General features: G+C 37.3%; 3 protein-coding genes, 3 long non-coding RNA genes, 1 other non-coding gene and 1 pseudogene across 21 annotated transcripts; 6 read left to right on the forward strand and 2 right to left on the reverse strand.

Moving 5' to 3' along the window:
• Nucleotides 1-4,484: 4,484 nt before the first annotated feature.
• Nucleotides 4,485-11,497, reverse strand: LOC131330284 (uncharacterized). Of its 6 annotated transcripts, none has more exons than XR_009201038.1 (5): nucleotides 11,340-11,497; nucleotides 10,696-10,821; nucleotides 8,093-8,275; nucleotides 7,671-7,716; nucleotides 4,485-4,507 (listed from the first exon to the last, which is right to left on the reverse strand). It is a non-coding gene; the product is annotated as an uncharacterized LOC131330284 (long non-coding RNA). The 6 variants fall into 6 exon arrangements; XR_009201036.1 differs by lacking the exon at nucleotides 4,485-4,507 and adding an exon at nucleotides 4,594-4,611; XR_009201039.1 differs by lacking the exon at nucleotides 4,485-4,507 and adding an exon at nucleotides 8,382-8,490 and having other exon boundaries at nucleotides 5,633-7,716.
• An 8,236-nt stretch (nucleotides 11,498-19,733) lies between these two features.
• On the forward strand, nucleotides 19,734-32,432 carry LOC131329325 (probable magnesium transporter NIPA6). The gene is made up of 9 exons (XM_058362412.1): nucleotides 19,734-20,226; nucleotides 21,389-21,445; nucleotides 21,548-21,638; nucleotides 21,734-21,894; nucleotides 21,980-22,107; nucleotides 25,071-25,208; nucleotides 28,665-28,757; nucleotides 28,846-28,963; nucleotides 31,897-32,432. Exons 1-9 carry the CDS (start codon nucleotides 20,106-20,108, stop codon nucleotides 32,022-32,024), a joined length of 1,035 nt encoding a protein of 344 aa, XP_058218395.1. The 5' UTR covers nucleotides 19,734-20,105; the 3' UTR covers nucleotides 32,025-32,432.
• Nucleotides 28,240-28,347, forward strand: LOC131331601 (small nucleolar RNA snoR100). The gene has a single exon (XR_009201415.1). It is a non-coding gene; the product is annotated as a small nucleolar RNA snoR100 (small nucleolar RNA).
• A 3,991-nt stretch (nucleotides 32,433-36,423) lies between the features above and the next one.
• On the forward strand, nucleotides 36,424-38,193 carry LOC131328493 (uncharacterized). Its single transcript, XM_058361434.1, has one exon. The coding sequence runs from the start codon at nucleotides 36,424-36,426 to the stop codon at nucleotides 38,191-38,193; it is 1,770 nt and encodes a 589-aa protein (XP_058217417.1).
• A 2,980-nt stretch (nucleotides 38,194-41,173) lies between these two features.
• Nucleotides 41,174-43,162, forward strand: LOC131330207 (uncharacterized). 4 transcript variants are annotated; one of them, XR_009201022.1, is made up of 4 exons: nucleotides 41,174-41,671; nucleotides 42,642-42,728; nucleotides 42,832-42,918; nucleotides 43,029-43,162. It is a non-coding gene; the product is annotated as an uncharacterized LOC131330207 (long non-coding RNA). The 4 variants fall into 4 exon arrangements; XR_009201023.1 differs by having other exon boundaries at nucleotides 41,174-41,637; XR_009201020.1 differs by having other exon boundaries at nucleotides 42,642-42,918.
• A 169-nt stretch (nucleotides 43,163-43,331) lies between these two features.
• Nucleotides 43,332-51,528, forward strand: LOC131330205 (general transcription and DNA repair factor IIH subunit TFB1-1-like). 7 transcript variants are annotated; one of them, XR_009201017.1, is made up of 13 exons: nucleotides 45,859-45,972; nucleotides 46,065-46,145; nucleotides 46,301-46,476; nucleotides 46,625-46,711; nucleotides 46,890-46,955; nucleotides 47,285-47,408; nucleotides 48,763-48,842; nucleotides 48,945-49,031; nucleotides 49,110-49,305; nucleotides 49,420-49,533; nucleotides 49,950-49,997; nucleotides 50,239-50,292; nucleotides 51,351-51,528. XR_009201017.1 is itself a non-coding variant. In XM_058363700.1 (6 exons), exons 1-5 carry the CDS (start codon nucleotides 43,386-43,388, stop codon nucleotides 48,816-48,818), a joined length of 393 nt encoding a protein of 130 aa, XP_058219683.1. In that variant the 5' UTR covers nucleotides 43,332-43,385; the 3' UTR covers nucleotides 48,819-48,842; nucleotides 48,945-49,100. The 7 variants fall into 7 exon arrangements, 1 of the variants encoding a protein (XP_058219683.1); XR_009201015.1 differs by lacking the exon at nucleotides 49,950-49,997; XR_009201014.1 differs by lacking the exons at nucleotides 49,950-49,997; nucleotides 50,239-50,292.
• Nucleotides 45,783-46,705, reverse strand: LOC131330208 (uncharacterized). Its single transcript, XR_009201024.1, has 4 exons — nucleotides 46,548-46,705; nucleotides 46,231-46,515; nucleotides 45,979-46,185; nucleotides 45,783-45,908 (listed from the first exon to the last, which is right to left on the reverse strand). It is a non-coding gene; the product is annotated as an uncharacterized LOC131330208 (long non-coding RNA).
• Nucleotides 51,529-57,023: 5,495 nt separating the features above from the next.
• LOC131330209 (calmodulin-binding transcription activator 3-like) lies at nucleotides 57,024-59,850 on the forward strand (annotated as a pseudogene).
• The last annotated feature ends 1,098 nt before the right edge of the window (nucleotides 59,851-60,948 follow it).

Genomic DNA, 60,948 nt, shown 5'->3' on the forward strand with positions numbered 1-60,948 from the left:
TTGTTAACATACACTCTCTATACTTTATTGTTGAGTACGTTCATACTCTAAATTAAGTATGTGATTGAAAATAAGAATAAAACGTGCTTTTAAATGGCTAAATAATTGCTACAGTCCATAATTAGATACTATTTATTAGAACGGTAAGTGAAGCGGGCAGTCCTTTGGAGGAGGAATTTTTATTTATTTATTTTTTAAATCTCAAGTGGAGCTAGATCTATGAGAATTGTTCGGCAGGGCTCATTGGTTCGCATGCAGTTAGATGTCTTGGGGCTTCGAATGGAATTTGTGATTTGCATGTCTATTGCGCATGTTAATTAAATGGAAATTGAGTCACAATATTCAAGGTAGACAGACATTCTACACAATAATATTACTGTAATTAATTCTAGTACGTACTCTCTGGCAATCGATTTGTGGACATCTAATCACACAGCTCGAGTTGCATGTTGATCCGTGTTTGAAGTAGCCGGCTGGTTGATCAGTGTTTGAAGTAGCCGGCCGGCCAATGCAAGAAACTAGACTCCAATTCTTCATCACAAATTAATTATAAGATTAATCTAAGATGCTAATAAAAATTTACGTACATGTTAAAGCCCTGTTATATATATATATATATATATATATATATATATATATATATATATATATATATATATATATATATATATATATATAGAATATATAAAAGTAGACCCCAACCCAACTCATCGAACTGAATGTAAGGAAGGATAGGTACTGACGAACATTTAGTAAATTTTACTATTTATTATTGGGCTTGCTAACGTACATGCATGTTATCCAAAAATAACTACCTACCTCTATCAATTTAAAGATTTTTTACAAGTTCAGATTAGGTACTGCATTTTCTTGACGGGAGGATTAATTCTATATATCTTTGGATAGTTACAAGGTTGGTCAAAAATCAGTCAAAATACTTTATTAGTACTAGTATTTGCTAGACTTAATTAATTTGCAAATTAACCTAGCTATCCGAATGCAACAAGATATAAAATGTACTACATGTCTTAGTACTACTATCTAAATATTTAGCATGCATGTTATGCCAACATAGGCCTTTAATGGATCCATTGTGACCAGTGGCGGACCGAGTGAGGGGCACGTGCCCTCACTCATTTTTACCAACTTTGTACATATAAATATTTTGGATTCACCTTAGGTTCTATGTAAATAATCGCAATTGTTCATTTTTTTAGAGAATAATATTTAAGCCTTATCTAAATCAGCTCAATTCGATATCACCAAGTGCTTGATCCATTCTTTCTTTCAATTCAGAATTTAGGATTGCGAATTCTGAATCAAAACATGAATGAATAACCAAACACTTAATTAGATGGATTTGATAGAAGAGCTAGTTTTTTTACAACGAAAGCTACGAATTTATTCTTTACAAAATTAACGTGTCCGATCATTTGTGCGAGACTCAACATGAACCCGCATATTGCATTTGTAGAGTTTTGGTTCCCAAAATTTGTACTCTTAGAGTTAGTAATAGAAAAATAATAGATGATGAACACACGATAATTTTTTTAAAACGCAAACAGTCGAGGTGCACAAGTTTGTTATTTTATCATGAGTGCAAAGATTATTTTAGCGTGATTATGCTTAATTGCAACTTGTATTATACCGTTATAAAAAAATGGATACCCCAACTATATCAAATTCCTAGATCCGCCACTGATTGTGACTGACTGATCTTGTAATGTTCAAGATGCACTTCAAATCTAACACATTTTGTCGTCCCCTACAAAGAGTGTGAAAGGAGCGTCTTTCGAAAAATAATGCAATTTTTATTTTCATTTGGTATATCTAAACAAATGTTCCAAGAAATAGTACAATGTATGTAGCTTCTGTAGCTATCCGTCCTAAACAAAATACAGGAAAAACCAAATCCGTCCTGTTTTTTAGCAATTGTTTTCAAACTAAATCACATACAAACAGAGACGAAACCAGAATTTTAACATAGTGGTTGACAAATATGTAGAGGGAAGAAAAATAAAATGATCGATGAACTATAATATGAACATTAGTGACTTAAAATTGGAATAAAATTTATCTAATAATGTTTCTAATACAATTATGCACGTAAAGTACTAACAAAAATTCATTTTCCATCCTATTCCGCTATTAAAATGATAAATTGTCTCCTTTTTTCTTACTTTGTTCAACTTTGAAATGACAGTTAGATTTTCAAACTCGGAATACTCCTACTTAGAAACAACAAACTTATGCCAGGACTGGAAAGCTATTTCTGATTTGAAAAATAAAAAAAAAAAATTTAGTGATGGCAGGATTACAGAGTTTAGTAGGAAAACTAAATTTACCTACTATATTACTAATATTATTTTAGATTGTTATAGTGGCGGCCGCCACCACTAGCCACGCCCCGCTCCATCCTTGCATGCAAAAAGAAGAAGAAGAATGCAACTGTTAATGCAAGGGAGTGTAAGCTACTGTAACCTTCAATATAAAACAGGCCCAGTTCTAGTTCTGGACCCAGAAGATCAACTTTACTTTAGCCGATGAGGCCCATACGATTGGCTTAGGCGTGTATGCCCAGTTGGATAAGTAGCCACTTTTTATACCTTATTATTATATTATAGTTCAACAAAAAGAAGTTTTATTTTTAATTTTTGTTTTAAGTTTTCAAAAAGTCAGGATTGGTTCTGATAGGCTCTTAAATCAATTTGCATCGTTTTGAAGAATCCCTATTTTTTTTTTTTTTTTGGGGGGGGGGGGTAAATTATTATAGTAGTATGATATTTTAACACCGATGCGAGTAAAAAAATAAATGACTTTAAAAAGTTAGATGTGCTTTTATTACGATGTGGGAAAAGGATATTGTGTCTTTGAAAATTTAGATGTGCTTTTATTACAATATATGGGCTATTTGAGTAACTGATAAAAATTGGATGGTAATCTTTTTAAGCATGCATAAAAATTACATTTTAAACACATTCCCATAATTCCATCCGTACCAATTTCATATGGGACTAATAATAACAAAATTGCATCACAATCGGTACGCCATTGAACGGTTATGTTTCCATCCTTTTTGCTTGTGAAAATATTTGGGTAAAAGTTATAATTTTTAATTTTTTTGATTTCTCTCGTCGAGATGAACTAATAATTCACAAAATCTTTACGCAAAACTAACAAATGCAAAAAATTTGAATAAGGAAAAAACAAAAATCCAAGTTGTCTTTTTTTTTTTTTTATCAGTAACAAAAACTAGGCCTGAATTCTATGTTTTTAGTGGAACTCCAGATTTATAGACAACAAGGGATTTCAAAATTGGTATCCATATCCGCTGTTTTAGTCCCAAACTTCTTTGATATATATAGTGGTTGCATTAGCATAACTAGTAGTAAAATTGGTTTATTTAAAATTTGAGATGAAAAAATAACTGTCCTATTTAAAATTTGACACTACAAGAAAAATTGCATTGGATGACGAATGAAAATTGTCACAAATTACATGTTTTTCGTCACAAATAGTATGCGTGACGAAAAGAAATTTGTTGACTAAAGATTGTCAAGGATTCCTACCTCGTGACAAAATTTGATTTTCGTCACCTATGGTGTCTTTTGACGACGAAAAATTTCGTCACGAAAAAATCACTTGGTGACGAATTTTTTTTGTCACCTATTATTCTTTTTTATGACGAAATATTTCGTCAACATTCTAATAATTATTTGTCACCCATTTTCAATTTCGTCACTAATTGTGGCAGGTGAGTGAACAATGTAAGTACATAGGTGACAAAAAAAGTTTCGTCACCGAAGAAATTAATTAAAAATAATAATTGTGACAAAATATTTTATCACCTAAAATTTTCAATTAAAGCCAATTAGTAACGAAAGATATAGTCATTGAAAAAAGTTGATCAGAGAAACATCTTTGGTGATAAAAAAAAAAAGTCACCTTAAATATGTGTATAGGAAGTAAAAGTGACAATAAATTGTCACCAACACCCTTCTTACAAGACAATATTATCCTATTCATTTTGGAATTCAATACTCAGCCAAACAAATAAATTACAAGTTACACCGTAATAGCCAACACATCTTCATAAACCAATATAATCATGTGTCAAACTAGACATCCATTAACCACAAGAACTATGTATTCTACACCAAATGTCCATTTAACCATAGGATCTAAAGCATCAATGTTCCCATGACAAAAACATGAAAGGTAGACCATACCATATATGTTCATCATAGTTTGGTAGCATCATTAAAATGAAAAAAGAAGACTCAGAACTTCAACCAAAAAAGGAGTCTTCATAAAAGCATGTATTCAGATAAGAAGACTCGGAACTTCATCCAAAAATAGAGTCTTCATAGAAGCGTATATCCAAAAAAAAAGACTCGAACCTTCATCCAAAAAAGGAATCTTCATAGAAACATATATCCAAACAAAGTCTTCATAGAAGAGCGTATATATACCATCTTTCCAGTTACCAACCTTATGCATATTCAATCTGCACACATAAAAAGAAGGATAAAGTATTGTGGTTATGATGTTGATAGAACACAAAACATTATGGAAACTTAACAATCTGCACACACCTTATGCGTATTCAATCTGCACACACAAAGTATTTTGGTTGTGTGTTGGGTGCGTTGTGTCCACTAAAGGTGTGTGTTGGTGTGAGTTGTGTGTGTTATGTCCACTAAAGGTGTGGTGTGTGTGTTGCTGTGCGTGTGTGGATTTCATTACTGGTGTGTGTTGTGTGGGTGCCAAGTTAGTTGGAATGCAAAAAAAAAATGCCAAAAACCATAAGCAAAGATCAGCCAAGCAATCCAAAAAATTAAGAGCAGCAACAACAAACATGAGCAGCCAAAAACCACAATCACACCACTAGATGCAACAGCCGAAAGACAACAAACAGAGCAACAGCCCCCCAACAACATAAAACCAGCAATAGAAATAAAGAAACGCAGACCAAACATCACACAAAGCAACCACAAGACCCATACCAGAAAAGCCGACAAACACACTCCTCTCACCCCGTCACATAAGTCTATCCAGCCAAAATAAAAAACCTCAAGCTAACTCATCCACAACCAACTCCACACCCCACATCCCTCTGAAAGCACCCATAACACAATGAATGAAAACGAAAAAATTCACCGCATGGGATGATTAATGCACAGTTCCAAATTTTTAAAGAGATACTAAAAAACCTCATACTCTTGTATAACATGGTCATCTATTTATTTGTGAAGTGTATGTCTAATAGCCATGTTTGATTGATCCAATGGAATAGTCAGATTCTAAGCATAGTTGTGCTATTATTGGCAATATTTGTGGGAGCCTTACCCATGCCCCGTTTGGAAAATTAAGGCCCATATTTATAGTCCTTCTGTACGTAACTGCAGAATGTACAATAATAAAAGGGTTGTTATAAGCTACAAGGTTTTATACACCTAAGGAGCTGTGTCCCCATATATGTCATGTCCCCCATGTGTTCATGTTGTGTCCCCACCGTAAAGAGGTGGAAACCTCTCTATTTCAGGACACAAAAGCCATTTGGGTACCCTTATACAGAGAAAACAAATCAAAAGCAATTGGAGAGAGAGAGAGAGAGAGAGAGAGAGAGAGAGAGAGAGAGAGAGAGAGAGAGAGAGAGAGATGGCGTGGAAGTTGAACCCGCAACCTAGAAGTGCAGCCGTCAAACCTCTATTTAGGTGTCCATTAATATTACTCAAGACGGTGTTGTGTAACTAGACTATTTTATTGTAACCATTGGTTAGTGCCATTGGTAGACCATTATATGCAGATCATTTCATAGAGTCATGCAAACAGATTAGTTATGCTAAAATTTGTGTGAAAATAGACACATCTTCTGCTCTGCCTGACAGTTTTGACTTGACATTACCTTCTGGGGTTATTTTTAATATCAGAGTGTGGTATCCTTGGAGACCGTTACGATGCGAGTCCTATAAGGTGTTTGGGCATAAGACTTGCTAGTCTAAGGCTATTCCTATGAACTATAAACCATAGGTGTGGGTTGTAAAACCAACTCATGTTGCTCCTATTGTTGCTGAAGTTCTGTCACCTATAGTGAATGATGTGTTTGGTGTTTGCTGCGTCGACCTCTCCTGTTTTTGTTTTCGTAGTGCTGACGGGGCGGTTGAGAGGCTTCCTACAGTTGTGGACATCAAGAAGAAGGCTGGGATTGATGGGGCCGCTTCTCTTAAGGTGCTGGATTCTTTGGTGTCTTCTTTTGGTACCAAAGTTGTGAATAGTTTCTCTATTTTGCAGAATTTAGATAGTGGTGAGGATAAGCCAGACTCAGGGGCGAAGCCAATCACTTTGCCTACTAATGAGGAGTTTGCTGATGGGTTGAATCAGGAGCTGATCCTTCAGGTTTCTCCCCCTAAAAAGAAGGGAAGGGGTCGCAGTAAGGGTGTTCAGAAACCTGTGCAAACAGTGGTTAAAGGTTCTGTTGGTCCTCCTGGTAAGGGGAGGGGTGATAAAGCGTCTTCCTCTTAAATTTTCAAAGTCGGAGCTTGGAATATAAGGGGGCTCAATAATCCCCTTAAACAGCAAGAGGTTAAATCCCTTATCTTGTCTCATAAGTTGTCTATAATGGGAGTGGTAGAAACTAAAATTAAATTAAGTAACATCTATTCTACCAAGTTTATCTTTTAACTAGCTCCCAAGACAATTCAAGTAAAAAAGTTAGATAAACACAACTAAGTTAACATAAAGAAAGTCTTGTGCCTGGTCAACAAAAATTTAGAGTTCATATCTAAGGAAACTAAGTTGTGTCCCAAAGCCTATCAAATACTATTTTGGTAATGAAAAATCTTTAAGGGTCAATTCAAGTTCCTTATCATAATTCTTTCAAAATACAATCTGTTCTATGTCTAGAAATACAGCTTACAAGCTACAACAGTTCTAAGTCTTATCAATATGTTCCAACAGACAACAACTTCAATAGAGAGCAAAAACTAGCAATATAGTTGCAACATCAATACTCAAACTCAACATATAACATCATATGGATAGCAGAACCAGCAAATGAAAGCACCAACAGATCTCAAGAGTAGCAACAACAGCTGTACACTTAATGAAACATGTAGCATTCAATTTCAGCCAATTCCAATCTAGCAACTGATTTTCAGTTTCCAACAATTTGACAGCACAAAATCTACCAAAATTTGGCTGACAAGCTCTCAACATTACAGTGACAACACAAATTCAAGCAGCTTGCTACCTATCTGTTCATATATACACTCCAAGCTTTTGTGGAACCAGCACAAAAGTTTGAGCAATACATCATCCAATAGCCACTAATGCACAAGGTTTTGAGCTCAATGGACTCCATTCAATGATCTCAAAAGAAAGAAAATCAGCTAACTCAATGTACTTGACTGATTTTCCTGTACAAAGAGTCTATTTGGATACATGTAGATTCCAAACAAAGGGATTTGACATTATTATTTAATTTATTTATTCACCAAGAATAACCCAAGTTTAGACTTTGATCAAATACGTAGGGATTTCGAGATTTGGTCGGGGAGCTTCCTGGCCAACTTTCACATCAATGTGACAAGTAAAATGTCATGTATAAGAGTTTTGCTGCTTACCATGTGCTCATGGACTTAAGGAAAAGAAAAGGAGAATAAGCTGACCTGCTTGTTTGCAAATACGAACAACTGCACCTTTCAACTCTTCTTCCTGACCAAAAACAAAATAATGCAAATTTGTGTTAACTAAAGACGACTAGTGTCACAACATGGAAAAGAGGAGCACTGGAAATGCCAACACTAAAGGCCAACCGGTGGCAAAAAAAAGGGGCTAGTATTTCTAGCTTGGCCAAAAAAGGGGCTAGTATTTACAACTCATAAAATGAACTAAAGAAAAAAATTAGCACTGCCTCTTTATTTCATACTAGTGAGAAGATTGCGCGCGAGGCGTGCAATTGAGGCCCAACAGAAAGGAATTGAAGGCACAAAATGAACCATTAGGTAACAAAATGAAGGCACAATGCCTTGAGCCTGCTATTACAAATTAAGTATTATTATTGTTATTAGATATATACAACATTTGTTACCAAAATGAAGGCACAATGCCTGTTTGCAAATTCGGCTAGGACTTGGGTCTCTTTCTTGGGCAGGACATAAGGATGAATCGCTCCCGAAAATGAATCTATTGATTCTCTGCCAATTGGTTGGACCGTAGGTGCGATGATTTACTTCACGGGCAAGGTCTCTGGTTCAAGTCCAGGATGGACTAGCTGTGCCAAGAAAAAGAATAGAAGAAGCATCGTGATTTATCGACTATCCGAATCAATAAACATGAACGATTCGGGTAGTGTCAATATAGGTGAATCTAGTACATACCGACCACAAACAACTTCATAGGGCCAAACGATGATGCTTGAAATTAAGCTTGATGTTGGTCACATCCCATTTCAGCAACTGGAAGTGGATTAAAAGGCGGAAAAAATACCTACCTAATGGAAAATTAACTTGGTGGGTTCTCTTTTGTTGTCAAGCAAAACAACATAATATTATTGCTCCCAAATCAATCTGCTAAACTCTAACAAATGAAAAACTTTAACAACATCCAATCCTCACAGAGCATATACTACTAAACTCTAAGCATTTTAAGAATAATAGAGCATCAATCTTTTGGTTGAGCTCATATACTTAAAATCATGTATGAGCCTTCAAAAAGACTTCCATTCGATTACAACCGCAAGGAGTTAAAATAATAGCATTGATACAGTTCTAAAAATACCACTAATCCCTATGTGCTTCATTGAAGATACGAAAATGAATACAAAGCATACAAAACAGTTAAAAGAAAGCCTACACACACAATCCCTATATGCAAGTTTTTTTCCTCCTTAAGTTGGCAACGTTAGAGACATAAAAGTCAAGTGATAGAAAGAGGGAAAAGGAAACCAAATTAAGTTCCACAATCATGATTGGTGCATAAAACTTTCAATCACCAAGGAAAGGCTTACTAAACAAATTAGAGCTATAAGTATCCCCTGCAACTCGATGCACCACATTTTGCTAATGAGCTAACATGTTTTTTTCCCCCAACCCATGCAATATCTGATTCTTAAACAAACAAATTCCAACCCAACAAATGAGCAATGGCAGGTCATATTGCTCAAAAGGAAATGACATTAAATTAAAGAAAGCTAATGGCAATAAAATGAGTAGCTTTACGAAGAATGCTTTGCTGCGCCACACGGCACTCGTCCTTCCCTGAAATGGAACTTTCATGCTAGTTCTTACTTCAGCATGAAAGTCGATCTAGTACAACCAACATGGTTGTTCTTATGTCATTTTCTTCTTCCAAGCCATTCTTAGAAAGCACTCACTGAGTTACTTTTTATAGTTTATTTTCATGTTTACCATTTATCGTCTACACTAGTTATGTATAATGCAATAAAGGACGAAGTTAGTGGACAAAGAGTTGGTGCCCGTGAGTCCAGTGGCAGAACAAGGATTTTAATTTGGGGGTGGCGCTGCTTTAATGGAAGTCCACTTGTATTGTCATATTTTATTAAAAACAAGCAAAGGTTTGAGTCAACCCTCCCATGGTCCTAAATTTGAAAGCCATTTACATATTTTTTTATGATTCGAACACTCTACATTTAAATCTCTGTTTTTTCATCAGTTGAGCGAAAAATCTAGTTCTTTAAGTACAAATAAGTGCCTAATCTATAAGTATAAATTAACACTATTCAAAATCGGGGGGTGGCCTGTGCCAAGACTAACCTTTCGTTTCATATTATGCAATGAGCTACTTTTGTGAGTTCCCTGGGGAAAAAAAGTTGAACTTAGAAATGGATCATGGCACCCGTAAAAATAACCCTATATTTTCATGAATATACTTCGGCAGGCAACATTGGGCCTCTTCAAACCGATCCATTGAAGGACCTTTTCAAAAATATGGCCATGACAATAAGAATACTGAACATGTCTAACAATCCAATGAAGCCTTCAATGACAACTCATATTTTGCCAAAAAAACAAAGACCACTAAAAATCCCCACTTTATGTTGCACTTTCGATTTTTGACTGTCCCTTTTTTTTGTGGTAAATTATGACAGTATCTTACGGTGGTTGAGATGTAGCTGATCATGCTGTTCACGTTATCACCTAAATCGTTGTCACCAAGACAATTCAAAGTTTTCTTGAATGTCTTTTTTCTGTCCTTTTTTAAAAAAAATTACTTGAAGTCCTCTCTTGGAAAAGGGGCTGGTTCTTTGTAAGTTTGTTAGAGAGAAACTTCCAATGGTGTTCCTCTTACATCTCTAGAGTTTGAACTACCTGGGCTTTAATTTTGTCCCGAGTTTTGGATGATTTTGGAAAGTAATACTCATTGAGGCAATCAAACAAACAGCGTGTGCCCATCGTTTCTTTATACACATGAGATTGAAGTCTTCAACATGAATTGAACAAGCCAATTGAAGCCAAGTGTAAGAAACAAAGCAGCCTTCATTGATATTGATCACTCTTACTAGAGGATAAGAATATTCGTAACTAAGAGACTGGAATTCAAAAAGACCTGCATGAATTTTTTCTTTTAACAATATAAATGGTACGTGCAAGCAAATAAAAGCCCAAAAAGAGAGAAGGAAATTGCAGTTTTCAATATGGAATTTGAATTCCAGAGTGCAGCAAGTGAACTGACCTGCGAGCCTTGCCAGCAAAATCAAGCAGCGTAGAAGAAATGAGTAGAAAAGAACATTAAACAGCCTTCAAGAACATCACTCGGGCGAGGGCACAACCATGGCATCTCTGCCTAGTATGCGTGGTTCTGCATTTTGTAAAGAGGGAACTGGAAATTCGTGAAAGAGCGAACTGGAGGGATATTGCTTTTACCTTTAAGTGCATGACTACATTTCATACTCTAATGCCCAGATCAAGAAATTGTGATATAAAAATGGATTCTTTTAATTCAAAAAAAAGAATGACAACTCTAAACATGATTCAGACACTGGACAAGCATCTAAATTGTTATGGGCATAGCTTACTTCCAACAATTTCAGAAAATAGAAACTGGTGAACTCATAAGTATTGGAAAATGGCATTTGAATCAAACAACCATGCACCAATAAGATTCTTAGGATTGCACCACTTTATCATGCACACCTTTGAACGTTTTAGAAATTATGAAAGAATTAGTAAACCATCAGAAGAGGAAATAGGGCCTACATCATTGCTCTTTTACACAATGTATCAAACACTTGGTAGGCATCAGAAATAAAGGATAGAAGCATAATTGCTCTTCTACACAATTTATCAAACATTTAGTAGGACACAGAATTCACTTACCAGCATAAAAACGCGTATACACCACCATCTATACGAAATTTTCGAAAGCATTTGAATCAAAAATAAGAAACCCCTTCATATAACAGAGTATGAATGCATAACCCCTTTCCGCCATGAACATGCCTCAGATGAGTGGAGATCCGATTCCAAAGAAGATTGCAAATTGTTTTATCCAAAAATGTAAAAATTAGACTAGGAACAGCGAGTAGTGCAGTTCTAGGCCTGATGCGGGCATGCCAGGGCAGATTGCTGCCCAAATTTGTATCAAGGCCTGGAAGCCTCTATCTGACTTCTAATAGAACGATTGCGTACGACCTAAGGGGTGAGGCCGTATGTGGTTCGTGGTTTGTCTTGTCGGGATAAGGACTTAAAATTTCCTAACCGTTGTTAGAAAATGGAAAGAAAAAAGCAGGACTGAGCGATAAAAGTAAACGAACTTCATTAACAGTTTACCAAAGCTTGGGTACAAGAAAACGAAGGGAAATAAAATCTAGGCTGGGCTAGATTGGACTAAAAGATAAAAAAACTTTGCTGGAAAGTAAAGATAATTGAAAGATAATTTGAGTAAGCCTTGGGCTTGATTGATCGTGGACCCTAAGATAGAAGGTAATTGAAAAATAAATTTGCATAAGCCGTGGGTTTGATGGTCGGGGATCTAAAGATAAAAATAGTTGAAAGATAATTGAAATGTAATTTAGATAAGCCGTGGGCTTGATGGTCGGGGACCTAAAGATAAAAATAGTGGAAAGATAATTGAAATGTAATTTAGATAAGCCGTGGGCTTGATGGTCGGGGACCTAAAGATAAAAATAGTTGAAAGATAATTGAAATGTAATTTAGATAAGCCGTGGGCTTGATGGTTGGGGACCTTTGCTAAGGCCTTTATATCTGGTATTTATAGGCAGATGTTCCAGGCCTTGAGTTGCTTAAGCTGCTTCAAAATGCAATAATGGGAGGTTGCCACCTGTCCAAGCCTTGCTTTCCACTCTAAGAAAACAACTGCTGGTCTGAAAAGCTTTCTTTTTGCCTAAAAACAAGTTAAAGCAAAAGGAATTTGCAGCAACACAGCATCCCTAGGCCCTTTGAGCTGCTTGTGAGCAGCTTGCGTGCATGGATGCCTATAAAAAAGGGATATTTGGGCCCACCAAGGCCAAACGCGGGCCTTGTTGAGCTGCTTGTGAGCAGCTTGTGTGATGTTAGAAAGAATCTTCTAGGCCTTTGAGCTGCTTGCAGCTGCTTGTGCAGGCCTAAGCTGCTTGTGAGCTGCGTGGGATGTCTCCATGCATGGCTGCCATGTGTTCTTTGCTTCATGCTGAAGGAAAATGGCTGCAGGCCTTGAGCTGTTTGTAACCATGACTAAGCAACTTATACAAACCTGATTGAGTTGCTTGGGCCACATGGGTTGCATGAATGCCATGTGGCCTTGCTTCATGCTGAAGTAAAATGGCTACAGGCCTTGAGCCGCTTGTGAGCTGCTTGTTAGGGAGAAGCTTCTAGGCCCTTGAGCTGCTTGAGCAGTTTACTAGGGAGAAGTTTCTAGGCCTTTGAGCTGCTTGTGAGCAGCTTGCTTCTCAAGCATGACTAAGTAGTTTATGGCCTTTTTGACTTCTCTATTTTCAAGCCTGAATAAATCCAAAAAACTGGGCCAAGGCCTGAAAAACAAATCTTGGCCTAATTGGGCTAAATAGGCCTGAAAAATTAGTCCGAGTTTTGATTAGTTGGGCCAAGGCCTGAACCTAATCTGGGCTTTAACTCAATTGGGCCGAACAAACCTAAGAATAGGCCTATTATATATTTGACCAAAGGCCTAAATCAATCGAGGCCTAATTCAACCAAGGCCCAAAATGTTAAGGCCCAAAATGTTATTTTGGGCCACTAATCCATTAAGAAATTCCTTTTTAGAATTTGGCCAAAAATGGGTGTAAACACAAATGTAGCATAAGGGATGAAAAAAATAGAGTTTAAAACTTTGAATTTAGGAATAACAGATATACAGAGTTACGTACATATGTACATGGATACATATACGCAAAGAGAGAGAAGGGAGTATGGAAGACGAAACATATATACCCGATGGCTCAGAACCACTTCTAAACCCTCCCCCAATTCTCGAAACCCTAATTTCTAAACAACCAAACAAAATCCCAAACCCTCGAACTGAGAATCTCAGTCCACCTATACATACGCGATGTTCCGAGAGAGAGAGAGAGAGAGAGAGAGAGAGAGAGAGAGAGAGAGAGTGTGTGTGTGTGTGTGTGTGTGTGTGTACCTCAGCTATGGTGTATCACCGGAGACGATAAATGTGGAAGAAATTGAGTATGGGTGTGAGGGCATACGCAGGAAGGAGAGAGAGACGACGAATTTGGGGATTTCTCTTCATTTGGGGGAATTTATTTTCAGCGCGCCATTTGGGGGAAAAAGATAAGTTTTCGGGGGAAATGAACAAATTTTGGGGTTTCAATTATTTTGGAGAATTAGCGCCAAAATATTAAGTGCCCTCGTATCACCTAGTACGAACAAATTTTATATTTAATCAGTCAATTATATTTTAACAATAGTCGATCTGAATTATCAGGATTTTACCGTCACACTGATTCCATCATTATCACCAAAATCAAAAATCATTGGATATCGGCGACTATCTGATCGGACAACATTTGATACATCTCAAGGCATTAAAGTATTAGATTGCAGTACTCGACCCTGTTTGAGTTTTTTCTTTTCGATCGGAACCGTCCATCTTTTACATATTATGGAGTACATCATTCGTACCAAAAACAAAGTCAATCAAGTATCGCAACACACTCGATCAGACAATTGTTAGTGAAATGGTGTCTCGTTAAAGAAGCTTTCAAAACCCGATCGAAACAATTTTTTACGAGAATGATATAATCAACAAGGAAATCAAAATCAATTGTCTGGATCGTCGTAATTTTATCCCGATCGAATGGCTACCGTACGTTTAAGTACAACACAAGACTTAGTTTGTTAACAGTTGCATTGAACGTATAGAATTTAAAGGTAGTTACCAACTCATGTTTTATAGTGGTCGATTTGAACCGTGAAGATTTCACGTCTCACTTATTCTGCTGTTGTCACCAAAATCGGAGATCATCGGATGTCGGCGACCACCTGATCGGTCAACATTTGATGCATCTCGAGTCATTAAAGTATTAGATTGCAGGACCCGACCCCACTGGAGTCTTCATTTTTCAATCCGAATTGTTTATCTTTTACATATCACGCAATTCATCAATCGTACCAAGACTGAAGTAGATCGGGTATTGTTACACATTTGATCGAACGATAATTATAATCCAAAAAACTAATTGCGTCCCAATCATGGAGCTTTCTAAATCCGTTCGAGTAAAATTTTCTACGATAATAATCAATAAGCACAACGATATCAACTGTTAAAATTGTTTTATTTTATTGAGATCCGCTAAATAATCATAGGGAAGAGTATTAAAAATGTATAACATATAGTAATATATTATTAGATTTTGGTAGATCAATTTTTTTTTCATATGGTCTATTCCAGCACTCTTTCTAAGCGTTGGTAAATTTGGGGTCTATTCCAACGCTTTTGCTTGGGCTCTGGGAAATGGTCAGCCTATGCCAGCGCTTTTGCTTTGGGCGCTTGGAAAGCCTCATTCTAGCAACGCTTAGAAAAAGCGTTGGTGTATACCTCCTATCGTAACGTTTTTTGCAAGCATTGGTAGAAAAAGCGCTAGTATTGTTTCCATTTTCTTGTAGTGGATGGCTGTGTGAGAGAGAAAATAAATCCTCTATTGATGGAGGGGGAGCTTTGGGATAAACGTCCAAATTTTTCCCCACCCCTAAAACCCGCCAGAAAAAATCCCCTTTTTATTTTTTTTAAATGACTAAATCTCCTCTTTAAAATGAAAGACAAAAAAGAATTCGTCACCCAAAGTATTTCCTTTTGTGAGGAATTATTTCGTCACGAAATGGTTGCAAGTATATGTGGAGGAAACGGATTAGTGACGAAATTTATTTTTTCATCACCTTATATTTTTTTGTCCACTCTTTTGCTGACGAGGTTTATTTTTTCGTCACCTTATATTTTTTTGTCCACTCTTTTGCTGACAAAATTTATTTTTTCGTCACTGATTAACTGCTTTTGGCGACAAAATAAAATTTCCTCACCTTAAATTTTTCTGCCCTCTTAATTGGTGACGAAAAAATATTTTCCTCACAAAATAGGTATATTTGGAGACAAAAACTACTTTCCTCACCACCATTTCGTCGCATATTCTCATTTTTTTGTAGTGTGAGACGAAAAAATAATTGTCCAAATTGACCAGGATGAAAACATACTCCAGTATATTGGGGATAGGGAGGACCAATATTTAAGTACCCTTAAAAAATGAAATTTTCAATGGCAAATGACAAGGATTTTTTTACAAAAAAATGTAAAAGAAAAAAAGGGGAGTACATTACCTTGTTTGATTCACGAATTAAGTACCTGTGATAGGACCAATTATGCCTAATCCTACGTTAACTCATGTTTGGTTTTCCAAGAGGTTTGTCGATTAATAATACTAGGATTAATATTATCTCTGTACGTGGGGTGGGATACTATAATTTTAGGAGAGGTAAGGATTGGGCGGAATTAAGGAGAGCACGCTTTAAAGTCATTTCAATGAGATACAAAAAAATACCCTCAAATGTTAGAGTATCCACAATGGCATAACCAAAAGTGTTAGGTTTTTAAAGTTAATAATGTTGGTGCAAAATATGGCTCACAATGCTATAATCAAACTTAGCAAACTCTTTAGAAATAATCAAATTTTGGACTTTGGATAATCAAAATTAACAATTTTTTGCCAATAACCAAATTTAATGAACCTCAAGTTCTCAATCAAATATACACATCATTACAAAAAAATGTTCTACTATCTCTTCCCTCTCTCTCTCTCTCTCTCTCTCTCTTTTTCAACAATGTTTTCAAAAGAAAATTACTTAAAACTTTTTTTAAAAACTGTTTTCCCCCAAAAAATTGTTTTATAAATGTTTTTAAAAAACATATTTATACAAAAAAAAATTGTTCTTTTTTTGAAAATTTGTTTTGTATAAGAAAATGTTTTTTTTCAAAACCTTTTTTTATATAAAAACTATTTTTTCAAAACCCGAAATTACACAAAAGCTGTTTTTCTTAAAATTGTTTATCTTTTTTTAAAAAATTTTAAAAAATTATTGTCTATTTCTTACAAATAGATTTTATTAGTCTCAAAATTATTTTTAGATAAAACTATTTCTATGTTTACAGTTATTAGTTTTTTGTAATTTAAAAAGGTAATGTGCCAACTTTTGGTTATTCAATTTTGATTATGTTATTGTGGACCTCTACTGCTAATATTAGCAATATCTTAAATGGATAATCAAAAGTTGTCATCCATTTTTTATTATAGCATTGTGGATACCCTTACATAAATCGTTTCTGTCTTGAAAATTTACAAAAATGCCCTCTCTTTTGAAAGTAATCCAGTGTCAGTCAAACATGATATCGAAAAGAATTATAACTGTGAAATAATCCAGAGACTACCAATAAGTGGATTTCAATCCCGTGGATTTATGAAACTACAATGGAGTTAAATTGACAACTTTTAGAAAAAGTTTCAAAATGAAACTTAAACTTTCGACCTAATGTCCCATAAAACATCCAAATTTTATTTTATTTCAATTAAGCACCTATGCTTTACAAAATCCCCTAAATTAGGCACCTGTCGTCATTTTTCATCTGTTGTATGATGGAATGTGCTAATGTGGCACATTCTCCCCGTTAAGTTGCCCATTGGCACATGATATGAACATGACTCAGCAAATGTGTTGCACAAAATCAAAGCCTCGTGTACCAATAGTCCGTACATACATGCAACCTCCCTCATGTGGTCACATCTTCCTTTCCTTCTACTTGCTCCTCAATCTCGTCCAGCGGCAACCACGGGACGGAGCTACGCTGTCGGCTGCCTACGCCTCCCATTGAAACCCCCGCGCTTCCATTTCCCCATTATTTTCTGGCTATTTCTCAACACGCGCCAATAAATTGGGAAAAGAAGCTCTTAATTTTCATGAAATTTTAGGGATTACCGAACATATGGGTTCATATTAAGAGATTTTACCTGCTTTAATTCTCAGTAAGCAACGAGCTGATCCATGAGTTGGGATCTATTTCTCCATGTACAATGTACGTCCAGTGTGTTTGAGATTGCATATACCCTGTTGGGATTTGTCCACATTGATTAAATATCTCCTCCAAAACTAGTATATGAGCTTGGGCAGTCTCTCTACTCTTTGCCAATTGGTTTGGAGTTGGATGCTTTAACATGGTATCAGAGCTAGAGTTTCGGAGGTTTTTCCCCTTTGTTTGTTTGTGCCATAGTTTTACTTTATTTCGTTGTGATTCATGTGTTCCGAATTCTTTGTTGACCTCTCCACGTGCGTTGCACTTTATTTCATTGTGATTCGTGTGTTTCGAATCCTTTGTTGACCTCTCCACGTGCGAGTTAGGGGTCGCACGTGGGAAGGAGTGTTGAAATTTGTCCCACATTGGTTAAATATCTTCTCCAAAACTAGTATATGAGCTTGGTTTGAAGTTGGATGCTTTAACATACCCTGGGCTATCAACAAAATGACCATCGCCACCAACGCTAGCCCATTTGGATCCCAACCCAACTTCTCACCCGGTCACCGCTTCACCAGTTGATCCTGTCCACGCCGGGGCCGCCGCCTTCTGCTTCCCGATCAAGTTCTGCCATTGATTGAGGTCAAAAGTTCAAAAAAATATTTGGAGAAAAGGGGGTAATTTTAAGTTGATTTGTTTATGATTCACGGAGTTTATGCCTAGAGAGAGAAACAGGTTCACAGGGTTTGAGTGGGTTTTGTGGTTAATGGGATTTGGAGAAACAAATTCCTATCTACTAGTTGTACTCTGAATTTTTTTTTCCGAGTGTCTTGTCTGATTTTTTTTCCGAGTTCTAATATGGTGTTTTTGGTGTGAATGTTTTGGCCCACGAGAAGGGTTTTTTTGGGGGGAAGCAGAAAGTAGCGTGGAGTAATTCGCCGGCGGTGTGAGGGATGGTGGCGCCGGGAATGGCGTAGTTCGCCGGTGGCGCAGTGGAGATGAAAGGCAGAGGTGGAATGGTGTAGGGCGAAAAAAGTGGTTAAGGGCTCAGATTTTAATTTGAGAGATGCTACAATCACACCCAATATTACATACCTTCTCAAAAAATATAAGGATCTCACAGACACTGCACACATAGTGTATGTGAAACCTTTGTGTTTTGTGAAAGGGTATGTATTTGGGTGTATAATATTGGGTGTGGTTTTAGAATATTTGTAATTTACGGTCAAATTATGTGGTGAGTCAATAAGTGTTAAACATGTGGTGAGTCATGGTCAAACATGCCATGTCATATCCCATCCAAATGGGCTGAGTCAGGGCCACCATCTGAAAATTAAGCCACCTCTGAAATTTCCGCTAGAATGTGTCGGAAAATGATATCAGGTGCCCAAATTATATTATTTCGGATAAAAATACCGTTAGTTATGAGAATTGAGGCTATGAGAGCTATATTTTCAGAATCAATTCCTGAATCATATTATTATTTCGGATAAAAATACTCTTAGTTATGTGAACTCGCTATGAGAATTGAGAAGTCTCATAGTTAGTTATATGAGAACTGCTTAGCTCTCTATGCTATGTGAACTGAGCTATGAGAACTGATTATGTGAACTGCCAATTTTCATAATCAGTTCTATAAGAAGTGGCTGTTCTCATAGAGAAATAGTCAACTAGCTTTGTGAACTAGTTATGAAAATTGAATTATGTGAACTGGCTATGTGAACTAAAAAATACACAGTTCACATAATCTTATCACACACTAAAATACACAGTTCTCATAAAAAATATATGGTTATCATAGAAAATACATAGCTCTAATAAACAGTTCTCATGGACAATATACAATTCTCATAGAAAAAATAAACAATTCTTATAAATAATACATAGTTTTCATAAAAAAATACACAATTCTAAATCAAATTATTTCTTATGTGAACTATTATTTTTTTACTTTGATTATTTTTTTAAGACATGACAGTGAGAACATTTATAACTATATATTTGATTTTGATAACCTTTTTATTTTTGTTCAATTTTTGTTCGCGTGTATATTTTTTATGAGAATTACATATTTTTTTTTAAAACAAAATAAATTAATAAGAAAACTTTTTATTTATTTACTTATTTATTTTTAAAAAAACATATGAGTTTTGATAAATTTCTTTTACTTTTTTGATTTTCTACGAAAAATCAATAAATAATAAAAGTTTGACAAATAACTAACCAATGCAAATTAGAAAACAAAGAAGAAGTTAGTGTTATACTTTTCAATCCAAATCCCCCCTTCAGTTGCGTAGACTTGAGCTGCGTATGTGTAAATGCTCCTCCCTACCAACGGTGACCGTTCTAGTTTGGACTGGCAGGTGATTGCTGCATTGCGTACCTTCATTTCCTTTCCTCCGCATACATACACCCACATAGACATAGATTCACCCATTATATATGTATAGAGAGTTATATACTACATAGTACATGCATATATACAGGGGCATCGGAATTGAAATCTAGGGTTTCGATTGGTCGATTTGAGTTACACACCGGGATCTGTTTCTGCGCCAGGATCATCGGATTCAGATGAAAAAGCCACTGCTAATTAGAAAGCAAACCCTAGAATTGGTGTCATGTTTACAGATAATTTGATAGGGTTTTCTCTCGCTGTGGCATCCAGTATCTTCATTGGAGCGAGCTTCATTATCAAGAAGAAGGGTCTCCAGCGGGCCGGCGCCTCGGGCCCTCGTGCCAGTAAGTGGACCATTCATTCATCATTTCCCAGCTCATGTTTTGTTAATTGGATGCATACGTTAAGCTTACATCAATTTGGATACAGTAGATTAATTGTGCAAATGCACATTTTCGAAAGAAGAGGTTTTGTTACTTCAGTACAGATTAGCAAACGGGGAATGAAGCCGTTGTAACGTAGGTAATGTTTGGTTTGCTGGAATGATTTTACGGAAGAACGAAATAGTCGTTTCTTGACCTCGTCATGGAATGCCCGTTTGCCTAAAATGGTGAATGATGATTTGTTTTGCCATGTGTGTTGTGAATTGGTTGGGATACCAGAGCGATGAAATGAGCATCGCAAAAGAATGACCATTCCGTGTTAATTTGTTCCTGTGTACCAAACACTGCCTTGTAAGGGATGATTTTTTATCATTAGCCTTCGTTTATGAGGGATTACCGGAGGACCAGAGATTGCATTTTGGAATGGAGAGACAAGTTAGAAGTTGGAAGGAAGTGTCTTTTGTTGTCCTAGAAGGATGGACACTAGCTTTGCAGGAAATTAGGTAAGGAGTCACTTAAGTAGCTGCTAGGAATGGTCTTAGGTGTGGCTGCTGGGGACCATGGTCATGCTCTCAAGCTGGTGCAGAAAAATACTTGTTTTTTGGCAATTTAATAGTAGCATTATTAGTTACTAGAAGGTATCTCTGACCAGTATTCTTTGTACCTGAGCATGTTTGAACTCAGCTGGAAATGTCGAAGGATAGTGGCAACTGCATGACATTGGTTAGGTAAATGATGCTATTGATAGGAGGGATTCTTGACATATTGGTAGTACAGATTGTCTAGAAGAAGTGTATACTCAATTTGAAGAGTTTTAATTTCTGTAAACTTGTTAACGAGATTACGCCAGTCCTATTTTTTCAGCTTATGGTCGTCCGGCAATTTTACATATGTTAGATAATCTTAACTCGTATGTCGTAAGTTGTAAACAATTACATCAAGATTAGGTTAGGTCCTTTTATATAATCTATAGATATTCCTGCAGTGTTCCCAAAATGCTCTTCATGTTGTCACAAGACGTTTCCATACAAAACCAGGTGCTGGATTGTTAAAAGCATGTTGTAGTGTGTTTATTGCTTTGTTTTCTTTTCTTTTTGATGGTGAACTTGTTTCTTAAATGAAGGTTCAGGAGGATACGGTTATCTACTGCAGCCACTTTGGTGGATTGGCATGATCACTAGTAAGTCTTGTAGTTCTAAATGGTTAAAATGCATTTAGCTGTTGGTTCTAGAAAATCGGGATAAATAAGAATTTGGTGTTGTTATTTCTCCAATTTTGGCAGTGATTGTTGGAGAATTAGCCAATTTTATTGCTTACATTTATGCTCCTGCTGTGCTTGTGACACCTCTTGGAGCATTGAGTATAATTGTTAGGTAATTCTTTGTTTTTATTTTTTGTGTTTTTCACTGGCTTACATTTTCAGTCCTAATGAGCGATACAAATTTTGGAATTTTGTTTGTCATTTCAGTGCTGTTCTTGCACACTTTTTATTGAAGGAGAAATTGCGACGTATGGGCATACTGGGGTGTGTTTTGTGCGTAGTGGGGTCCACCGTGATTGTGCTTCATGCACCTAGTGAACACAGTATAAATTCAGTGGAAGAGATCTGGGAATTAGCAATACAACCAGGTAAATTCATTTTCGCAAATTGCTATGCTTGGTTAACATATTTTGTTTATTTCCCTTGATATTTTTTATTTTTTTGTTTGTTCAGCTTTTCTTCTGTACACGGCCTCTGCAGTGGCTGTGGTGTTGGTGCTTGTGTTGTACTGCGAACCGCGCTTTGGACAGACAAACATAATGGTTTATATTGGCATATGCTCAGTGATTGGATCGTTGACGGTATGTAGTATTCTTTACCTTCCCTGTCTCTCTCCTATTTTATAACTATCGAAGTCTTTGTAGATAGTCGCTGTAGTCAAACAGATTGTAGCAAGTGATCATTCCTGAAGATTCCTGTCTCCGTAGATCTTTTTTTGATCTGCTGTATCCATAGTCGTAGATCTTTCATCTATCAGCATTTTGTAAGTGTCACAAAAGATCTATAAAAGTATGAGGATGATGCACCCTCTTTAAGCCAATTAAGCAAGGAAACCATCACCATTCCCTTCAAGGCTATCTTTAAAGAAAACACATGCAGTCAACTACATCAATTCGTTTTCTCCATTGAGCTCTGTCAAGGGCATCATACTACTACCTCTGAAGTCAATTTTGGTCTACCTCACCACTTAATACTACCATCTACTATAACCATATCACTCGTGACAACCGCATCTACTAATCCATGATAGACATGTCCAAACCACCTTAATCTATTCTCTCTCATCTTATCATCTATTGGTGCTACACGAAGGTTTTCTTTTCTAATGCAGGGCGAAACTACTAATCTAAGAACTAATGTGCAACGAAACTACTAATCTAAGAACTAATGTGCAACAAGGACAATCACAAATGGGATAGATGTAGAGAAACTCTGTCTAGACTTTTTCTTATTCAATAATAATCAAAAAACCATTTAGTCCCAAGGCTTACAACTAAATAAAACAAAAAATTACCAATTTCGGAAAATTCCGAAATTATTACAAATTCTGAAAATAGGGGAAAAAATAAGTCTTCTCCAAAAAGAATGGACTGAAACAGAAATTCCTACTAAAAGTTATAAGCAAACGAAATATTTCCTACAACTGCAAAATTGCCCTTTTGGAGCCCTAGACGGCCTCAAACGGCTAAAAAACACACGGCACATTGCCAAAGGCAATGTGTCTTGACCGTTGGGCCGTTTCGGATTGAACCTAGGTAGGCCCGACTCCTAATTCCACCGTCGCATAGCCACGTATTTACGATCATGCCACTCGAGGCTTATAATGCCTAAAGTGGTACTCCTCCTCTATGGCAACTGCATCAGTTTCAGCTACACTCATGTTTTTTACATATTGTTTTGTAATAGCCAAACACTATGTGTCATATACCATGGTTAGTCTTATATCAGAACAGTAGGAAATAATGCTTGTTTCGCGCCTCCCTCTCCCCTTCAAATTTTAATCTTTTGTTGTTATGCCATTACTTTTGTTGGAAGTGTCTATTGCATACTTCTTGTTGGTTATATGTGATACTGTGTTTTAAAAATGTTTTATCGCTATGAAGCACGGGTACTTCTAAAACCCCGTTGTACTCGTGACGTACTGGGTACCGAACTTCTCTTTTTGACTTTTCGTGTACCCAAAGTACAGCAATAAATATCCAGCCGTATGTCCACGGAGAGATGAAGCTAAATTGATAAGACTTCCCCTTTTCTATGCTTAGCAAGTTAGCATATTTTTAGAATAATAATGATTTTGGTCGATAGGATCTTTAGTTTAATGGCATGTCCACAGAGAGATGAAGCTAAATTGATAAGACTTCTCTTTTCTATGCTTAGCATATTGTTAGAATAAAGATTTTGGTCGATAGGATCTTTAGTATAATGGCACTAAACTCTTATTAGTACCTTATGTTACGGGCCATGAAGTACAGGTACTTCTAAGACCCAGTCGTACTCGTACACGTAATGTACTGGGTAGCGGTGTTTGACATGGTACTTCTAAATACGTACTGAGTACACAAAACACATGCCGAGATTTTTCCCTATGATGTTTGTCGTACCCCAAAAGTAACACAATATATATCACGTGGTACCCAATGCAGTGATGAAGCTAAGTTGATGAGACTTCTTGTTTCCATGCTTAGCATGATTCCAGAATAAAAATTTTGGTCCATAGTTTCTCTAGTACAATGGCATTAAAGTTTGAGTTTCACCTTAAGGTTGGCGTTAAACAGTTATTTGATGTTGGATTCTTAATCGCCAAGTCATTTGCTATTTCCTTTATTTGATGCGAAATTATTACGTGTAGTACATTGCTCTATATTTTAAGATACATTTGTTATAGCCGAACCCCAGACATACCTGTACCCTAAATTTTCTAGGTTTCGCCGTACTGCTGTACCCATACCTGTACACGTGCTCCTTAGGTTGCAGGTTAAGCTATTGTGTTGGATTCTTAATTGCTGGTGTCATTTAGCTATTTTCTTTATTTGAAGTATAATTATTACATGTAATAGGTTGCTCTAGCTTGTAAAAATTCATTTGTTATGGTCGTGCCCCAACGGAAACAGCAACATACATATTTTAGGTTTCACCCTGTACTTGTACCCGTATCGTATCGATACTTGAACCCGTATTGTATCGATATCTGTACTTGTACCCGTAGACGTGGTTTGTAGGTTTATGGCGTTTGAGCACCATACTTGAGGATATCAGACACCACACTAATTGATGTTCAAAAAAAGACACCACACTTTGTGTGATATGTGTGTCATGTTGAGAAGTTTCAGAAACTGTTCTCAGTGTGTCCAAAATTGTGGAAGTTAATTTTAAGTGAGGACAAACAAAAGTTGACATAGGTTCTATGAATACCTGAGTATTTTAGTAAATGTAGGGCTCCTTAAAAGTGCATGCTGCTTATTGCATCACCTACTCCCTATTGCATCACCTACTCCCTGAATAATGTCGTGTATTATTGCTACGTGCATATCTGTATGGGTTTAAAAGTCTCTGGGCTCACCTTTTTTCTTTGGTTACTTAAGAAAATATGGACCACTCTTCTTTTCTTTTTCTTTTTCTTTTTTGTGCGCCAATTTTGCCATCTACATCATGTGGTCATTGTACAAGTTTTTCTGGTAGGGACAGTTGCACAGACTCGTTACTAATTTCCGCTTCAGCAACTGTCATAGTAGTGATGCAGAGGTTTCTTGTTGGTGTTTTACAGGTTATGAGTATAAAAGCAATAGGAACTGCTATAAAACTCACATTGGAAGGGTCAAGCCAGGTAGCAAGCTTCCAGACATGGATTTTTGCAATGGTAGCAGTTACTTGTATTATAACTCAGTTGAATTATTTGAATAAGGTCAGTTCACTTTCTTCTTGTTGTTTCCTTGTTTCAATGTTTCTAAATGTGGCACTAAAACGATGCGATATTGTTGTCAAATGCATCCTATAGGACCTTTTTCTATTCAAAGAAAGCATCTTGGTGGATAATGTGGTAATAATGCTCACAAAATTGTCTGAAAATTCTGTATGAAATCCAAGTTTACTCAGAGCTCATTGGGGTCATTATTTTCGTAAGCTTGACCCGGACTTGACTTGTTAAGCTCTATACTACGTAAATAAACCAAGTTTCTGGTGCTTGTTTGAGATTGTCTTGTGTGATAACCAAGCCAAGCTTGAACACATTTTCTTGAGCTTCATAAAGTGTTGAAGCAACTTGAACGACCACTATTTGACTCGTCTAAAGCTCAGCTTGTTTTCAACCCCCGAGGCTAGTGAGTGGATCGATGCAAGTATAAAATTAACAGTTTTGGAGAACTTGGTTGGGCGACATTGTAGTTTTATAGCTTGAATCAAAAGAAGAGTGTGTTTGTCAATTAGTACTAAACTAGGAGACTTATGGCTTTATGGGTGTTATGTTTATGGTATTGTGACTATCTAACTAGATAAGATTAAACTTGTAAGTATTTTCTTATAAATCACTGATTTTCTTGGGTTGGGAGAAATTGTTTGGAGTTGTATGGTATGAGAAGAATGATCTGTTGGCTCCTCTATATCTATTTTGCATATTGAGCGAGCTTGAAGAAGATTATAAGCAGATAGTTTGTATTTCTAGAGCATCAGGTCATTATGTGTTTGCCTAGTTCCATTTATGATCCTTGCGGACTCAATTCTAAATCCATCAAATCACCATATGTGACATGTCTGTATGCTAATGGACATTATGCTTCATTCCCACCAATTATTCCCATTAGTAATCAGAGTGTTTGTTCCTATTGTCTTATAAATCTTGGAGAGCTCTAAGTGAGTCTTTCCTACTGCATTTTGCGCACCAAGCTTCTCCTTTTCCTTTGATAACTTCTTTCCACTCATCGTGTTCTCCTATTATCTTCACGTAGCTTTTGTTTCCAACGTTAGAAGCATGATAAAGGCAAAAGACATGGTTATATATTTATTGATTGCTAATTCACTCTCTATTATGGTAGATTTATTGACAGTCTGTAATGGCAAATTTGAGTCACCAATTGGCTTTTAAGAGAACCGAATCGAATCAACCCTAGTTGTAGAATTTTATGGCTTTTGGAATTGAAAGGGAGTGGAATAACTGAATACACCTCCCTATAATTTCGTATTGCTTAATGTGCATGACAAAACAAGAACAACAGTGATTTTGTTATTGTTGTAGTTAGGTGTAAGTTGCTGCCCACTATGTAATTTTGATTGTTTACAAAATTTGATTGACAGTCTTGCTCTTTGCCTTCTGTTTTTTTCCCCCCATGTGGAAGTGACTTTGGGAGGAAAGTTGAGGTGGCGCAGAGGCAAGGTTGCAATATATTTACCATTCCATGCCATTACCTCCGTGCATTCTAGTTTTCTGAGTACTACTAATTACTTATCGATGGAATTGAACCATCCTCTGTGGTTTGGCCTTGGAGGATTTAGCCATTGGTTTCTTAAAAACAGCTGTTAGCCACTTGCCGTTGCAGGCTAAAGTGCTTAGATGAAAATTCCATCTAAATTCATGGAAAGCAAAGAAACCTAACTTGAGAATTGGTATAAGAAGTTTGTCCAAAGTCGAATCACAAATCTCACTGTAGAAAGACCAATTTACACTTGTCTTGATGTTCCCTTAACCCCTTTCAAAACTTGTCTTCGTGTGCCCTATGGTTTTTGCTCGTAGAAATGCCTGTGTGAATGACGAGGCAATGCTTGCCACTGTAACCCCTGTTACACTATGGGTCAACAGATTGTCGACATGGAAAAGCCCACAAAATATCACAAGTACTTGGAAATGAGTCTCCAAAATTTGGAGTACCTGGGGTATCTATTTCCTACTTCTTCCGACCCTGATCTAAGTTGGAGCCTTTGAGTATGTCCTTTTATCCTGTGTCATTCAAAAAAAAAAAAAAAATTTCACTCTTGGCTTGTGTGGTTTCTAGGAAGGTGCATAATTGGGTCCCAACTGACTACTCGTCATTGGTAGGGCATAATTTTCTGCAATAAGCTTTTCAAACTCCTTATGCTAGTACCTTCCAGTTAGCCGTTAATTTCTTTCGGTTTTAATCGATTTTTTACATAAGTTAGATCTAATGCATCTTGTTTATGCTTGCGCGGTTGCACCTTATGCTATGCACTATGAAGCACGGGTACTTCTAAAACCCCGACGTACTCATACCCTTAACGTAGGGTACCGGTACTTTGCATGGTACTTCTAAATCCGTACCGGGTACATGAAACAAGTACCAAAACTTTTCTCCTCGATTTTTGCCATACCCCAGAAGTACCGAAACATATATCAAACCGAACCCAACACAGAGATGAAACTAAGTTGATAAGACTTTATTTTTCTATGCTTAGCATGATTGTACAATAACGATTTTTTGTCTAAAGGTTCTTTAGTATAGTGGCATTAAACTCTGATTTGTACTTGAAGTTTGGTGTTAAACTACTATCTGATGTTAGATTCCGAATTGCTCAAGTCATTTAGCAATTTCCTTTAGTTGAAGTGTAATTACTACGTGTAGTACATTGCTTTAAGTTATAAATATACATTTGTTATAGACGTACCCCAGTCGTACCTTGCATTTTTTAGGTATTTCCGTATCGACGTACCCGTATCCTACCCGTATCCGCACTCGTACCGGTACGCGTGCTTCTTAGGCTATGCATCAATAATCTTGCCTCTAGAAAAACATAAGGCACAACACTAGATGAAGGGAGATCCCAGATATACTTAGCCTAGCAAGTAGCAATTGATTTCTTTACCAACATTACAATCATTTAGGATCCTGTTTCTGGTATGTGACCACTTAAATGGATGCAGACTCCTCCCACATGACTAGGTCATACAAAACAAACCTAACATTTGTGCTTTCTGAGCTCTGGACTTTGAATGAAGGAAGCATGGTAATGTGCACAGAAATTGATTTGGGTCTCTAGGCCTGCCCTCTCTAATGTCTTTCGGCTTTGATTTGGGGGCATGGTTCTGCAAAAAAACATCTTTTTAGCTCCTCAGTTCTTGGAGGTATAGGGGGGCCACTATTTTAGTGGTATTCTGAGAGCAGCTACTTTGTGCATATATTGCCAAATGTTAAGTCTGTCTCCAATCCTTCCCCGCCCATACCGCTAATGATTGGGGACTAGATGGGTTCTGTTATTATTTTAAAAAAGTATGTGATAGTTGGTATTATACAGTACCTACGAAAGGAACTAAATACCCAACTACTCTAGGCTAAAACCGAGTTTTTACATTTCTCCTTGATTTGTTGCTGGGCTCTGGTATAGAATCGTGTTTGATGGGCACCATTTTTTCTAGGCTTTGGATAATTTCAACACAGCTGTTGTCTCTCCAATCTACTATGCCATGTTTACCTCCCTCACGATTTTGGCCAGTGCAATAATGTTCAAGGTAATTTCAGAAGTGTAGAATCCAAATGCTTTTTTTGGGTCCTCATCTACTTTATGAGATGATGACATAAGACTCCTAATATTTGCAGGATTGGTCCGGTCAGAGTGCCAGTAATATTGTATCAGCGCTTTGTGGATTCATTACTGTGCTTTCAGGTACTATGGTTTTGCATAGTACGAGAGAACCTGATCCACCTCCTGTCACAGGTAAAACATGCTAGCAGAAATATACCAAACATATGAATGCACGGTGGACCGGTGGTTGACTAGAAATTGTAGGGGCTTTGCATGTGTTAGTTTGTCTCTTGTGAGACTCAATTTCTAATGTGTTTGTGAAGTTTAAGTATTTCTCTATGGGATTCATGCCAAAATGAACATAAAGTATGCCGGCTAACTGGGGCTCTTGAACAATATTATTAGGTGGAATTAAATTCCCCAGTGCATGGAGTAAGGTTTTTGCCAAAGCTCACTAGTATGTGCCAAAGCTGTTTTAGTTAGAACAACCATCACTTGGTGTTTACTGTAAAATAAATCCCTTGGCTCATACCACTAGACCTTTATGTTTGCTATAGCGCTGTTGAAAGTTGATGTTTGGCACCCTTTGGCCACATCACACACACCCATCACTATCTAGCATTTGGTTAAGGGTTCTTCTAACCACGAGCGTATGTGCATTAACTAAGGCTCCATTCTTGTAAACTTTTTGTCTAAAACTTTTTTATTGTATTTTTTTTACTTTTTGTCAAAATTGTTGAGATTAATCATTCGTCTTGACGAGAAGAATAAGAAAAATATAAAAATGTGGGCCGATGTTGAAAAAGTTCATATAAGATGACAATTTAGACAAAAAAGACAGTTGTTTGGTATTTTCTTTTTCATCTTTAGTGAATTTTTTTTTTGCGTTTGGTCATAATTTTGTACTTTTTGGACTTCTCTCGTTGAAATGGATAATTAATCCAAAAAAAAAAAAAGTGAACTAAACGAAAACTCAGAAAAGACGAACAAAACACACAAAACGAAATAGACCAAAAAGTTATGGAGAATGGACTCTTTAAAAGAAACATATTTATCTTCCCAATACAGCTTGCACATATTTCGAGACAAATTTACATATATTTTGTACACTATTTGTTATACACACATGGAGGCTAACTACCAACTATTGGGAAGAGGTTAGCATTTGCCTTACACTAACCAAATATTTACAAGGAGTTCACATAAACCTTATCATAACCTATTTTGTCATCCAATGGTTGTTGAAATACTTTTATTTTTTGGGTAAGTAATAAGTTTTTATTGAAAAGGCATAAAGGGATATGTCACCCATGTACAAAAGAGAGCAAGGAATAGAAAAGAAAACTTCAAAATATGTAAGGACCTATACACCCCTCTATATCCCCAAAATATCTAACATGTCAAAAAAATTGACTCAAAGTAGGGTTGCACTCTCTCGACTCCCAACTAAACAAAGCCAAAATCAAAAGGCTTTAAATTTTAAACAAAGGTATCTCATTCCCATCAAAATATCTATGATTCCTTTCTCTCTTAATTGACCACATCAAGCACAATGGGATCATCTGACAACATGCCCCACGAAACAAGAACCACATTTCAAAGCTCCTTAGCCACGGACAATGAATAAACAAATGTGCCACTGACTCCATCTCTCAAGCACATGGAACACCGATTCACCAAAACCATCTGGCACCTTATAAGATTATCGATAGTAAGAATCTTATCCTTAGCCGCACACCAAGCAAAAAAAGAAACTTTAGTTAGCGCTCGAGTACTCCAAATAGCTTTCTAGGGAAAGGAACTATTTGCTTCTCCAGTCAAAACTTGGTAATAACCTGTCCCCTGAAAAGACCCATTCGCTGTCGGGATCCACCTCAAAAAATCCTCCCTCCGCTCTCCCCACGTCCCTCATCGCATATTGTTTGCCATAGAGATCCTACAACTCCCAATCTGTTGAAACACTTATATGTAGCTCATATACACCTTATCATATCCTATTTTATCTCTTAATGTTGCAAAGCCTGCGACGATCGCCTTCCTTTAATTTCGGGCCTTTGCCAAAGATAAATGTCCAAGAATTTTACTGTCTCACAATCTGAAATGTCCTTGCATTATGTAACATCGATTCGTTTGAAATCTTTTGCCCCCAAACAAATTCCTGTCCCATATCATGACACCAAGCTAAGTGTTATACATTGAAACATAGAGAAGCCATGTACGTGGTCTTAATTCTGTGCGTTATGTCCCTGCGCTCGTACTTGTAAATAGCTGTCATTCATGTTCTTTATGTGGAACACTGTTTTGAACTTTATGGTGCATTTGGTTGTGTTGAAAAATTGAAATCGATTGAGGTGTTTGGAATGGCTGTTGCACTTCCATTACCATTCCAAGATGTGCCTGCCATCAATTTCAATATTGAGGACATTCAGGATTCAAGAAAGGACTATTGTTTAAATGTTTTTTGGTGGATATGCTGCTTGCTCCTTTGACCGTATGTAGTCATTTTACTCAGTGTTCTAAAAGTTGAGGCACCAGTCGGGCGGAAGAAGGCGCCTAGAGCCTAGGCCCGACTAGTCGGCGCCTAGGCCGATTTTTATCTAGGCGTTGGACCCCCGCCTAGCACCCAGGCACTAACTAGGCGGCCGCCTAGACCGATTTTTAGAACAAAGATTATTCAAATGCTTTGTAAAGCTGGATGAGCTTTGAATATCTTTGGGTACATAAAGCAGTATGATGGCCAATTGGTGATCTATGAGTCCCTTTTGAGTATCATTCACTTGTGTGTAAGCTTGTCCAACTGACTTTTGTGACCTCATTTAGTTTTTACTTCCAAGTTATCCCTCTCTTTTACCCTATGATTTGTTGAATTCTCCTCCCCCTATTTGTCAACTGGTAAAAAGAACAAAACAAAATCAAACCGGGGCAGTTACCCTGGTTTTATTCTTGTTGTGGAGAGAAGGTATTATCCTCCATTTGATACTTCATGGTAACCAATACATTATTCCATTCCAAAGCTTGTCTTTCGTTGGGTTGTGAATAAAAAACTCTCCTTTTTGTTATTTGCTGCTATGCTGTTACTTCGGATTGGATAGTACTTCCCACTATCGGTATTTTTTAACTTGCAGACTACTCCTCACTTTCTCCTCAAATATCCTGGCTTGTCCATGCCAATGGTGAAATATGGAAGCACAAAGAGGATGACGAGTTGCAACCTGAATTCATTGCAATAATTCAGCAAGATCATTTCAAGTAAAACACGTAGATTTCTGAGATATCAAAGCTCAGTCCCTATGAGAGAGCTGGTGATCTTTGCAATGGTGATTTTGGTTTCAGATCTGCTACAGTCCATGAATTCAACAGGTTGAGGGTTGATGTTTGCTTGTGCATGCCAGAGTTTTTTTTAATTGTAATGGTTTTCTTTATGGGAATTTTAATGTTTTTCTTTTTAGTTTATTTTTTCTTTGTTCTTGGGTTTAATCTAACCAGTAAGTTGTTGAAGTACGTCTAATTTATTCTTTTGTTTGTGCACTCTGTACCATAGAATCATCTGCATTATTTGTACAAATGGCATGGGGTTTGTAAGAACTGCAGACGCTCTGCTTTTCAGTGAATGAGTAATCTGCCATTTTTGCAATACAAAAAATAAATCTCTCTTTTTTCAGCTTGTTTTTCTTCTACTTTTAGTTGAGTTGCTGATGGATGGGCTGGAGATAGTAAACTGGACGAAGCTGAGGTTAATGCAACCAGAGAAATTCCTGCATGCTCTGTAAATGAAGAAAGATTGATGAGGACCGTTTGCAAAAGTGACGCGACATCACTATTAGGGGTGGGAATTTCGCACAACTCTTTAGTAAGACATGAACGCATTCGAAGTTAGAGAGTTTAGGTTGACCATTTTTTACATGAATACGTATATGACCCAACTTGCAAATACAAAAAGTAAACGGGACGAATTTGGGTTGGACTGCATATAATAACCCGATAAGGACACATAACCATTTATTTTTTTAGTCGATCCATTAATTCGAAATGACACGACTTGAACACAAAACAACAAGATGCCAATCCATGCTTGCACTTGCGTTTTCTAACAGATAAGTTTTGATTCTTTCACATTTCCCAATCAGTAGAAGTTTTGATATTTCAATGAGTGTAATTTTGGGTGTGGTATTGGCATTTTGGAGACTTTTAATGGTTCTTGCCCACTTGGTTTGCGGTGGTTTCCGAAGTTTCAGATTTCATAAAAAAAAATTACAGCAAAATGGTAAAGCCAAAGTCTCAGACAACTAGGTAATAATGATTAACAAAAAAAAAGGGCAAGTTACCAAGAATTAATGACCCAACTATTTATGGACCTAGAAGAGAAACCGGGGCACTTGTAAATGACCAAACTTTATTTTTGTTCAGCAATTGTATCTAACTCAAACTTGGTGAATTCTTGATTGGAAGAATTGAATTTGGCAACTCAAACTTGATGAAACAGGTGGAAGAATTTAGTTTGACAAGGGAGTTGGAGGCATCCCAACTAAGAAACTAATACAAATTAACTTGTATCCCACTTTTGGGCTAGCCAAACCAAATTCATCTAAACCAAAAACCAACCAAGTCCAAATGGATTAAGCCCAAATCCAATGACCCAATTCTAGTAGAGGAGAAAATAATTTAGCCCAAAAGCCCAAACCTAATCAAGCTTAGACCAAGACCCAAGGACTATGGCCTTATAGACCCACCTAATTTTCTTTCCTAAAAATGTAGCACTGAAATGGTTTAAGCAAACCACACTTTGAATGTCAATTTCTCATTTCATATTTTAATGGTTTAAGCAGAACCATTTTCAACAGATCACACACAAAAACTATCCTTTGTTGTTCGTTATTAGCTTTGTCATGTGGTGCTCAATTCCTTTGCAATAATAAATTCATGTGATCAAACGCAATTCTACTGAATAACAACTCACATCAAACACAAGGCTTTCACTACATTCTTACAATATTTTAAATTATTTATCACTTTTCTTTATTTGCAAACGCCGAAGAATGCCCCATGTGACAGAAGTTAAGCAACATTAATAACATACTTTTTACTCTCATTACTAAAGTCTCTCAACAATGGCCTTCAGAATATGGAATATCACATCAAAAGTAGTGAATAATATTTTAAATGATAGAAGTGACCAAACTACTTCCCACATTGATCACCCATTTGTAAACAAGAAAAATAAATTAAAAAAATCAATATATATTTTGGCCTCTTCTACATATTTTTCCACAGAGGATCACCGGATTTAAAATATGTCATACTGTGTAAGCGAAGACATGGATATATCTAATTTGGATTTTTATTCCTTTATCACATGGTCATTTGCGATAGTGTGGTTTTCTTTTAAAAATTCAATTGCATAAACATTTTTATATTACCAAAGTTTCCTTTAAGAGAAGATGTCCTAGTATTTCCCTCAAAACACGTGGAAGATGACCTTGATTAATAATTCTTTTCAAACTTAAAAAATTCTTAAGCTGATGTACAATAATTTCTTATAACAACGACGTCGCTTTGCTTGATGTGAGGAAGTGAGAGGGAACAGCCCTTGGGGATGTTTGATGGCCAATAAATGGAGCGGTGTATTGATGACTTTGTGGGATCCATTTTGGATTAAAAAAAATGATGCAAATTGCAAGTTATTCTTATTTTTTTTTATGAGTTTCTAAAAAAAATAGCTCAATTCAATACCCATAATGGGCCCCACAAAAATAAAAAAATATGGTTAAAAAATTAAGTGCTCCAATTTTCAATACATTTGATCAACCGCTGCGAAGATATTATTTTTCTGATAATTTTATCTTAAATGATCACAGTTAATTTTTTGCGTTTAGGGCTCTCATAAGAGAGTTGTATAACTAAATGAAGAATAAGTACTTAAATATGAGAGCTCTATAGCAAAAAATTAATTATGATTTTTAGGATAAAATGATCAAAAAATAAGACCCGTTCAAACAGATTAAAAATTAGAACACTTAATTTTTTAACCATATTTTTTAATATATAAAGAGTAAAAAAATCAAGTGCTCCAATTTTTAATCAGTTTGAAAAGGTGCGAAAATCTTATTTTTATGATCATTTATTCTATAGGGTCATAATTAATTATTTGTCTCTAGGCTCTTATAATTAAATATCTATTCTTCATTTGGTTTTAAGACTCTCTTAGGGTTGTCATATGAGGGCCCTAGAGTCAAAAATTAATTATGATATCTTAGGACAAAATGATCAAAAAAATATATATATGCACTCTGGTTCAAACTGATTGAAAATTGGAGCATTTAATTTTTTAACCATATTTTTTTATTTTTGCGGGGCCATTACAGATATCGGATCAAGCTAATTTTTTTTCTATGAATCCTCAAAAAAATATTTTGAGAATAATTTGCGATTTCCATCATTTTTTGACCCAAAATGAGCCCCACAAAATCATCAATACACCACTCCATTTATTGGCCACCAAACATCCCAAAGGATCGTTCTCTCTTGATCCCTTGTATCAATGGAGTGGTAGTTTTGTGCGGGTATCATTTTTGACAAAAATTTCTCCATATAGAAAGCCCATTCCAATTTCCCTTCTTAAAAATAAGTACTTATTTTTAATTTTTTAAGTTTAAAAATAATGAAATTATCGAAATAAAAAAATATGCAATATGGATCTATAGATCTCGACAAGATCTTTAAAATGATTTGAAAAATTATTTTCGTAAGTACATTACTTTTAAGCTTGAAAATTGAAAATAAGTACTTGTTTTTTATTTTTTAAAGAAAAGAAAGTGGAACGGATCCGGATAACGGCTCTTAGGTTTTAGTCGTTTGATCAATGGATGGTCGAGGAGCTTAAAACTAGAACTATGTGCGGGATGAATGTAGCGTGTCATCCAAGGAAGGGCAAAAGCGCAACCCTCCGCTATCCACGGATTCGGATAGCGGCTCTTCTCTCTCGCTAGTCTCCACGCCTCCACCCTTCATCTTCCCCCCAACCCTCTATGCCCTCGAAGCCGACCACGACGACCATCGCCTCTCCGCCCAAAACCCCACTGACGTCTCCTCCTTCCACCCCTCTCAACTCGAAGACTTCGTCAAAGGTACACTACTACTCTCTCCTCCTCTCCACTCCCCCAATTTCCCCTTAATTCAAAAAAAAAAAAACCCTAATTCCCCCCCCCCCCCCCCCTTTTTTTTTCTTTCTCTTTCACTCAAAAAATACAGGCTTCTCGTTCCACCTTTCGGACAAAGAGCTCTTCTGCATCGAAGAGCAAGACGTGTTCGACTGATAGGAATATAGGGACTCAATTGTACTTTTGTTAGTCAAAGGGGGTGCTTGTGTAATTCTTGTAATCTTGTAACAGATCTGTAACTGAATTGTTACGAGTATTGTTACGAGTGGAGGGGGATCTAAGGTGTAAGGAGGGAGAGAGTTAGGGCGTGGATTCTGTAACTCATTTCTTCTTCTCTCTTTTCTCTCTCTCTGCAATTCTTTTCTCGTCTCATCTGTAATTGACATTTGCTCTTAATAATAAAACCCAAAGCTTAGTTCTTGAATCATTTCTCTGTTCCAAAGCCTATCAGTGGTATCAGAGCCCTCTTTCCTCTGGTTGTGGGCGATTGTAATCATGGCAGACAAGACTCGTTCACAAGAGATCAAACGATTAGAAGAATTATTTCGGGAATTGTCCGACGCAAATGAACTTACCAGCGATTCCATCAAACGATTAACCGACGCTTCCTCCACTCAAGCGGCATCCATGGCTGCTCTCAAAGATACGATGGAAGGAGCCAAGAACCTCGTTTCCACTCTGAATTCGAAGTATGAACAACTTCAAGAAAAGGTTTCTTCCAATTCTTTTCCTGCTTTACTTCCGAACCCTAATGTGAATTTGGGTTTGAATTTGGGGCAAACAAGACTTTTTCAACCAAAATTGGATTTCCCTAAGTTTTTTGGTGATGATCCTGAGGCATGGATTTATAAATGCGAGAAGTATTTTGAGTTGAACGCAATCGATGAAACACAAAAAATCCGCTTAGCTTCTTTGCACATGGAGGATAAAGCCATGCATTGGTATCGATGGTTTGAGAAATCTCATACCCTACGAACTTGGAGAGAATTTTCTAGGGTATTACTTATGAGATTTGGGGAAAATGTTTTCGAAGATGCTATGGGTCAGTTAACCAAATTAAGGCAATGGTCTACCGTTAAGTCTTATCAAGAAAAATTTGAGGAACTCGCAAACAAAACCACAGGGCTTACTGAGGAATTTTTTATCAGCTGTTTTGTGAGTGAGTTGAAGGATGAAATCAAAGGGGGAGTTCAAATGTTTCGGCCAAGCACCATTTCCCAAGCCATGGGTTTGGCTAGGTTACAAGAAGATACGGTGGAGGCTGTGAATAAAAAGAATAGGGGATCAATGAGGCCTGCTACCTCTTTTACTGCGCCACCACCTAAACCCCAAACTCTACTGCCCAAAACCAATGAATCTGGAGGCAATGTTCGACGTCTAACCCCAAAAGATTTTGATGAGAAGAGGGCTAAAGGATTGTGTTTTGGATGTGATGAGAAATATTTTAGGGGACATGTGTGTACCAAGAAACAGTTATATATGATTGAACTTGAGGATGAAGAAGATGAGTTTGTGGAAGCTCAACAGGAGATGTTACCAGATGACACCTCAGAGGAGTTCCACATATCAGTCCATGCACTGTCAGGCATTCAGTCTTACAAGACCATGAGAGTTAAAGGGTTCATCAAGAAAACTGTGGTCCACATCTTGGTGGATTCTGAAAGTACACATAACTTCTTGGATCCCGGAGTGGCTAAAAAGGCTGGGGTTAGAATTCAGAGCATCAACCCTTTAACAGTTGTGGTAGCTGATCGAACTAAAATCAATAGTAAGGCCATGGTGAAAAACCTTCATTGGACTGTACAAGACACTAACTTCATTTCTGATGTGAAACTTTTACCTTTGGGAGGGTGTGACATGGTGTTGGGGGTGCAGTGGTTGTCCACCTTGGGACCAGTTTTGTGGGATTTCCAAAATTTGCAAATGCAGTTCTCTGTCTTAGGGAAACAGTTGGTATTACAAGGGGATACTTCAGCTGATATTCAGGTGGTGGATGCTAAGAGAATGCAACATCTGCTCAACAAGAATTGCCCAGGGGTGCTAGCTCAGTTGTGTAGCATTCAAGTTGACAAACCTGCTGAGGTACATTCTGATTTACTCCACATCTTGCATGATTTCTGTGATGTTTTTGCTGAACCAAAAGGGCTACCCCCAATTAGAGTTCATGATCATCAGATACCCCTTAAAATTGGTACTCAACCTCCCAGCATCAGACCTTACAGATATCCTTACATTCAAAAAAATGAAATTGAAAAGATCGTCTAGGAAATGCTGGCTTTTGGAGTTATACGGCACAGTGTGTCACCTTTCTCTTCACCAGTTTTATTAGTTAAGAAAAAAGATAATTCGTGGAGAATGTGCATTGATTACAGGACACTTAACAAAGACACAATCAAAGATAAGTTCCCCATTCCCATTATTGACGAGTTGCTGGATGAGTTACAGGGAGCAAGATACTTTTCTAAGTTAGATTTAAGGTCTGAATACCATCAGATTAGAATGACCTCAAAGGATGTGGAAAAAACAACCTTTAGAACACATGAGGGTCATTATGAGTTCTTGGTCATGCCATTTGGATTGACTAATGCACCTTCCACCTTTCAAAGCCTCATGAATGATGTGTTTAAGCCATTTTTAAGGAGATTTGTGCTTGTCTTCTTTGATGATATACTGATTTTTAGCAAAACATGGAAAGACCATTTGCATCATGTTACCCTCACTTTGAACAAACTAAGGGAACATCAACTGTATGCAAAGATGTCTAAATGTGCTTTTGGCAAGCCACAAGTGGAATACCTTGGGCATGTGATAAATGACCAAGGAGTATCAGCTGACCCTATTAAACTAGAAAGTATGCTGCATTGGCCTAGACCACAGTCTGTTAAACATCTCAGGGGATTTTTGGGCCTCACTGGCTACTACAGGAGGTTTGTTAGAAATTATGGGAAGATTTGTCAACCTTTGACCCAGTTGCTTAAAAAGGATGCTTTTAGTTGGACAGAAGAAGCTGAAATTGCTTTCAAACAACTCAAAGTTGCCATGACAACAGCTCCAGTTCTGGGTTTACCAAATTACTCTAAGCCTTTCCTATTGGAGTGTGATGCTTCTGGAAAAGGGGTGGGGGCTGTCCTAATGCAGGAGGGGAGACCTATAGCTTATTTTAGCAAGGCTTTATCACCCAAGACTTCGGGCATGTCTACCTATGAAAAGGAACTATTAGCAGTAGTTTTGTCAGTCAACAAATGGAGACATTATTTGTTGGGAAGAAGATTTACTATCAAAACTGATCACCAAAGCCTCAAATTTCTGTTGGAACAACGGATCACTACTTCTATGCAGCAAAAATGGCTGTCCAAGTTGATGGGTTTTGATTATGAGATTGCTTACAAATCTGGCAATACCAACCTAGCAGCAGATGCTCTGTCCAGAATACCAGAAGATCAAGTGCCAACTGGGCAGCAAAGGGGTATAGCAGCCATGACTGTGGTATTGTGTAATTGGGTCAAGGAGTTACAGGCAAGCTGGGTGCAGGATCAAGATTTACAGCAATTGATTGTTGATTTGCAACAAGATCCTGTCAGTCACCCTTCCTTCACTTGGCAACATCAGATGTTATACTATAAGTCTAGGCTGGTGGTGGGTAATGACTCTCAGTTCAGACATAAACTCATCAAGGAACACCATGCTGGTCCTGTTGGTGGTCATTTTGGAGGTGAAAGAACCTATCAAAGGTTAAAGCAAGCATTTTTTTGGAAAGGTATGAAACAGGCTGTTCTGCAGTTTGTGGCAAGGTGTGATGTCTGTCAGAGGCACAAATATGAAACTATAGCCTCTCCAGGTTTGCTCCAACCTTTACCCATTCCTGAGAGACTGTGGAGTGACATTTCTATGGACTTTGTGGAGGAACTGCCCAGTTCTGGTAGTAAATCTGTTATCTTTGTGGTGGTCGATAGATTGAGCAAGTATGCTCATTTCATACCCCTCACTCATCCTTATACTGCTACTACTGTAGCCCAGGCATTCTTGGATAATGTTTTCAAACTTCATGGTATGCCCCATTCTATAGTATCTGACAGAGATACAATATTCACCAGTACCTTCTGGAAGGAATTGTTCAGGTTGCAAGGGACTACATTGTGTATGAGCACTGCTTATCACCCACAGTCTGATGGTCAGACTGAAGTGGTCAATAGGTGTGTGGAAAACTATTTGAGGTGTCTTACCAGTGATAGGCCCACTGCTTGGGTTAAATGGCTTCCTCTTGCAGAATGGTGGTATAACACTACGTTCCATGTGTCTACTGGTGTTACTCCTTATGAGGCTTTGTATGGTCAACCTCTTCCTAATTTGATGTATTATGCTCCTGGTGGCACTGCAGTGGCAGCAACAGAAGTTTTGCTCAAGGATAGAACTACTATTCTAAAATTGTTGAAGGAACATTTGGTTATTGCTCAGCATTGAATGAAGCAACTGGCTGACACTCATAGGACAGGGAGGATTTTTGAGGTGGGAGACTGGATTTATTTGAAGTTGCAACCCTTCAAGCAAGTCACTGTGGCTTTTAGAAGGAATGCTAAGTTGGCACCTAAGTACTTTGGCCCCTACCAAATTGTGCAGAAGCTTGGACCAGTGGCTTACAAGTTGGAGCTCCCTACAAATTCCAAAATACATCCAGTATTCCATGTTTCACTTCTTAAGAAGAAAGTTGGTGATGGTGTAGTGACTCAAACTGAGCTGCCCTTGACAGGGGAGGATGGCCAACTGCAGCTTGAACCACTGGTTGTTCTGGATAAAAAGCTCATTAATCGCAACAACCGACCTCACACACTGGTTTTGGTACACTGGACAAACTCCATTTCGGAAGATGCTACGTGGGAGGACTGGTACACTTTGCAGCAAAGGTTTCCTCATTTCCAACCTTGAGGACAAGGTTGATCTTAAGGAGGGAGTAATGATAGGAATATAAGGACTCAATTGTACTTTTGTTAGTCAAAGGGGGTGCTTGTGTAATTCTTGTAACAGATCTGTAGCTGAATTGTTACGAGTATTGTTACGAGTGGAGGGGGATATAAGGTGTAAGGAGGGAGAGAGTTAGGGCGTGGATTCTGTAACTCATTTCTTCTTCTCTTTTTTCTCTCTCTGCAATTCTTTTCTCGTCTCATCTGTAATTGACATTTGCTCTTAATAATAAAACCCAAAGCTTAGTTCTTGAATCATTTTTCTGTTCCAAAGCCTATCATCGACCGCGCCTACTCGGAGGATGAAATTTGGAATCGCGAGGTTTGGTGGAGTCTTTGTTTGAATCAAACTTTGAGGGTGAAATTAGGGTTTTATGTATTTCGGTTCAGTCGAAGAAATTAGGGTTTTGATGGTTGGTTTTCGTCGGTTGATTGGTTTCTGCCCAATAGTCCCACACTCCCACTTCTCCTCAATTATCAGCATGTATCCCCATCCCCTTTCCCTTCTCTCTCTAACCGTCTGCCATTCATATCCACTTCCTTCCTCCAATCCTTCTTCCACCGCTGCCCATCGTGCACCCTTGCCGATAACCACCAGCGCCACCCTATTTCACCCCTGCAACTCTCCGGCCATCGTCACTTCTATATGTAAGATCTTTGTCTACAACTTCTTCTCCGCCAATGCCTACCACATCCTACCCTCATTCTCGATATTTTCTAATATTTGCTAAGTAGTTTTTTCTCCTTGCAGGTATGATGAACCTATTTCGTAGTAATTCTATAAGGTAATGGACTTACCTTTATTCTTTCTCTTGAAATACAGTAACTTTAGTCAGTTCGGGTAGCTTGGTTGTGGGTGTTTTTTGTGGCCCGATAATAAATTGTACACAAAAAATGTATGTGAGACTTTATTGGTTCCATGACCACCTACCTATTTTACAAAAAACTCCAATTTTTAAGTTCAAGGTTGACTTAAAAAACGTAATGCTTCACTGCCTTCAACCTGTTTGATGGAATGCTTCACTAAAGTAAGATCCATGTATAGTTTAACAGAAGGATTGAGTTTTAACATTACTGGCAGTACCTTTATAAGACTGCAATTATTTGGGATGCCATGGGGAGGGCATGGTTTTTTTTTTTTGTTAGATTTGTTTCCTCCTCTGATTATGGGATCATAAAAAAAAAAAAATGATTGTTCCTTCATTGACTGACAAGGTATTTAAGTTTAAGAAAGATTAGTTGGATTAATATGGTACGAAGTGGGATGTGTTTGCTTGAATTTGGACAAGCTCAAATTAACAAACAATTCTATTTGTAGGAATGTGTCCCACTTGAATTTCCTCCTCTGTGGTTATGCTTGATTGTAATTTCTATGGTGGGTATTATGTTTGTTAATTGGCTATGCTACGGTTTGCACATAAAGTTTCAAATTTCATACGTCCTTATTATTTGATTTGATTTTTATTTTATAGGTTTTTACATTTCGTTTAGATTTGTCACTCGGTCTCCCGACTTGGTCATCCCAATTAGCAATTTATCACAAGCTTTGTTATATTGATTCACTTCATTTGTTTCTTTGTTATTGGATTATGTTTTTCAGATTCCCAATGTTTGTTATTGCATTCTGTTTTTCAGATTCCCAATGTTTGTTATTGCATTCTGTTTTTTAGTTTCCAATGTTTGTTATTGCGTTCTGTTTTTTAGTTTCCAATGTTTGTAACATGAACTATTTGTAACTGGAGCTGTTTGTAACAGGTTATCAAATGTGAAATGTCTATCACATGCTACATGTCCTTTTCATTCGATGCTCTTCTACTTCGAAAGGCAATTTATGTTTATTAGGTTTTATCACTCTGACTATTTGTTTAAGTTTCTATTTTTTCATGCATTGAGTTTTGTTTTGAAGGGTTTATTATTCTCTTATGAGATTTTCGGATTTTCGCAGATTATTTGTTTGATTTTGGAAGAAGAATATTAAGTGGGGCTCCAAATTGGGCCAGCAATCAAACCCAAAGACAATGATCTTCTAATGGTACTGTTTATTTTTTGCCGTCTTTCAGTAAAATTACTTTCTTTGTTATGGTTTTTTTGATGGTGGAAGCATTAGCGCTTAAAACTTCCTCTTTCCTTCAATAATTGTAGGCTTACACTAATCAATTGGAGCAATTCCAGTTGAGGGGAAAAAAGTAGTAGTTGTCTTGGAAAGAAATGTGATTGGGTTAAACACCTAACTTATCTTGCGATTCCTTGAATTGAAATGTGATTCTTTTTACTTCCCATTAGTTTTGTTAATTACAAAGCCACGACTTGGATGTAGTATCCCACTATTTTCTATTGTAGTGTTTATACTCATATGTAACCAATTAACACCGTCTCCCCATCCAAATTGGTCAAATTCCAACCAAACAAACCTCCGACGATGGCCTAACTTGCTGATTTTATTTACACAAGGTCGAAGATTGTCTTCACATTTATTAACCGCATCTCCCCTGATTTGAGATGGAGCCAGCCACCGTCATCGGCGCCACCATCCCCGGCACCCCTCCGGATGGAAGTGAAGTGATTTTGAATGTCAGTAGTTTTGTACTTCTTCCTCTCTAATTCTCACTCGCACACCTCTGACTTCAACATCTCATGAAGCAATTGAAACATAGTCGTACCTTCTAGCTATCACAGCCTTCGTTTCACAAGGCCACATAACCCGGTTGAATGTTTGATTCTGTTAAATTCAGTTAGGATTTTCATCTTTTCATGTTTTCTATTAGATTATATTTTGATGAATTTTCAAAGTTTGCTCCCCATTTCTACTTGCATTCTATGTGTTTCATAAAATGTGAGAGACTCATATGGATAGCCCCATGTTGCCAGATGATTTCACACTCCCTATAGAGCTATGCCATTCCACCATGAAAGTATATGAGGACTTGAAAGACTGGCTGGTTTTATGTCAATTCATTATCTTCTTGTTATTGTGTGTATCTTTGGCTTTGTTGTAGTTATTGTTCATTCTCCTTTACAGAGTTTTGTTCAAGGATGATTCCTGTGATACTCTGAGTATTGAGTTTATTCTGACTATTTCTACTGTAATTTGTCATTTGAAATTAACTCTAGCTGGTGGGATTAAATCATCGAGGATTGGCGGTGGAAGACACATTATTTGATGAGGTATACTTCTTTTCCAAATTCTTGATGTGTTTTGTTTAATCCTTAAAACTTGATCATAGACATTGAATGCCTTTATCTTTTCTTTAATTTCTGTATGCGCTTACATGAACTGGTGTCTTACAGTCTTAGTTCTAATGTGATGAGAATTCTCTATGTGAGTTTGAAAGTACATGATGATCAAAATAGTCAGGATTCTTGGAGTTTTTTTTCCCTATTTTGATTTGACAAGTGTTTCTCTATCTTAGTTTATCTATTTCTAACTTTAAAGTCCAACATAAGTAGCAAGTGTGGCATGCCAAAGGGCTTGACATCTTTCCTTCATTTGTACTAATAGACCAACTCTCAAAATACTATTGTGATTTAATTAGGTCCTTCTGTTTTGGTTTGATTATAAATGAGACTAATCATTCCAATTCAGCCAAGCCTAAGTTACTAAAAAAATGAAAAGACAAAAAAGAAGTTACTCAAAGTCTTAATGTGTTCCATAATATGGTTATCTTTGAACTCTATGATGATGCACTTCAGATAAATTGAATTGTAAAAGGAAAAAAGCCAAATACAAGAATGATTAGTTTTCGGGTACATCCCCTCATAGCCATGCTAAAATACCATTGGAACTTATACTTTGAGTCCAAATTAGGTGATGAATTATGCTTATATTGAGGGTGTTATTCAGGGTGTCATTGGATATAGCCTATTTAGCATAATTGAGCATTGTGAATTGGTAAAAAGTTGTATTTATTGTTTAGCTGGTTTAGTGAGTTGCAAAAGCTTCAAAAAGTATCTTAGCCGTGCTTTGAAATTAAATGCAACTCTGTTGCAATAAGATGCATCTATTTATGGGGTTGCATCTTCTTTCTAATAGAAAGTAAAATAATAATTCGATTCCTTAAGAAAACTAGTATGCTATGCATGTGCTTCTTGGATTGGATCATAGTCCAAGATTTGGTGATGAATATTGCTTCTGGCATGAATTTAAATTCCATTTTCATGTTGGTTGTTCCATGTACACTTCATGGAGGACGGTAAATTTACCCACTCTCCAACTCTAGGTAGGAGGTCAAAGTTTAATTAAGTTAAAAAATCACATCGACAAATGGTTTTTGTGATTTTATGCAACCCAAAAGATTAGGACCATGAATGCACAACTAAAATAAGAGAGGCAAAAACACTTCAGAGCTAGTCAAATAGAAAAAGTAAGAGAGGCATAATTAATGAACGCATATGGGTAACGTACTTCCGAGTAGAAGTGTACACGCATAAATACGTTGACCGGCATATGTTCATTAGTTGTTTTAGAGCCATGAATTTGGATTCATTACACAGCTCAAAGATGTTCAGGTAATAATTTGTTGCGTGTGTCCTTTTCGAGTATTTGGTTTAAGTTTCCTACTTTTTCTATTTGATCAGCACTGAAGTGTTTATGCCTCTCCCATAGTTGTGCATTCATGGCCCCTAATTTTTTGAGTTCCCAGGCATCACTTCTGGAGTGTTCATAAAGCTTTGCATCTTTCATTTAGTTTTCCATAGCTGGTGGAAATCACCAGCTAAAGTGGCCCCAATGCATTTCTTTCATTAGGCTCATTAATGAGTATTCTGAGTGTGAATTCATTATGCAAGTGTTAGCTTCCGACAATTACAAGAAAGTTGGATCTCAAACCTCTATCCCGGCCCCATAACACTATGTGTGTCCAGTATTTATTTGTGTATGTTGATTGTTCGAGCCGTGCCGCGCTAGTTATAACCTATATGTGGCTCTGATATTTGCTCTAGCAAGAATTTTCTTCTCTTTCTTCACCCTCTCTAACAGTTTTTCCCTTTGACAAAATTGGAAGATCAGAACAACATTTGCAGCAACTTTTTGATCGTGCATTGATAGCAATTGAAATCAATGAATGGAGTATTCAACTAAACAAAGAAGGTATACTTCAACTAATGACTTCTCCTTCGTCGTCGCTCTTGGTTTAAACTAGATCACATATGGCTAATTCATTAGGGTAATATTTCCTGTAGTAGAACAAGAAAATTGAGGGAGCGATAGCATAAAAGAATTCGAAGAATACCACCCAAGTATTAGAGGATCCAACGCATGAGGTATTTGCCTATTTTTCGAGCTTTATATTCGATTCTTCCTCTTTTCATCACTAAGGTATAAGTAAACCCTTGAATATGTTGGCACATTGTCTTTGCATATACTTCAGGAAAAAAGTTCAACTTTTTCCCGCTATTTGCGAATTTGATTTGTGAAGGGAAATGAAAATGGTAGTGTATTGATTTCTCAGAAGAAGAGGAAGTGGAGTGATGGGTATTACACCGTACCCATAAGGAGCTTCGATTAGAAACACAGTGGCGTAGGCAACTGTGGCCTCGTGGGTTCTTGTCACGACAGAGTGTCGTATTTCGATGGTGAAGAAAGCCCAAGAAGGTCCTATTGACAAGCCCATCTCTCTCTCTCTCTCTCTCTCTCTCTCTCTCTCTCTCTCTCTCCATATATACACATATATGTTGGTTGAGTTAGTAGATTTGGTTTCTAGGACTTTTTAGATTTGATTTATGCATTATTTTTTGTGTAGTGTTCTCTTTACAATTTTGAAAACCGTGGGTGTTAGTTACAATGCTTAAAGCATGATGATGCATGGGCAAGTGAAGCTTGACACAAGGTGCACTATTTCGGAAATGAGAAATTTCCTTCATTTTAGGACCTTTAGGTCAAATTATGTTTTTTTAGAGGATTTACCTTCACTAAATATTTTTTTCCTTTGGTTATTCGGTTTATATTCTTCTTTTTCTGTTTTAGCAAAATAAATTTACCCCATTCATGTGGTATCTCTTCTGCAGATTAGACGAGTTGATACAACTTTAGACATGGAAGCTGATGATGGGGATGATTACATTCATCTTCCGGTACTTTGGGTGATGCCTATATTTTACTGTTTTTGTGCTAAGACCTGGTGAATAACTCTGCAAGAAGAGGATTTTTTATTCACCTTTTCCTACTGCACCATCTTCCAGTTTGTGGTGGACGATTTTATATTTATTTCCCTTTTGTGTTGATGAGTTTTAACTGATGATAAATTACAAATTACTTGGTTGCCGCATCAAATCGATGATGTTCAGGACTGATCGATAATAGAAACAAAACTATATTAGTTCGTGATATGGCTTTATTTGAATTTATCAATCTGATTATGTTTGTCACTCTGTTACATCTGATTATGTTTGTCCAAGTGTAGGATCACGGAATGTCTCGCGTTGGCAGCGATAGTGCTACTGACTCACAGTATGAAGAATACACAAGGTCTTTTTCACAAGTCTTTAATTGCCATGGTGCAGTTGTCCTTGAAGGAAGATCCATAGGTAAGGTTTCCGGTTGAGACTTCTTCTGTTTCATTGAAAATATTACCCGAGGGAGTTTTGTCAAAATGTATCTGTGGCCAACCGTTTATTGGCTTGAGTATCATGATGGTGGAGGGGTAGGGTTTAAGTCGTAGCCTGGACATGGATTCACCAAAGGGGTTCAAGTAATACTTGATTCCACCTTTTATTGATTGTACGACTGTTATAGCATTGGGTTACTCCACGACCAAACTGATGATGCTTTCTCATGGTAGGAGGGAGATTGGCATGTAGGAACCAAGTATTAGCTGCTTTCTCTACTATGTTTAGTTGTACGTTATTTGCTAAAGTTGACTGCATGTGATCTTTTTCCTAGAGTAGAATTTTCCAATAGTTGAATTGTCTGTTGTGTGATGTTTGGCATTTGAACTTCTGTTTTTGCGTTCTTTTTTTGTATCTTTATTTTTGAGGTGTGCATCAATTGTAGGGATGGCAATGGGGATCGGGGCCGGAGGATACTATCTCCATCCCCGATCCCCAAACCACTTTCCCGTCACCATCCCCGACCCAATCCCCAACGAGGATTTGTTTCTTCTCTCCATCCCGCCGCAAACGGGGAACAGGGAATCCCCACGGGGATTCGGGGATCCAAAGTTAACTTAAAAAAAAATCACAAATTTCAAACAACATAAAATTCCAAGAAATTCCTTCTGCCAAGTTTCAAATAACAACCTCCATTAAGGCGCCGCTAATAATGTCAATAATAACAAAACAGGAAAATAACAGATTTCAAACAAAGTCCATTGAGGCGCCATTAATAACAAAAAAAAAACAACAGATTTCAAACAACAATGCCATAATAACAGCAGCAGCAACAAGAGAAGGGGAGAACGTAGCATCATGAAACAGATTTGTCATTTGTCCCATATTTCCAAACAGAAACAACGGCAACAGCATGTAATAGGTTAAAATACAGCCCTTCCCATCATACAATGGGGACTTGGGGACGAGGCGGGGCCGGATACACAATGGGGAACGGGTACGGGTAGGGTTCGGGGCGGGGATATGTCTATCCCCCGCCTTCAACCCGTCCCGAATTTGAAAAAAAAATCCCCATACCCTACCCAATCCTCGAATGGATATCCAAAATTTTCCTCCGTTCGGGGCGGGGATCGGATCGGGGGCGGTCGGATCGGACAAAATTGCCATCCCTAATCAATTGTGTTTTCTCTTTTATTTCGGTGTTTGCAAGCATATATGCAACATCAGTTCGGAGAACACTATTTGTTCAATAAAGTTGCATTATAGGAGTTGTACTTTATAATGCTTTTCCTTTTTTTTCTTTTCAAGTTATGTTTTGTCAATTCTAATACAGATGTGGAATTGGGAGACACAAGGTCCGTGCCTGAGGCTCTTGCGAGGTCAAAATAGGGTTTGCACAGTTTACTTTTCCTGGTATAATTCTTTTGATCTCTTTTTTATTCTTCGAGTTTCGATACTAACCTTTGAGTTTCTCTGCAGTTAACTAATGGAGCGTCTGATGGAATGGTAAACCAGAAACGCTTGGAGAGGATTTCTCAGCTGGCTAAAATTGAAGATCTTCAAGCATCTCGTGACCTTCCATTGGCACCTCTCTTCATTAAAGTATGTTCTCTTCAAATAAAAAGAGGAACTGCTTTAGTTTTGGTGAGGTATAGTTTCTAGGTTTGTCTCTTGGACCAGGATCCTTGAGAATACTTTCATTCTCAGCAAGCTAATGCAATAAAAACTTTGGGGGACATACTTGCTGGAACAAGATAAAACAAATACAGCCTCAACACCAGTGAAACTTATGGTTTTCTAAGGGATCGGATATCTGAGGTTAAAATCACCGGATTAAATGATCCCATAGTTACTTAAACCTGACGTTGCTTTTAAGGTATAGAGAGTTTTTGTCGCAAATTTATCACCATACTTTTATCTGCCAGCTGCCATATGCAGAGGTGACGGACCTATGATTGTCAATGAAGCAACTTTTTGTTGAACGATGCAGGTTTTCGATGGATTGACCCAAAATATTAAAAGCACCAAGGATCAGCTTGGGAAGAATCTGTAGGAGAGTGTTTTGGACAGGTTGCCAAAAATCATTGAAGAGGAACTCTTACATGTGAGTTGGCACCAATTTTTGTATATTATAATATAACTTCTCGGTTTACTTTGGGGACTAGAATTTCCAATAGTAGGTGGGAAAGGTATAGGTTGCGTTTGACATAGATTTCAAGAATAGTTTTCTATTTCAGATCTACAGATAATAGAACTGAAACTTCTTTTGCTCACAGATTTGAAATTGTTTTCATGAAGCTTACATTAATAAAAAAAACTCTTTCAGAATTGAGAATACTAAGTTACAAAGTGTTGCCTCGTTCTCAAATTTTCAGTTCTTGAAAATCGGACAGGCCCATAGGTTTTGCATCAGATGCTATTCGTTTATCTTGTTTTGGATTTCCGATACTCCTTTATACTTTATTGAGATGAACTTTTCTTACTTTTCACCATTGGACGTCCATTGAGGAATTACTCAAGCATTTCTGGTTATCATATCCAATTACAACCTCATATCTTTATGTTAAGGTAAAGGCTATAGTTCCTTTTAGTTGGATTTATTTTTGCTTTTCTTCTATCAAGGTTAAAGTCGATTATGTTATGCGATCTTTGTATATTTTCAAATCATGGCAACATTACTTGAACTATAGGAATTTTTATTTGTATTCTTAACCTAGGTTTGACCATCATCGATTTCGGCAAATCTTGTCATATTTAGTAGTTCAAACTTCCATTTCGATATTCTTACTGATAACTTCGATGTTTGTAGAAGGCTAGTGCTGATGGAAGCCAATCAAAGATGCTTTTCCTCTGCTTAAAAAAGGTGTTTCTTAATCAACTGCCATAGCCATTCATAATCAACTGCCATAGCCATTCATAATCAACAGCTAAAAAAGGTGTTGGTGAACTGCTCAAATTTTGAGATAAAGCTTAATCATTTGGAATGTTCTATAAATTGCTCGATGCTACTTAGGTGGAAGAGGGGCACCTAGCGCCTAGGGCCGACTACTTGGCGCTTGGAGATTAGCAATGTTCTAAAAATCGCTAGGCGCTAGTCGGGAGGAAAAGGGGTGCCTAGCGCCAAGTCGGCGCCTAATCTCGGTGTTGGACCACCGCTTAGCGCCTAGGTGGGGACTAATAGGCCTAGGCGGCCGACTTTTAGAATACTAGAGATTAGTTGGTTTTCTATTTTTTATTATGTGTCATTTATATATTTTGTTAGCGGAATTAGGGATTTGACATGTGTTATGGATATAAATATTTTGTTTGAAGAACACGTAATATTGTTACACATATTATCCTAGATGCTTTTAGAAAATCACCGCCTATTTCGTTGTTTTCTCCATCTGTGGTGAGAGTGCTGATTCAAGAATAGTTTGGGGCTTCAGTTGGAAGATCACAACGGTAGCGCTAGATTTGGTCCCGCTTTGCTTGATGTGGCTAATTTGAAGAGAGTGGAATAGTAGATATTTAGATGGGGTGGAGAGGACTATGTTTAGCCTTAAGAGTCTTTTTCTTAGTTTGCATAGTTGGGAGTTAAGGGTGTGTAGTCCGATCCTTGACCTATTCCTTGGTATGATCATATTTTTTTGGGGAGTGTAGAGTACATGGTTTTTTTTTCCTTTGATTGGTTTTAGGCTATTGATGTAGTGGGCCTTTTTATCGTTGGCCTTCTATAAATTTGTAGGTTATAAAAAAAGCAAAAAATGTCTATAGTTAGAGACCGGAGAAATTTACTTGTGTTTTTCTTCAGGAGGCATAAGAGATGTGTTCATCGATACCAATTTGACTGGGACTTAAGGCTTGATTTCCTTTGGTTAGGCACAGGAGAGGTGTCTGCTGCATTTCGTCTGTTCGAATGTAAGCTTCTTATTGTGGCAGGTATATTCTAAGTCATCCTTAAGGATGTGATGTCTGCCATCATCTCTCTTTGTTTCTCTGTGTAGTTAGTCATGACAAACTTCGTCCAGGTATGCTTGTAAGTCGTAATTATTGAACTATAATCTATTTTCTTGCTTTCTAACTGATCTCGTTTTCTTTTCCCTTAGGTTCAAATAGGATGGAGTCATTTTCCATTCTTGCGAGAATGATTAAGCAATTCTATTGTTACTAATTTTAATGGGGGTCGATCATTCTGATCATTCATTTCAAATTGTGTTTCTGGTTTGTAGGGAGAGAGCAGATCGTCCCTTCCGCTGCCTTGATTGTCAGTATAGGAGAGAACTTGTTCGGAATATTTGACAAATGTAGAGCAAATTTGTCCCTGTTTTGTGGAAGACAAAATAAGCAAGCTCAGGAAATTGATTGAAGATAAAGCTAGATGGTCAAGGTAGAGGTTGTCCCTTTTCATGACTATTACTTACAAGTTGACCAGGTCATTTTAGACATACATTATGAATTTAGTTGTTATGGCTGTAAAAGTTTGACATTCTTCTCTCTCTTTTTAAGGGGTTAAATCAATCAAGAGTTGTTTGTTTTCACCTTGAAAACTGTTTAAGTGGAGTGACACCATATAGTTTTGGCTTTAAATTAAATGTTTGTTGCTTGTAGTCTAGATCTCTAGAAACCTGAATTTTTCTAGCCTATTTTTCTTACTACTGGTTAATTTATGCTTTATCCTTTGGTTTCATCTATGATCTGGTTCATAACATTTTTAGTCAATATATTTTACTTCCAAAATAACAGATTATTCACCTACATAAAGCAAAGGATAGTCACGTTTCATGTGTGGTTAGCTGCAGATCACCTATTAAGTTATTCACCATCATTGCAATTATTTAAGCCGTAGAAACGATTAATTATGTCGAGCATAGTGGTGGACTAGGGGGAGGTTAAGAGTAGGAGGAGATAGTGGTTGTTGCCCGTGGATGGAAGGTTAATGTAGATTTGATAAAGTTGGATTTAGGTTTATGTGGATGATGTGGGTATGTTCAGACAATTATTAGGTATAGAGAGAAAACAAATAAATAAATTGAAAAGTTAATGGGTGTAGCAGAAACACAGGACTTGAAAGGACTTGTTTGGGTTCAAGTAGAATCATCTTGTTTCATTAGTTCCGAGGAAGTAATGTCAAAAAATACGATAGTACAAAAGATGGTGTGAAATACTATGGAAACTGTTATTAAGGTGGTATGCATTCTTGTGAAATCAAGTTTTGAGTCTTCATTGCAATAACAATTTTTAGCTTTTCCTATAATTTTCAAGTTGTTAAAGCCAATCTGTGTTACCAGCTTTGTCATATTATGCATCCATTATGCGGTTAACTTCAGTTTTAGCTATTTTATGACATTGCTAAACCTTGCGAGTTATATGGGAAGTATACGTGGAAGATAGACAATTTTGTCAAATTAACAAGAGAGAACTTTGCAGTAATACATTGGAGGTTGGCGGCTATAAATGGTATGTAGAACCTTCATTTGATTTGTGTTCTTTCCGATAGCAACATTTTTAATCTAATTGTTTAGTTCTAGATTCATGTTGATGCACACTTGACATGAGCATGTATGAGCCTCTTGGGTTGATTTGAACCTTCTATGGTTTGAAGTTGTTAGCCTATGGATTGGTCTAATTTATAAATGACATGATTATATAATTTCCTTATTGTACTGGTTGAGAAAGGGATATATATTTTCGAGGTGTTGATTTAAACCTTAGATTCTACATAGGGATGAAGTTTACTAGAAAAATAATTTAGCAATTGGTTTCATGTAACTCGTACAAGTTAAACCTCATGTGCTGTGAGTGTGATAACTGCCTTACATTCGAGGTGTTGATTTAAACCTTAGATTCTACATAGGGATGAAGTTTACTAGAAAAATAATTTAGCAATTGGTTTCATGTAACTCGTACAAGTTAAACCTCATGTGCTGTGAGTGTGATAACTGCCTTACATTTGGGATATCTGGTAAGTCTGTTAGTACTGTTATGTCCTTTGAAATGATTAGTTAAAATCAAACCTTGTCATACTAGTTTGTGGATGCTTCATCCTTGACATTTACTTGTTGGACCGTTTTTCCACTTTTCCACCATTTCTCCTAAAACCAGTTTGTGGATACTTCATCCTTGACATTTACTTATCAGACCGCTTTTCCACATTTCTCCTAAAATCAATTGGTGTTAGGGAGGGCTTTAATTAAGTCTTTTAAGGCATTTGACATCGCACCCACAAGTTTGTTTTTAGAGCGGTCGCAGGGGGTGGCATTGTGTAACCAAATTCATGGGGGCACTCCGGGCCCAACAATCCCTCCCTCACGATGACGCTCCCTCGACTTGAACTCATGACTTTCAGGCTCTGATACCACTTATTGGACCGCTTTTCCACCATTTCTCCTAAAATCAATTGGTGTCAGGGAGGGCTTTAATTAAGTTTTTTATGGCATCGGACATCACACCTATAAGTCTATTTTTAGAGTGGTTGCAGGGAGTGGCATTGTGTAACTAAATCCATGGGGGCATTCTGGGCCCAACAATCTCAATTAAGCAGTTATCTATGACTGTTAGTTGGGTAGCTAGGGGTATGTTTAAAAGGTCTAGGGTGGAGGCATGGGGACCATATTTCTCGTTTACCATTTATAATTATAGTAGGGGGGGTTATCCGTGTGATCCTAGAGGGTTATAGTTGATGGTGATTGATTGACTTTGATGCTAGAATCTTGATTGGGGGCTGGGGTGATGGTTTAGTGGCTCCCATTTTTATTTGTTAAGAGGGTTGAGATTACATAGACTTTTGTTGATTTGTTTTGACGTGGTGTTTGGTCTTATGATCAATTTAACAAAGGTCTTGCTAAACATTGCCACTAGGGGATGGATAATCAATACACTTGTAATAAAAGAACCAAGGATGGCAAGCCAAGCCGTGTGTTGAATTTACGTTATTACCCTTTGAAGTGTTTGTTGCTGTTTGGTCCTTGCTTGTGTGGAGCTGGGGTTAGTTATGATATTTTGCCTTTGTTGGTTCCAGGAAAAATGACAGAAAATTTGGTGAAAGCAGTTCTCTATCTATTGCTTGGAAGAGCTTCAAACTGTCTGGGTGAAATTTCTGGCGTGTTTTCCATTGCTTCGTCGGCAAGGCGGAAGTACAGTTCAAAAAGACGCTCGATTATTGCTCCATTTATATGTTCATAAGGCTGTGCGAGCTGGGGTGAGTAATTTCTAGGGTTTCAATCGTTAGTATCAGGTGTGTTTTTTATTCTCGATTTCTTCCAATAGCTGATCGATTAACCTTTGTTCGGTTGTTCCCTACTGAATGTCCGAGCTTTCATCCAATTCTTACCTCATTCAGGTTTGATTAGTTCTTTTCAATCTGTTTGTGATGATTATTTTGAGGTATTTTTTGGGATTTTCGGAATTCGATGTGTTGTTTGTGTGGCTTTTTTGTGCTTGACTTAAACCCTTGGTATTGATTTAGTAAATTTCTATTTTGATTGTTGTTTCATGACAATGGTAGTTCAAGTCCCTTTTGTGCATTGGATTTGTTTGAAACGTCGAAGCCATCTAGCTTCGAATGGAGTCTTTTACTATGTGAAAATTGTTGGTGGATCGAGAACAATTGCTGCTGTGTTGACTCATAGAGCCACTGGACACCTCTTCTACAGACCATTTAGCAACTTGCTGCATGATTATGGTGAAATTATTTTGTCTCCGCAGCTATGAGTGGATTAAAGTTATGAAGCGATGGAAGCTTCTTATGGCCTCCCCCACCTGCAATCTTACATTGGCTGTTGGTTTGAAATTTTTAGTTATGTGTTCTTAATTATTTCTTTATTTGAATTAACAATTTGCAAGGGCAGAATATTATGGGAAAAGCATATCTGATCAGTTTTCAACCTGATGCAGCTGTTGGCCCTCATTTTTGCACGTTGAAATTTTTTCAATAATATATTATATATAGATCAACCATTGTCATATTTCAATATAAATTGACCTTATAATTTTATTGCAAACCAAAAATCTAATCCTGTCTTAAATGTATGCTGATACTTTTACCAGCATGAATACAGCAGCGACAGCGAACACAGTTGACACCTTTATCCCATTTCACAACTAATCATGCTACATACGAGCATGGCAGTACAAGTAGTAGCACAACCATCATAGAGATGAACAAAGCTTCCAAAATTTTGTGGACGGTAGACTGAAATTAATTGTTTTATGAATTATTTTATTTAAGAATCTCTTATTTCTAGATAAAATGCCTGTGATGTTTCTGTAAACTTAGGTTTCTTATTCACAATTCATGAAATACTAGAGGCCGGGGCACATGCAAGTCGCATTTTGAGCATTACCGATGAAGGATCAATGGAGGTTCCAGATAAGGATGCCCCCCCCCCCCCGGTCCCCCAATCTTGAAAGACACCTATATTCATGATTAATGAATTGTTTATGAGAAAAAGCTGATTCTTCAATGTAAAACGGTAAATTGTAGGACCATGAACAACTGTAAGTTGACATCCACATACTTCAATACAAGCATAGTACCCACGCTATCCACAGCAAAAATGCAGTGGTGTTTACCCCTCACAGAGTACAGTGAATTAGTCAAATTTTGTACTGGGATGCCATTCAGCATACTCTCAGTCATTTAGCATCCAAATGCAGTGGTTTTGAGCACAAATTTTGTTGTGCATTTGGTGTTTACCTCACTAAGAGATACATACGGGGAGGAAAGTGGATCCATTGATAATGATGCAATTCAGCACAAAATGGCATCATTATCTCCAGAATTCCTGTACTTTTATCTCCAAATCATCTTACTACTGCTTTTGGATGGGATGTGGTCCTGCTTATAACTGTTTAATTAAGAAGTCTGTTATCTAAACCCGGTCAGATGTGCTAAGCTCTGATTTTTCCAGATTATTGGGTTTTCTTTGTTTACAAATCTTAAAAGATCTTTTGTATGTCTCCAATGACCTTATGTCTTCTTATTTTGGTTTCAAAATTAAACTCTTTTTAACGAAGATGCAGATGCAATATGTTAGCTTTATCGGTAGTTTAATCTATTTGCTTTGTAAAATGATCTTCATATATAGCCCACGTGTGCAGAAGATGGAAGTGCGCTGATATTGGAATTATAGTGCAATTCAACAGTAGAGGGAAAAGCTGAACCTTCTCCTTTGAAATTGCCTCATCTTGATGGCCTTCTAAAACAAGAGCTAAGGAAGCTTGATAGCTTTGACAAATGGATGAGCAAAGAATTAGGAAATGTAAATGAATCACATGTGCAATCCAGCTCTGGAAACTACTGGGAAACTGTTGAAGCTTATGATGGAGTAGATGATTCCAACATTTCCCCCCAGGCAGACTAAGACCCCTATATGCTAGGTCCCTCTCTGTTGCAGGATCAACTCTTTAGCATGATTGATTTCTCACCAAACTAGGCATATACAGGCTTTGAAATTAAGGTATTTTGTGCTATACTGTAATTTTGATGGTGATTTCAATGGGGTTATTGACTGTCCCACCTTTTCAGTACCAATAACAATAAAATGAATGATCAAAGGATGTTGTATCGGTAAGTACTGTAATTGTTTCTTTTGGTCTTGTCACGTTGTTGATGCTCAGGTCTTGATTACGGGAAGATTTCTAATGAGTAAGCATGATGTGGAGAATTGTAAGGGGTCATGCATGTTTGGAGAAGTAGAAGTTTCAGTTGAGATAATAGCAGATGGCGTGCTTCGTTGCCATACTCCATTACACAAGGCTAGGAGGGTACTTTTCTACGTAACGTGTTCCAATAGGTTAGCATGTAGTGAAGTGTGAGAGTTTGAGTACAGAGTTAATAACAATGTTCAAGATGGGGATATTTTGGATTATATATTGTGGCAGTACGAATGAAATTCTTTTTTGTATGCGATTTGGAAAATTGTTATCCCTGTACTTTGCGAGTCCCCGAATTTACACTGTTGAGAATTCTCATCTGAGTAGTAAAACCAGTTCTCTACTAAAAGAGGATAGCAATGAGTGGGAGCAAAAGTTATTGCCTACCTCAGAATAAGAATTCTCTCCAGAGAAAGTAAAGGAGCAGATGCTACAAAAGCTGTTGAAGGAGAAGTTACATGTATGGCTCCTTCAAAAGGTTGTTGAAGGAGGAAAAAACCTAAGTGTATTGTATGAGGAGGGCCAAGGTGTGCTACATTTTGCTGCAGCATTTGGTTACGATTGGGTTAATACCTCCCACACTAGCTTGTGGTGTTAGTGTCTACTTCCATGATGTGAATGGGTGGACAGCACTCCATTGGGTAGCATCATGTGGCAAGTAAGAACCTTGATTTTTTTATTGTTTATTTGTGTTAAGGAAGCAGGGTAATGTACACATAAATTGAATTGGGTCTCTAAGCCTGCCCTCTTTGATGCCATTTGGGGGCATGGTTCCGCAGCAAAATAGGTATAAGGGAGTCACTGTTTCAGTGTTATTTTGAGAGCAGCCACTTTGTGCATATTGCCGAAGGTTAGGTCTGTCTCCAATCCTCCCACGCCCATACCCCCAATGATTGGGGACTACATGGGTTCTGTTGTTGTTGTATAACCATCTTGCCAATATGCTCCCTCTGTTTTTTTGGCCGCTGTGGCCTTTAATTGGATCAACGAGCAATGTAATTATGGAACTCTTAAACTTTTTCCACCAATTAAAGGATCTTAAAAAGTACGAGTGGACAAGTTTCAAATTCATTGTGCCTTTGATTGGATCAACATATGATCTACTTCAGTGAATAGTGTTTTCGAAATGTGTTCCACCAAACGAAAGATCTCAGTTAGTTCCAAATCAGGAATGAAAGAGAAAATATGGACGAACATTTGAGATATCCGGAGTAGTTAATATGCAAAAACAAAGTAGGCCGGGGTGAGTATATGTTTCTTTACCGTACGCATCTTGAGTTCCTTTGCTGGGACACGGGAATTTATAGAAAATATGAGTGATAGTAAATCTCATTGAATACCTTTCTCAACATTTAATTTGCTTTTTTGGGAAATCCTTCCTTTGCATTTCTTCTTATTTTTGGGGTAGTAATGTTCTTCCTATTTTTTGTTGATATTAGGGAGAGAACAGTTGGTTTCCTTATGTCCCTAGATGCCGCTCCTGGTGCATTGATAGATTCAAACCCTATTTATCCCTCTGGATGAACAGCAGCAGATCTAGCTTCCAGCAATGGGCATAAAGGGATTATCGGTTATTTGGCAGAATTTGCCTTGAGCTCTCACCTTACAACACTTCAGTTGAAAGATACCATAGAGGGTGAGGCCGTTGAAATTTCTGGCCTCAAAGCTATACAAATAGTTTCAGAACAAAGGGCTACTCCAACCAGTGGTGGGGACATGGCACGTGGGTCACTGAAGGACTCATTAGCTGCTGTTTGTAATGCTACTCAAGCTGCTGCTCGCATTCATCAAGTCTTCAGAGTGCAGTCATTCCAAAGAAAACAGCTCAAAGAGTACGATGAAAATAAATTAGGAATGTCAGATGAGCGTGCTCTTTCACTTGTTGTTGTCTGGACTAGCAGGCTTGGACATGATGAGCCTGTGCATGCTTTCGCAACACAGATACAAAATAAATTCCGGAGTTATAAGGGAAGGAAAGACTTTTTAACACTACGACAGCAAGTGTGAAAATTTAGGTGTGGAATTGTTGTCTTGCTTCTAACAAAGTTATGGCTCTTTTGAAGGACCAAAACTGTATTTTGGTACTTTTTTTGGTTAGCTAGGAAAAGGAAACTGTTTGGAAACATTTTGAAAATGTAGCCAGAACATAATTATATGTCAGAAAAATTGAGGGAGTGTTGGATACTTCGTTGTTGGATATTTCTAATAGGTGTCCAAACTACTCTATGTATCGGTATGTTTCATAGAATTTCAACATGTTCCATGCATTTCAGTATGTGTCAATGGAAGCATTGCAAATTCAGGATTCGTTGTATGCTTTCTTTTAGTCTCCTATGAAACAGAAATATATTGGCCATTTCAATGTCAATGAGATGATTCTGTTCCTTGGCTCTTTCCAATTGCTTATTCTTGTTCTTCCTTACAAATCCTTCTCCTAAGTTTGCTTTGTTTTCTTGAAATGTATTTTGTGCTTTTATAGTGGACAGGCACATGTGAGAGGACACTAGGTGAGGAAGAATTATAGGAAGATAACCTGGTCCGTTGGAATTGTAGAGAAGGTAATTTTGCGATGGAGACGGAAAGGGAGTGGTTTGTGGAAATAAGAAGCACTTGTTTAGGGATCTTGCAAGCAAGATACATCCTTGACTGAGGATGACTATAATTTCTTGAAAGAAGGCAGAAAGCAAACAGAAGAACGGTTGCAAAAATCCCTTGCTAGGGTGAAGTCCATGGTTCAGTTTCCAGAAGCAAGGGATCAATACCGTAGGCTGCTAAATGTTGTCACGGAGATGAAGGGAACTAAGGTACCTCTACTTCGATACGCTATATGCCACTTTTCCCAAATTACTTTTGTTACCTTAATCTCTTTGCACCTTCGTGAACAATTTATGCTGATAGAACTTGATTTCTGTGGCTGGTGTCACACGTCTCTAGCATTTTACGTGAACGAGTGATGTATATGATTGATCAGTTGGTGTTCAAAGTAGGATGCGAAGAATAGTGCCTTCCGATTGTTTGAAAAAAAATCTTTAATGATAAGAATGCAGTCAGCTAACGTTAATTGATTGTTCGATGTTGATGGGACTCTTACAGCTCCCCGGAAGGTGCCATTTTCTCCCCCTATTCTTGTTATTTTTCCCATGTTTAACTTTGTTTAGGCCAAAAAGCTATTTTTTCATACATGAATGTGGCTTACTTTTGGTATCCTGACCAACTTCAATTTGGATGTTTATTTCATTGAAATGTAGATCCATTCAGATGATGTTTGAGACTAAGCTTGTCAATTTCCATAACAAGATGCCATTAAGTTCACTAGTTTTCATGCTTGATTCTATGACAATTAGTTGTAGAAAGGTTCTCGTGGCTCTACATTTTTGTTCCTTGTAACATGGTCAAGTGGCCAATTTAGCAAGACCACGCTTGTGTGTGACCAATTGAACTTGCCATGGTTATTTGATTAGCTTAGTCTGTAATGAATCACTATAGAGACTGTTTGTTGAATTTCTCTTATTCACATTTGCTTGGCCACGTGTCAGGTAGTTACTCCAGATATGTTGAATTTCATGCAGGAAATTTGGAAGGTGTTCACTAGAGGCCTTTTTAATTTTTTTTCCATCTTTTCTATTCAATGTGCCATGGTTTTTTCCATATGATGGTTCCTTCCCACAAAGGCTTTACAGCTTGGTTTCACTACAAGTTGTTATTTCAAGCCTTTTTTAGCCTAATGAACTTCAAGTTTGTAGAAAGTATTTAAACAAAGTTGTAGAGAATCGAATTACCTATTCAACGCACTTTGAATTGAGTGAAACGGACGTCAGAAGAGAAAGTTATGCCTGAAATACAAAAAGTTGTATAAGAGGAAAAACAAGACGTCTTGGAGGAC

The sequence above is a fragment of the Rhododendron vialii genome, chromosome 6a (assembly GCF_030253575.1).
Source record: "Rhododendron vialii isolate Sample 1 chromosome 6a, ASM3025357v1".
Classification (NCBI taxonomy): Eukaryota; Viridiplantae; Streptophyta; class Magnoliopsida; order Ericales; family Ericaceae; genus Rhododendron; species Rhododendron vialii.

Bases quoted from the DNA above. Each gene is read 5' to 3' on its own strand.
- LOC131329325 (XM_058362412.1), top strand. From the start codon at position 20,106: ATGTTTACAGATAATTTGATAGGGTTTTCTCTCGCTGTGGCATCCAGT. The intron at 21,446-21,547 runs GTAAGTCTTGTA...CAATTTTGGCAG, and splicing joins GTGGATTGGCATGATCACTA to TGATTGTTGGAGAATTAGCC. The intron at 22,108-25,070 runs GTATGTAGTATT...GGTGTTTTACAG, and splicing joins CAGTGATTGGATCGTTGACG to GTTATGAGTATAAAAGCAAT.
- LOC131328493 (XM_058361434.1), top strand. From the start codon at position 36,424: ATGGCAGACAAGACTCGTTCACAAGAGATCAAACGATTAGAAGAATTA.
- LOC131330205 (XM_058363700.1), top strand. From the start codon at position 43,386: ATGGAGCCAGCCACCGTCATCGGCGCCACCATCCCCGGCACCCCTCCG. The intron at 44,052-46,889 runs GTATACTTCTTT...TCTCTTCTGCAG, and splicing joins AAGACACATTATTTGATGAG to ATTAGACGAGTTGATACAAC. The intron at 46,965-47,284 runs GTGATGCCTATA...GTCCAAGTGTAG, and splicing joins TTCATCTTCCGGTACTTTGG to GATCACGGAATGTCTCGCGT.